The following is a 71,836-nucleotide window of genomic DNA, read 5'->3' on the forward strand; positions in this document are numbered from 1 at the left end:
CAGATTACGGGTAACACTTTCTCCAGGTTTGACCTAACCATCATTCCCTTGATTTAGGCCATACAATCCAAGTCCTACAAAGTCATACTTACTTTGTTTGGGTTCCCTAAACACAGTGCATCTGTTAATGGCTTTGTAGCCTAAGCCACACTTGTGTGCATGCAACAACAAGCACATGATGTATCCACAGCTCCGTAACACCCTCAGTCCACAGGGATGGTTGAATTTTTAGTGGACTTTTCAGGAACAGGTTTAAGTGACTGGTGGAATGGAACAGATAACCCTATCCTCCACTCAGATGAGTGTTCTGGGGTCGGGATGCAGCGGTTCCCCAGAGGAGTAGCCCTCATTTGCACTACAAGTTTGTCCAGGCTGTGCATCCTTTTTCTTCTAGTGTGCACCCTCCTTTTACAATTCACATCTCAACCTCAATAGGAAGCCCAGAAAAAACCCTCCCTCCCCTTGACCTTTTCCTAAAGACTCAAGTCAATAGCACATCAAGCTGCCTATTACATCCCAAGGACTGGGAGATACCAATCTTCTTCTCTACTTACCCCCCTGGTAATGATTGTTAGTTTTGCCTGTAAGTATCTCAAAACAGAAACCAACAATCTGAAGTTTCAAATTCAACACTTGCCTTAAAGTGGCCCTGCTGGTTTGACTTTATGCCTCCACAATATAGATGTAAGTATAATAAATAGGAAATTTTTTGAACCACAAAACAATTTAAGCCAGAAGGCTTGGGTTCACCACTCTGGGCACCAGATCATTATATTTTCCCATAATATAAGACACATTATCTATGTCTCAGCTGATGGAGAAGCACACCCCTGGCACATAAGACATGAAAACTTGGGAGCTAAGGGTATGAATACAGGGAAATATAGGAATTTTCACTTTTTGAAATTATCAAAGCTCTCATATGCTACATACTGAAACTCTTATTTGTAAATGTGTGATGATTTATAATTTGGTTTCTGATCAGTGGTCTCTTCAGTGTTAAATGACTTATACACTGTATAACTTTAGCATCACCCTTATTGTAAAAATTATCTGTGATGACAGATTAAGTATTTAAGTGATTTTTCTTTAAAACACTTCTTGGTAAACCATCTGTTTTTGTTTTCCTTAATGGAGTTATTTTGTAGGAATTCTCTCTATTCTTGGTTTTCTAAAACTTCATCAATATAAATATAACAAAGAAATACTTGGCCGGCGCCGCGGCTCACTAGGCTAATCCTCCGCCTAGCGGCGCCGGCACACCGGGTTCTAGTCCCGGTCGGGGCGCCGGATTCTGTCCCGGTTGCCCCTCTTCCAGGCCAGCCCTCTGCTGTGGCCAGGGAGTGCAGTGGAGGATGGCCCAGGTGCTTGGGCCCTGCACCCCATGGGAGACCAGGAGAAGCACCTGGCTCCTGGCTCCTGCCATCGGATCAGCGCGGTGCGCCGGCCGCAGCGCGCCGGCCGCAGCGGCCATTGGAGGGTGAACCAACGGCAAAGGAAGACCTTTCTCTCTGTCTCTCTCTCTCACTGTCCACTCTGCCTGTCAAAAAAATAAAATAAATAAATAAATAAATAAAAATAAAAAAAAATAAAGTTTAAAAAAAAAGAAATACTTAAGTTGAAAGCATTGGCATAGAGAGGATATATGTATGGGTTAGTTGTTGACATGAGGAATTACAGCAACTTGAACAGATAATTGTCAAATTTATTAGAAATCAATGATATTTTCATTTATCGCCAGAGAGGAAAAAAAGCTTTCCTTATGAATTTAATTAAAATCACAAGCACATTCTTACATCCAGGGATGGATATCTTAGTAAATATATATGTCAGTGAAGACCCCAAGTAGCTTGCTAGAAAGAGAAATAGAATTTTAAAAATAGGGAAATAAAGCCCAAGTGATAGAGCAAGATCGTACTGAGAGAATATTTCCTTCTTCATTATCCAAGAAAGAGCAGTTTTTTGAGACAAGTGTACTTACAGACTTTCTCTCCGTTTTTCCTCTTAAAATAATTGAATCTACAATCCATCATTAAGAAGGGAGAGTGTTGCTCTAAAAGCTTGTGGGGGTGCACTCTGGCATAGCAGATAAGACCACTGCCTGCAGTGCCAGCTCCACTCCTGATCCAGCTCCCTGCTGATGCACCTGGGAAAGCAGTGGAGGATGACTGGAGTCCTCGGGCCCCTGCACCCACGTGGGAGATGCAGAAGAAGCTCCTGGCTCCTGGCTTCAGATCAGCTCAGCTCTAGATGCTGTGGCCAGTTGGGGAGTGAACTAGTGGATGGAGGACCTTTCTTATTGCCTCTGCCTATGCCTCTCTGCAACTCTGATTTTTAAATAAATAAATCTTAAAAAAAAAAAAAAAGTTTGGGACATTCAGCTGGGCTAAGAGCTGGAGAGGAAGGAAAGGGGAGAAGCTGTGAATGGGAAGAGGCTGCAATCCCCTGCTCCCTCCCTGTTCCCATCCTGTCTTCCCAGCTGCTAAAAAAAAAAAAAAAAAAAAAAAAAAACCTTATAGGGGTTTTTTTTGTTCTTTAGCAGAATCTGCCTGGTGCTACAGATACTACAAGGTGGGTGCTCTTCCTTCTGACTGGCTGGTTAAGATAAGAAGGACATAGATTTGAACAAAGCTTTTGACAACTTGACCAAGAATGAAGAGTATATTATAGGGGCCGGCGCTGTGGCATAGCTGGTTAAGCTGCCACCTGCAATGCCAGCATCCCATTTGGGCACTGGTTCATGTCCCGACTGCTCCACTTGTGATCCAGCTCTCTACTATGGCCTGGGAAAGCAGTAAAAGATGGCTCAAGTCCTTGGGCCCCTGCACCTGTGTGAGAGACCCAGAGGAAGCTCCTGGCTCCTGGCTCCAAATTGACTCAGCTCTGGCTTTTGCAGCCAACTGGGGAGTAAACTGTTGGATGGAAGACATCTCTCTTTCTGCCTCTCCTTCTATCTCTGTGTAATTCTGACTTTCAAATAAATAAATAAATAAATATTTTTAAAAATATGTATTATGGGCCAGCGCTGTGGCTCACTAGGCTAATCCTCCGCCTGCGGTGCCGGCACCCCGGGTTCTAGTCCCAACTGGGGCACCGGATTCTGTCCTGGTTGCTCCTCTTCAAGTCCAGCTCTCTGCTGTGGTCCCGGAAAGGCAGTGGAGGATGGCCCAGGTGCTTGGGCCCTGCACCCGCAGGGGAGACCAGGAGAAAGCACGTGGCTCCTGGCTTCAGATCGGTGCAGCACGCCAGCCGTAGCGGCCATTTGGGGGTGAACCAACGGAAGGAAGACCTTTCCCTCTGTCTCTCTCTCTCTCACTGTCTAACTCTGCCTGTCAAAAAAATATATATTTCATATATATATTATGATTATGAACTCCCCCCTTATAACTTTTGTCAACTGATTCAAAATCCAGAGTAAACAGTTTCAAGAGATCATCTCAAAGCATGATTTTTTTTCAAGATTTGTAAAATGCTGCCAGTTAATTTATTGCACTATAACATTTTGAAAAATAAAAATTTACTTTTGGTTCAAAGCTAACAAAAGTGGAAGCAGAAACCAAATGAAATCTGATGTTCCTAAATTTCAGCTTTTTCATATGAACAAATGGATGAACCTGAATTCTCAAGTGGACTTGGAAATTATATAATAGATGGAAGGAATGGGGGCCGGCACTGTGGTGTAGCAGGTAAAGCCACTGCCTGAAGTGCTGGCATCCCATACGGGCACCAGTTCAAGACCTGGCTGCTCCACTTCCTATCCAGCTCTCTGCTATGGCCTGGGAAAGCAATAGAAGATGGCCCCAGGCCTTGGGCCCCTGCACCTGCATGGGAGACCTGGAAGAAGCGCCTGGCTTCGGATCAGCTCAGCTTGCTCGCTCTCTCTCTCTCTTTCTCTCCCTTCACCCACCCCCAGTTTCACACAAAGATCTTTAAAAAACAAAAAACAGTGACTCACCTACTGTGTGGCAATGTACAAGTTATTGTACATTTTTATTGTTATTGTACAAGTTATTTTTGCTTCAATATATTCATCTTTCAAGTGGCATAATACTAGTGACCTGGGTTTTTATGAAGATTACTTAAGCCCCCCGGTGCTAAGTTAGCACCACTTGTTAAATAAAAATAACCTGAGGCTCAGAGAGCTGAGGCCTCTGAAATGCTCGTCAGCACAACAGGCACACAACTGTTTCTGAGTGTGACTTTTCCTCATTTTCTCTTAGTTCTCTACCGTGACCACTTTATATACAACAGTTACTGTAATTTTGACTTTTCTGGTTTTAGAAAGTTTGATTTCACTCAACTCTACAGCAGCTATGATAGCCTTATACACTATATTTCAGTTTGAAATTTTAGACAAAAAAAAAGGGTTGGGAGCCAGTGGAGTGTTTCAAAATAGATTGTTTCTCAAATTATACTTTACTACAGAGAATATAAAATCTTTCCAGCAAAGGCAAGAGATGGGTTGCAGAAATTTGATAAACAAATGTATAATCTTTAAAGTTCCACAATTTACCCTATATCACTTCTACTGTTAAATTATAAAAAAATTCAGATATTACATTCACCATAACATTAAATTTTAATAGCAGTTTTAATTTATTTGCCTCTTTAAAAAAGAGTAAATTATTTGCTGACTAGCTGTTCTTACTTCAGTTTTGATCCCACAAGAAGAGACAGGGACTCAAAGAAGTCCAACAGTGCTCCAATTAAAGTGCAGCCATTCTTAGAAATAGTTTTTAGGGCTGGGGTTGCTGGTCATGCAAATGAGGTCTTCGTTTAATTCTGACCTGCAGCCAGGATTCACTGCAGTCTATAGACACTGATGAAAGAAGAAAGGGAAAACGATAGATATCATGTCTGTCACCCAAGTGGTAGTAAGTTGTTGATAAGTGAAACTAAAGACTTACTGCAATACCTAACATTGTCTTTACAGCAACAGTAAGTTTTCTTCATGGGTTTCTATCAGTTTTGTGAGGGTTGCCCTATTTACTTTTCGTTGCATCTGCAGAAAGTCAATTCTGTTATTCCACACTTACAGATGAATAAGCATAAGGTCTCTTGGCTGTTTGGTGGGAGAGAACTCAGACCGATGCAGAATCTGTTCACAGCAATATCCTCTGCTGGACCCCTGGCATTCGCTCCCGCCCTCTCAGTAACTGTATCTGATACTCGAGTGGCAAGCAAATCACCAAACACAAACCAGAACTTCAAATAAAGAAGAAAAACAACAGCACCTTGTGGTCACCTTCCTGTGACCTCAAGAGGAAGTACACCAGTGAAGATGTTGGATAAAACTGTGTACCAGAAGCTGACAGTCACTAGCAATGAACAGGTGATCACCAGACCGTAAAATGCAAATTCCTGGTCAACAGTATGTAAGAAAGCCTGCCACTTCTTGAAATGCCACCCTCCAGAATTCCCTTTTGCTTACCATCCTCAAAACTGTGAATCAATTGAAAAAGCCAAGGAGAGCCCAACTAACACTCCCAGGTCATCCTTCCACTACCAGCCTGATGTATCCTAGGAAATAGGAAGCCACGAGAAGGTGGCTTCCCAAGGTGTTTATAGACCTGTGGTCTCCTCGCATGCAAGCAATGACCCGTTGCCCAAGCCCTCAGCATAATTAGCTTTTCTGCTTCAAGGCTGAGATTATGATAATGATAACTTAGAAAATCAGGGGAAATGTATAAAGTGGCTCTAGACTCTACCCTCTTCCAAATTGTGTCTTCCCAAACTATGTATAGGTTTGTAATTAATGTCATGTAATATGTGATATGTGTCTATTGAACCATGAAGAGCAGGCATTTGCAAGATAATTTATTTAAAGATTTATTTATTTATTTGAAAGAGTTACAGAGAGAGCAAGCGAGAGGTCTCCCATCCGGTGGTTCACTCCCCAGCTGGCCGCAACAGCCGGAGCTGCACCGATCCAAAGCCAGGAGCCAGGAGCCTCCTCTGGGTCTCCCACTTGAGTGCAGCGGCCCAAGGACTTGGGCCATCTTCCACTGCTTTCCCAGGCCATCGCAGAGAGCTGCACTGGAAGTGGAGCAGCCGGGACTTGTACCAGCACCCATATGGGATGCCGGCACTTCAGGCCAGGGCATTAACCCACTACGCCACCGTTTCTTAAGTATCTCAGGTATGCTCCCAACTAAAGGTGTTTGGCCCTACAATTCTTGCTACCTAAAATGTTCAGCATTTTACTATAGGTAACTTTCTTTCATTTACTATTCCAGAGTTACCCAAAGAACCCTGGAGGTAAAACAGTACCTCCTAGGCTCTGTGGCTCAGTGGATTAAGCTGCCACTTGAAATGCCTGCATCGCATATTGGAGTGTCAGTTCACTTCTAGCTCCTCCGCTTCCAGTCCAGCTTCCTGTTAATGCACCTGGGGAGGCAGCAGATAATGGCCCAAGTCATCCACTTGGAGACCTGGATGGATTTCCTGGCTCCTGACATTGGCCTGACTCAGGCCAGGTGTTGCAGCCATTTAGGGAATGAATCAGCAGATGGAAAAGTTCCCTCGTTACTGTGCTTTTCAAATAAATACTTAAGTCTTTAAAAAGAAACAGCACTCCATCAGATGTTGCACTTCTTTACAGCACATATCTTCAGAGCCAAGCATTTAATGTATCTTATTTCATCTCCAGATTTCTGCCAGAAATATTTGGTTTAAATCACCTATAACAAATTCTAAGATTCTCATGAACACTAAAATTTCTTATATTAAGAGATATTAACTGCAGCCGGCGCTGTGGCGTAATGGGTAAAGCCACCGTCTGCATTGCTGGCATCCCATATGGGCACCGGTTCAAGTCCTGGCTGCTCCAATTCCAATCCAGCTCTCTGCTATGGCCTAGGAAAGCAGTGGAAGATGGCCCAAGTCCTGGGGCCCCTGCATCCACATGGGAGACCTAGAAGAAGCTCCTGGCTCCTGGCTTCGGATCAACGCAGCTCCAGTCATTGCGGCCAATTGGGGAGTGAACCATCGGATGGAAGACCTCTCCTTTCCCTCTCTCTCTCTCTGCCTCTCCTCTCTGTGTAACTGTGACTTTCAAATAAATAAATAAATCTTTAAAAAGAGAGAGATTAGCTGTGACAGGCATTGTAGCATAGCTAATAAAGCCACTGTCTGCAGTGCTGGCATTCCATATGGGCGCCGATTCAAGTCCCGGCTGCTCCACTTCCGATCCAGCTCTCTGCTATGGCCTGGGAAAACAGTGGAAGATGGCCCAAGTCTTTGGGCCTCTGCATCCGCGTGGGGGACCTAGAGGAAGCTCCTGGCTCCTGCCTTCAGATTGCCTTAGCTCCGGCCGTTGCAGCCAAGTGGGGAGTGAACCAGCAGATAGAAGACCTCTGTCTCTCTTTCTGCTTCTCCTCTCTGTATATAACTGACTTTCAAATAAATAAATCTTAAAAATATTAGCTGCATTAAACTTTACAACCAAGTTATTAAATATTTAAGTCGAAGCAATACTACAGGGGCTGGCGCTGTGGCATTCTTGGGCCCCTACACGCACATGGGAGACAGAAGAAGCTCCTGGCTTTGGATTGTCTCAGCTCCGGCCCTTGGAGTCATTTGGGGAGTGAACCAGCAGATGGAGGATCTCTCTGCCTCTAACTCTGCCTTTAAATATTTTTTAAATGTAATACTACATAAATTGACCACCATTATACTATTCTACACGTTTCTACTTATTCCCTATCTTGATATATTGAAAGTTTCAGAGAATTCTAGGTGGTAGACAGCAATCTCATTCTAAACTAACCAGTATGTTCATATAGGAATCTGGCCTACCAGAACTACTAGCTTTCTATGCTATCCAAAGATTTAAAAAAAAAAAAAAAAAAAAAAAAAAAAAAAAAAAAAAAAAAAAACCTCAATTCTGAGTCCTTTATCAAATCAGTACCTTAAAGAATTCACTTTTCTCTCCAAAACCACAGCTTTTCCTGCACCTATGTAGCCGATTTTTTTGTATATTGTCGTTTGTGAGATTCTTCTGTATGTCCTTACTAGTCTGAAGCAATCTTAGTAACACTTGGTTTAACTGCTTAAAGATTTATTAAAAAATATTTCTTAATCCAGCCAGATAGTTTACACTTGGGTAATAAATTAGGCCCAAAATTTCAGTGGCTTTATGTAGGAAGTGTGTATTTCTTCATAGGACATTAAGTGGGCAAGCAGATCTGTACCACAGAGTCACACAAGGCCCTAAAAATGGAGTTTCTACCTTCCTACAGTCTCTGGCTTAGCCACATAGCTGTTCAGCTTATGGTAGTTCAAACTACCTATGTGGAAGAGAATAATGGGTAGATCACTTACATAGATAGTGTCCAATAAGTGTGTTTGTCATATAGAATAAGGCATGCCCTAACAGCCATTTAATTATTATACTATATTTAACGTTTCTTTTAAGTTAATACATAAAGCTCGCTAAGAATCTGCTTTGAGAAGAAAATTCTGGGAGTTTTCTATTTCAAATATTGTGAAAAGTTTTGTTTTGTTTAAATCTGAGACAACAGTGTGGGCATTTGACCCAACAGTTAAATACCACTTGGGGAATACTAAATAATGTATATAATAGAGGCAATGTCTTTAGTGTTTGAATAAGATACATAATGGGGCCAGTGCTGTGGCATAATAGACCCATATGGATGCTGGTTTGTATCCCAGCTGTTCCTCCTGCAATCTAGCTCTTTGCTATGGCTTGTGAAGCCCTTGGCTCCTAGCTTTGGATCAGCTCAATTTCAGCCGTTGTGGCCATTTGGGGAGTGAACCAACAAACGGAAGACCTTTCTCTGTCTCTGTCTATAACTATACCTCTCAAATCTTTAAAAAAAATAAGTAAAATAGTGAAAACATGTCAACATAGTACTTAAGATTTTTTAAATGTTGATCAATAGATTTGAAAGGATTTTATATAGTGACCTAAGTTACTCATCTCTAAGTCTTTCTTCCCTATGTGATGGATTACTTATTAACCATATATTCTTCCCATTCTGATAGTTAAGTCCCCTCGCAATGGACTTCGTGCTATTCCCATGAGGCAATCATGATCCTATGACTTGGTTTTGACCAGCAGAATGTGGTGGTGACGTTGCGGGTGTTCTGGAACAGAAGGTTCACCCACCATCACAGCTTCTGCCGCCCCTCTCTTGGAATGCTGTTCTGCGACTGTCAAGTAACGAGGCCAACTGAACTATAAGGAGTTTGGGAGGATGAAAGAATAAGTACAGGAGAACGGAGGGCCCCAGTTGTCCAAAATGTTAGGCCGTCTTGGACCTTCCATCCCAACCAATACTCCAGCCAAATGCAGCCATTGCTTGAGCCTAGGTGAAAGCAGAAAAGCCCAACCAGCCCGAAAAATTATGAAAAATATAGACTGTTACAATTTTATGACACTTAGTATTAATTTATTATACTGAAACAGTTAGCTGAGAATTTCTTACAATTGCATAGTTGATGATCAGTAAACAAAAAATTTTTCTACTTTAATGTATCTCATAGTTATCTTTTTAAACAAAGATGGTATCAGTAATAACTCTGCCTTCTTCAGAAGATTACTACAGCTTAGGCATATTGCTCCTTAGTCCTCAGGCAGCTTCAGTCACTCCATTATCCTCGGACATGGTATAGGCAGGGATCTAATGTTGGGCATTTCCTATAAGAAAGAAAATAAAGGATAGATGAGTGAATTTTGTGTAATAATTGGGTTATCTGGTTGAAGCTTCTCATTAGGATAGAATTAAGGGTAAAAGTGATCTGTAGCTTTCAATTTTGTATGCGAATATTTTTCGCATCCAAGAACAAATACTATATATCAAAATTAAGGAAACCATTCTAAGTTCTTATAGGAAATCATTTTATCTCAAATTCTGCTTTTAAATGTAATCTCTACAACAAATCCATTTCCCTTCAGCAATTCTATGCCCCAAAAAGTCTTAACCCTCCAACAAATTTTCATAACTTTCCTTTCACTGCTCACTCAATGGGAAAATCTCATGAACCAGAAACCTATTTTCCTGCAGGTATTGTATTTTAAGGAAGAGAACTTTTCTCTAAGGAAATGTCAATTTCACATCTGCTTTGACTGCTTAGTAATCTTTGGCCTTGTGTTAACACTAAAGTAGTTCATTACTATGAATATCTCCATGAATATTGAAGATGACAACTAGTTCATATCATTGATACTAGTTTTGTCTATTATATGATGCCTGAGAAACCCCTAATAGCAAGCTCCACCCTGTGTCAGATGAGACGATACTATGAAGCCCAATTCACCAGTAAAGACAGAATTGCACAAACTTTCCATCCATGCATTGGGTGCAGCTAAGTGCATGCGGTATCAACATGCGCTTATGAAATTTCCTTTTCTAAAAGAAAAAACTTATTTCTGGTTTTCTACCACAGAACATACATGAATAGTATTAAAAACTGAATGTCTAAGTACCTCAACTTCAATCTTGACAGATACAGAAGAAAAATCCTTAAGCATTGGAGTATGAAGGACGCACATTTAAGCATTTCACATTCTCTTCATAATATTCTTGGTAAGTTGGAGAAGCCAACCATTGGGACTGCCTAAAAGGGAAATAAAACATAAAATGAACAAGAACTAAAACATGTATTGAAACATCTATTTGGGTCCTAGTGTTACTGTGCTGGAGGATACATATTATTGCCATTCTCTGTTTTAACACTAGACTTCTTCCAGTTTTTAAGTGAGGGGCCTCTATACCTTATTGCTAATCAGACACCAAAATGGGATTATAGATTCTCAGTATAGTATTTCAATATGAAAACTTTTATGAAAAAATGGCCCAACAACACTTTCCCAGACACAGGATGTATGTTATAAGGTGATTAAGTGGTACCTCATTTATGAAAGCTTGATATAAAGTTAGATCTATAGGGGCTGGCACTATGGTTTAAGCCTCTGCCTCCATATGGGAGCTGGTTCATGTCCCGGCTACTTCTCCTTGGATCCATCTCTCTGCTTATGGCTCGGAAAAGCAGTGGAAGATGGCCCAAGTGCTTGGGCTCCTGCACCCACGTGGGAGACCCGGAAGAAGCTCCTGGGTTTGCATTGGCCAGCTGTTGCTGCCATTTGGGGAGTGAACCAGTGGATGGAAAATCTTTATCTCTCCTTCTCTGTCTGTAAATTTGCCTCTCAAAAGAACCTTTTTAAAACATTAAATATGTAACAGTTAACAAAAGTACTAAGTATTCCAAGTGTTTCATCTTATGATCCTGAAATCATATGAAACAACTGTGTTCAGGAACTAGGATTCATTTTTTTTTTTTTGACAGGCAGAGTTAGTGAAAGAGACAGAGACAAAAGGTCTTCTCTTAAAAAGTTTTTCCTCCTTCTGTTGGCATAGTTGTGAACCTTAAAGTGCCCTTTGTAGTCTTTGCTATTGATAGCAAGATAGAGAAAATATGGAATATGTAGTTAATAGAACTGTGCTTGGACATGACATCAACAACATATTCAATGGATCAATGAGACATGGATAATAATCTTCCCACTTATCTAAGGATAGTAATTATCTCCTAGTATTTGCAGAGATACGTGTGCATACTCCTACACAACACAGGAAGTAAAAATCAAGACATCTAATCCAAGTGAGGGCTTGGCATGCAAGAAGAGACTCATTCACCCTTTCAAAGCTCTATTTGGAAAATGGATAGTTGAGATTCAATGGAAATATATGATGGCGTATTTTAAAACAGAAGGGTCCAGCACTATGGCACAGAGAGTTAAAGCCAAGCCTGCAGCGCCGGCATCCCATATGGCTGCCAGTTCAAGTCTCAGCTGCTCCACTTCTATGCAGCTTCCTGATAATGCACCTGGAAAGCAGTGGAAGATGCCCCAAGTGCTTGGGTCCCTAACACCCACATTGGGAGACCTATAAGAAGCTCCTGGCTCCAGCCTGCCAGCCCCAGCTGTTGCAGCCATTTGAGGAATGAACCAGCAGATGGAAGATGTCTCACTCTCCCTCTCCCTGTAACTTTGCCTTTAAGATAAATCTTAAAAAAAAAAAAAAAAAAATAGAAACCAGAGTCATTAAAGAGAGTCCCAGGATGACATTTGCAAGTAATCTCTGCACAATACCTTGGGTCAATAAATACAGTTCCAGGTGGTTGTGGCAAGGATTTGTCTTGATCAACAGTACATGAGATAGGTGCGAATCCTCTCATTGATGATGTTCTTGAGATAAATGTTAGTGAAGTCTTAAAAACGACTTTCCTTTTATAAACCTGCAGGTGCAAATTTTAAGTAACTATCAATTCCATGATACTCAAATTTTTACAGAAACCAGGAAATAATCCAAAGTCCATTAAAGGACTAAATTCTTCTCATTTTCACCTGAATTATCTATACACATGTAGAAAATGTTTTTAAAATGGATAATCTATTAAACGTGGGCACACCGCATAACACAGGAGCCCCTAGTAAGTTTTACTTGAATCTGAATTCATTGCTTATAAGATACAACATAATTCATCAAGGGCCATTATTGAAAAAGCAGTTAAACCATTTCTTTTACAATTTGTGTTATCTATGTTTAAATTCTGTGTTTTCCTTAAATATCTTACTATTACTGTCTTCCTAAAAGCCATGGTTTTCTTCATGGAAATAGGGCAATGCTAGACTCAAAGTATTATATTATGAAACAGCAAAATATTCATGACTATAGTGGTATATAAGTCAGTATAAATATTATGCAGACTGAAAGGACTTAAAGGTAGTTAATGGTCAAACGATTTTAAAATCACATTCAATGAAATACTTTATTTTCCATTGAGTCCCAGAATTCCTTTGGCTAGTTGATGAATATATAAACTATAATGTATTTTTTAAATTGTGCTTTCTTCATGGGAGGCATACTCGTTCTGAAATGTAGGGGAAAGCAGGTTAGTAAGAAACTCTCCATAATATTACTTGAAGACAGGCTCAGTTTAATTTTTGTATATAGCATCTATGTATGTTCTCTCTTATTGCATAACTAAAAGGAAAATCCTTGAACTTCTAAAAACCTATACTTCTGCTCACATTTTATTCAGTATAAAAGCAAAACATTACATTTCAGTTCAGAGGGGAAAACTACTTTAACTCCTGATGTTTTCACGTGGAAAAAGATAATGGGGGAGAGTAGGATTTAAAAAAATGTTGACACCTTAATTGGGCTTAAAAGTTTGACAAGTCCGGGTATATACCTGGAGAATCCTATGTGTGGATCACATATGAATCTTGTCAGCTGTAATGCTTCACTCCAAACCCTAAGGAGTTTCACAAAAACTTAAAGAAAAGGTGAACTGAATAGAAGAGGCTATACTTTTTAGAAGGCCATGTATTGTCCCTTCTTCCTTCCCTTGTATAAAATACACTTGCCTTCTACAATTTTAAGAATCAAGTTGAATTTTAAAATACTTAATGAACTTTTTCTCTATAATAATATCCTCTTCAGAACTGTCAACATATTTAGAGAAATCTGTGTTCTGTTTAACTTTGCATCCTCGGGAGTGAGTTTCAGCAAACTATAGCCCACAGGTCAAATCTTAGCCCATTGCCTGTTTTGGTAAACACGGCTTATGGGAACACATAGTGATAACCATTTGTTTATTAACAGCATGCATCTGTTTTTATGTAACTACTCAGCTCTGTCCTTGTAGCAAAGTCCAAAATGTACACTACGAAGTCCTTTCTAGAAAAACTTTGGCAGCCTCCTGCCCTACAGTCCAATCTGTTTAAGTGTAATTCAATGACTGACACACAAGGAACTGTTCTATCATACATTGATCCTCATGTTCCCAAATAATAATATAATCAGATGAATCTTGCAACAGTGACCATCTTTGAAGAAGCCATTTCCTGGGCCTACTAAATTATGCCCATGTCACTCAATCAAGTATAACAGTAGTTGCTCTTACCTGTGATTGGATGCCACAGTCACTAGTAGGATACCAAAATACATACACATCTTGGAACACGGTGCTTACAGGGCAACCATGTCCCAGAAACACCTCATCAGAAAGCAAATACCAATCACCAAATGTCGGTGCTTTAAGGTTGACTTGTAACCAAGTGAGATTACAATATATTTCAAGGGCTGAAAGATCCAAAAAGAAGATGTCAATACAAATGTGCCCTGGAAACAACTCGGAATCTTACAAGGTAACTATAAATCACCTTCCTACCCTAGAGAGAAAACAAATGTATCTTATGCTTCAAAGAAATTTTAGAGAAAATCAAAATCAAGTTAACTAGATCAGGGGACCAAGGTCTGAGCAAATGGAAATTGAGAAAAAAGGGCACCACCAAGGGAGAGGCTCTAGGCCAAATTACTCACAAAAGTCCTGCATATAAACTAAAACTCATGTATCTTCTCTGGTTTGTGGTGATAGAGTACAAAAAAAAAAAAAAAAGAAAGAAAAGAAAAACACAGTGTATGAGTGAAATTGATGCCCTGAGATTTGGTTATAGTTTATAGCTCCTGTCTATACTCCTGAGGAACAGTAGTTTTTCTACTTACTGAATTCTTTATTTAATGGAGGATTATGCTTGTGATTATAAATTGTAAGTATGCTATCAAAAAATAAAAATAGGGGCCAACACTGTGGCACAGAAATTTAAGCTAATACCTGCAGCACTGGCATCCCATATGGGCACCAGTTGGAGTCCTGCTGCTCTACTTCCAAGCAAATTCCCTGCTAATGCACCTGGGAAAGCAGTGGAGGATGACCCAAGCCATTTGGCCCCTTCACCCACATGGGAGACCCAGAAGAAGCTCCTAGTTCCTGTCTCCTGGCTTTGGCCTGGCTCAGCCCTGGATTGTTGTGGCCATATGGGGAGTGGGCCAGCAAATAGACCTCTAACACTGTCTTTCAAATAAATGGATCGATCAATCAAAAAAAAAGGAAGGAAGAAAAAAGGAAGGAAGGAAGGAGGAGGAAAGGTGGGAGGGTGAAGTATCATTATGTTCTTAAAACTACATAAGAAATACATGACATCTGTTCCCTTTACATAAACAAACCAAAAATCCACTAAAAGTCATGGCAGCAGTCAGAGATGATGTATTTAGAACTGCTATTCTAAACCAGACCATCACCTACATTGTGGCACAGTGGGTTAAGCCACTGCCTGTGACACTGACACCCCATGAGTCCTGGTTCAAGTCCCAGCTGCTCTGCTTCCAATTCAAGTGCCTGCTAATGTGCCTAAGAAAGCAGCCAAAGATGGCCCAAGTGCTTGGGCTCCTGCTGCCTGGGAGGGAAGACCCAGATGGAGTCCCTGACTCCTGGCTTCGGCCTGGACAAGCCCAGCCATTTTATCTGTTTGGAAAGTGAACCAGCAGAGGGAGACCTCTCTTTCTCTCCCTCTCTCCCTCTGCCCTGCTCTCTGCAACTCTGCCTTTCAAATAAACCCTAAACAAAATCCAGACCATCAAGATGCTGACATAGTCCCTAAGCAGAAGGGAGTTTCCTAACTATCAGTTCTTAATAGGATGGAATTGGGGAACACATTACTGGGAATTTAAAGTAATTGAAATCCCTACACCTGAGATATCAGTCAATCGTAATTGCTGTGCCATGTTAACATTTTTACCATAGACACATCTGTCTCCATAAGACTAAACTAGCCACTAAACTAAGACTCATTTCAGTCAGTGGCCAGTTTTTTTCAATTAATACTTTAAATATTTTTCTTAGATGTGGTTTTAAATAACAATGTCTTCTAGAACTGGCTTTATATTTTAAACCTTTGCTATTGTTTACTTTTTTTACATTACTGTTTCTGATAATGAGGCACAAAGAACTTGTATTCACTGAGTTTCTAGAAAATTACTCCAGGTCTATTTCTGGTCCATTGCCTTAACCACTTAGCCACAACTACCGGGCTCCAGGTCTATTTCTATAATTAAGACTGTGACCTGAGGCCGGCGCTGTGGCATAGCAGGTAAAGCCGCTGCCTGCAGTGCCAGCATCCCATATGGACACCAGTTCAAGTCCCGGCTGCTCCACTTCCAATCCAGCTCTCTGCTAGGGCCTGGGAAAGCAGTAGAAGATGGCCCAAGTTCTTGGGCCCCTGCACTCACATGTGAGACCAGGAAGAAACTTCTGGCTCCAGATCGGCGCGGCTCCAGCCATTGCGGCCAATTGGGGAATAAACCAGCAGATAGAAGGCCTCTCTTACTCCCTCTGTGTAACTCTGACTTTCAAAAAAAAAAAAAAAAAAAAAAAAAGAAAGAAAGAAAACTGACTTCTTACCTAAGGATTTTTATAGTAAAGTTATTATATGCTTTCAACAATTCTTAACCTTAGAGGTTTGAGGACTCTGGTCTTTAAACCATATTTGCATTATACTTTAACTGTAGGTGATACAACTGAGCCATTCAACTCTTAATTCCAAAATACCTCCAACCTCATCTTGATCAAAAATCATACCAACTGAATTCTTAAACAATGATAAAACATAGTAGTAACAACAAAGTCTTAGTCCTCAAAAAAAAAATCAAATCTTAAGTAACTGCCATTGAGGTTCTTCTGGAAATAACTAGTAACACCAAAGTCTAATTGCGCTGCTCCAAATTTAGTCACACCGATTTACTACAGATTGTCTTAGGACAATTGTTTGAAGAGTTCAAACCCACTGCCAAAACCCACTTTGCAGATAAATCTAAACAAGGTCAGAAATAAGACCACAAATCTCACTGCACCCCTCAAGACTTATTTAGATACCAGTCAACTTCCTAAAAGGTGTATGTAGAACCAGTATCATCTGACAATTACTCATTTCCAGTTCACCTGCTCACTGTCAAGTTCAATGTGTCATTTTCTGGTCTTCTATAGGGAGATGATGATGAAAAAGTAAGCTTCAATCAGTAAGCAACATAGGAAAACTGATGTAGGAAGATGTCATGGACAAGAATTAAGTGAGCCATGAGAGAGTTCATGAAGGCTATTCTGACATGAGGACTCAAGTGTGGAAGAGGCACATAGCAGAAGAGAAAAGACAGGTTTGGGGCCAGAGGAAAATATCTATGAGAGGTTGTTTCAGAAAAAGTAACATCAACTTGAAATAACTGATAAAAGTAATTAAGACAGTAATACTTATTTAGCATTGAGTCTAGTTAGAATCAGAAAATCCTTAGTTATTGCTAGTTAGTATCCAACAAAAACAATGAAAATCAGAAAATTAAGTGAGAATACAGTTCATTCAACACTCGAGTTGAACAAACACATCAATGTGCATGAGTATCTGCAAAAGTTATGAGAAAATTTTCAAATTTCTGTTTTATACCTTTTGGTGCCCCATACCCCAAAAAAGTCACAGCAGCAAGTAAAGCCAACTTGAAGAGAGTCTTCATGATACCAGTTCCAAGGCAACTGCCTCTCTGGTTGCAGAAAATAAAATGGAGGTGGGTGGCCAGCACGTGACCATAGGGCACACAGCGCACTCAGGTGTTGCACATATACACCACCTGAGGCCTTACCATATAGTCAACCCATTTCCTAAACTCGGATCCTTCACAGATCACACAGGTTCTAAATTCAAGAGAGTAGGTAAACATTAAATTTGTGTTCAGAGGTCAGTTTCTTCTTCAAATGTCTGATAATAACAGGGAGGAAAGTAATTTTGTTAATTTAAGGATTTCCACCATTGTGAGGGTAATTTGTGTGGCACAAGGAGACTCCATCTAACTTAAGGCTATGCCTGAATCTCCCTCTACAACTACCCAGCTGATTGTCAATCCATCTTATTCTGCCCACCTGTTCTCTAGTTTCCATCTGCACTTTCCCTTTTAAATACCCCATTTCTATTCTTCCCTTTACAACCATTCTCCTAAGGGAAGTTGTTTATACTCATTCTTCCAGGCTCCTTTTTTCTCATCCTCTCTTAAACCTTATCCAACAGACTTTCACCCTCACCTCTCCACTGAAACTGGTTTTGTCAAAATCATCAGTACCCTCTGCATTGCTAAAGGTCAATTACGTTCACATACTACGGTCTCAGCAATGACTGATGTGGTGACAGCTCCTCCTACACGGCTTCCAGGGCCCCTGGCTTATCCTTGTTTTACAGTCTACCCTCTCTTTGGCTCATTTGAAGTTTCCCCCTCCTCTCAGCTACCTCTTGACACTGGAAATCACAAAACTCAAACCATGGGCTTTTTCCTCACATATTTGCTTTGAACTCATCCAGTCTTCTTGGTTTTAGATACTACTTTTCTATTTTAAAAACTGACAGAGATGAGGGGAGGGGGCTAAAGAAGGAAAGTGAGAGGGAGTGGGGCTGAGGAAGATCTCATCCCAGAGCAGCATTCCCCAGATGCTTGCAATAGCAGGGGCTGAAGCCAGGAGCCAAGATCTCAACCTGGGTCTCCCACGTGGGTGGAAGGAATCCAGCTACCAGAGCCATCACCTGCCGCCCCCCAGGGAACACATTAACAGTAAATTTGAATCAGGAGTGGAGCTGGGACTCAAACCCAAATGCTTCCATATGCGATAAAAGCATCCAAGTAGCATCTTAGCCACTGTGCCAGAGTCACCTCTTCAATATTTTTGTGGATACATTCAGATTTTTATATCCACCTTCAATCTTCTTTCCCTTTTAATTCCAGGCCCATATATTCAACTACCTACTTGCTATCTCTTCTTATAGACCCAAAGAGCATCTTATAGGTGATATTTTCAAAATAGAGTTCCTGAACCAGCATGTTCCACATTCTTATCTGATTTAGTGGAATCTCCTCTCTTCCAGTAAATCACAAATCATGAACTTCCCTGGATTCCTCTTTCTTATGTTTCATATCTGCCTTGAAGTCCTTCTCAGATGGGGGGGGAGGGATTTGGATTGGAGAGGTTGGGGGATTTGACCTCTTCTTATCAATTCCACTGCTGCATATAACCCAAGATTATCAATCTCAACATTATTGCCATTTGGGGCCAGATAACACTTTGTAGCCAGTGTCTATCTTATACACTATAGAAACATCCCTAGCCCATAAACACTGGATGTTAGTAGCACACTGACACTCCACTGTGATAAGAGTATGCCCATGGGGCCGGCGCCGTGGCTCACTTGGCTAATCCTCCACCTTGCAGCGCCGGCATCCCATATGGGTACCGGGTTCTAGTCCCGGTTGCTCCTCTTCCAGTCCAGCTCTCTGCTGTGGCCTGGGAAGGCAGTGGAGGATGGTTCAAGTGCTTGGGCTCCTTCACCCACATGGGAGACCAGGAAGAAGCACCTGGCTCCTGGCTTCAGATCAGTGCAGCGCCGGCCATGATGGCCATTTGGGGAGTGAACCAACGGAAGGAAGACCTTTCTCTCTGTCTCTCTCTCTCTCACTGTCTATAACTCTACCTGTCAAATGAAAAAAAAAAAAAGAGTGTGCATAGATATGTCCCCTATCCCCTAGAGGTCAAAGTGGCCCCTGGTGAGGCCCATTAGCCCAATAGTCATCCTACCTTACTCCTCGAGCCCTGTTGATGTCTAATCTCCATTCATCAGCCAGGGTAATCCTGGTAAAAATTTAAGTCAGATCATGCCACCTCTTCATTTGAAACTTCCAGTGGCTCCACCCTATTTCAACTAAAAACCAAGCTTATTAGTCAGCTTTAGGAAACGGATGATTGACCTTACTCCTCTTACATTGTATTAGGGTTTATGTTAAACTTCATTTATTGTGACTTTCCCTCTCCAATTACACTGACCTTCTTGCTCTGTGAACATATTGGACATGCTCTCTCCTCTGGGACTTTATATCAGCTATTTAAAGTCTTTTTCAATTTTATTTTAAGTGACAAATAATAACTAACTATATATGTATATATATATATATGCACACATATATAGGAGTACAATGTGATATTTAATGTATGTTTACAATGTGGAACTTTTAAAGCAGGCTGAATAATAAATTCATCACCTTACAAAAAAAACACTGTTTTAATAATGAAAACATTTAAAATCTATTAGCAATTTTCAAATAGACAGTGCATTATTTACTACAGACATCGATCTGTAAAATAAATCCCTAAGCAGATCCTGCCTATCTAACTGAAACTTTGTACCCTTAGAGCAACATCTCCCTTACACTGGTAGTCTCCATTCTACTGTACACTTCTATGAATTATGCTTTTAGATCCCACATACAAGTGAGATCATAGGACATTTGTCTGTGCCTGGCATATTTCATTTAACAAAATGTCCTCCAGAGTCTTAAATAACCTCCCCTCCAGGGTCTACTTTGCTCTTTCTCCTGCTTTCTTCAAGTCTTTTCTCCATCATTGTCTTCCAGTGAGGCCCCACCTGATGCTGTATTTGGAAGCCCAGTCTTCATCCATGTATTCCAGTCTCCCTTCTCCACTTCATTTTCCCTCAGGAGCATGCAACCTTTCTGAGAATCTGTATTATAGACTTTTTGTTTTGTTTATACTTTGTCTTCTCCTCCTAAGATGTAAACTCCCTAAGTGCATGTTTATGGAATAAATGGATGAAGATGCACTATTACCAGGACCAACCATGACCAAGGGCATGAATTAGCAACTAATTAGAGTTAGTCGTTTTAGCCTTAGAAACTTCTTTATAATGAGCCCTGAAGCTTAAAATGAAACATGTTATCCTTTCAATAATTAGAAACAACCATGTTCTAGAACAAACTTTAGTCATAAGTAAAATTCTATGTAGTTAAAAACAGGGCGAGCACCTTTTCTTAAAAGGGCATATAAGAAGGCAGTTTGCCATTTTATTTAAAATTGCATTTTATTTCCAATGGATGAGAGTTGAGATGTCATTAAGTCCATTGCAGTTTCTCATATTTCTATAAAATAGCACATAAATCCTCAGTCTGAACTCCAAATCGCCTCTCAATAGACAAGTGACCAATCCAGTTTCTTCTCTGGTGATAATCAACAGACAATATTGTTTAGACACTTACTAAAATGGAAGGAAGACAGTTAAGGAAAGACAGGACCTCATACAGACATTATTTAGCTACTTTTAAGAGCCCATTATTTGTAAGCAGTGCATATATGTGGGAGTAAATAGGGGGTGAGAAGGATTTGACAGAAAGATTCTAGAGATGTATCTTTAAATGTATAATGATACAAGTACAATGCATTCATAAGTGAATAAGCATCCTTTTGATGATTTAAACTATGAAGTACATCCCACATGTTCTAGGATTGTCCTAATTACTCTTTCTAAAACATAATAACTCCATCCCCTCATTAATAGCTAAATATAACCTATTATGAGTTTTTATAGTGTATTTTCATACAGGACTCAAGAATGAAGCATCCTTATAAATATTTAGTCCTTCTTGGAAAAAGTTGCAACCAAGATTGATGACACTTCTGAGTTCACTTCTCCAGAGATTACCAACATATCTATCTCAAAATTAACACTCATTTTATGACTCAGAACTTTGTTGGTATCCAAATAATAGATATCTCATCTTCACCTTGATCACAGATACCATGCTCAAGATAAATGACTGATTTATATGAAGTCCTTACCAATTAGTGATAGATTAACAAATCCTCCACGATCAATAACACCTTTGAGAAACACAACAGTGGAGGTGGGCATTTGGCCTGCCAATTAAGATACCCCTGTCCTGTATCAGGGTACCTGAGTTCAATACCCAGCTCTGCATCCTGACTCTAGCTCTAGTTCCTCACTCAAAGTTTCATATGATAATGTCTACCTCACTAAGTTACCATGTTGAACAAACACACAAAAGTAAAATACTTCAAGTCATGCAGGCATATCTATGTGACTAGTAAATGTTAACTGCTAAAATAATGATCTGTGAGAAGAACACTACATAAGGAAGCTCTTAGAAGACAATGACTGGACAGAAAAAAAAATGTTTGGTTCAAAATTTTAATCAGAAAAACATGAGGGGAAAATTGTGCAAATAAAGTCTTGCTAAGTATATAAGAGTCTTGCTAAGCCATGATCAGAGTTGTTATTGAAGATTGATTTTCTTAGTCTTTTTCCAAGGAGTCAATTAATAAGGTACAATAGAGATTGAATCTTAACCCCAGGTCCCATTCTAGTATATTCCATACATCTCCCACAACTTCAACCTTGCATGGTTTGCTGATCCTGACTGTCTGATTAACTCATGTGTCTTTCAACCCATATTTTTTATTACTTTCAGGAATCTCAGATGGAGGCCCAAATTTAAAACTAAAATAAACTAGCTTGTTAGACGAATCTTCCAGGTTTTCATTGACGCTGAAAAGTGAATCATAACTTGGGAGAGTAGTTCAGTGAATTAAACCAATGCTTGGGACACATCCCACATCAGAATGCTGGTTCAAGTCCCAGGTACTCCACTTCTAACACAGCTCCTTGCAATGATGGTCCAGTATTTGAGTTCCTTCCACACATGTGGGAGACCAAGATGGAGTTTCTGGCTTGACTACAGCCTGCTGCTCTTTCTCGCTGGCTCTCTCACTCACTCTCTTTATCTCTCTCTCTCTTCATTCCATTTCTTAGTTTTCTCAGTATTTTCATTTTTCAGGGGACAATTATAATAACTTTTGAAGAAAACAGGACAAAGAATCAGAAGATTTATGTTCTCAGGGATGGCATTGTAATATGGAGAGCTAATTGGCTCCTGCAACATATTAGAGTGCCGGTTCAAATCCCAACTGCTCCTCCTCCATCCTCCTCCAGTCTAGCTCCCTGCTGATGCACCTGGGAAAGCAGTGGAGGATGGCTCAAGTACTTGGGCCCCTGCCACACTGGAGAGAGATCTGGGCTCCTGACTTCAGCCTGGACCAGCTCTGCTCTTGCAGCCATTTGGGGAGTGAATCAGTGGATGAAGGCTCTCTGTGTCTCTCCTCTGGAAATAAATGAGTAAATTTTTAAGAGAGACAGAGACAGATAGAAAGAGATAGAGATTTATGTTCTCATTAGGGTTTGGTGCGCCCTCCCCGCAACACATGCAAGCACCACCTGGCAATCCTTGTTACGCCATTTAACATTTCAGGTCTGGGTCTGTGATCTGGAAAGTGGAGATGAAGGGCAGCACTCAAACAGGTGTGCTCTCGTGCAGATAACACACAACAGAGGCTTTTCAGACCGGATGGTGGAGTTTCTTGAGATATACTTGATGCAAGTTATAAGCAGAGTAATCTCCTGGAGAGCCTAAGGGGACAAAAAAAAAGCTCTTCAGCAGATGTTTCTCTCAAGTATATCAGGAAATTTCAAGGCATTTGAGTAGGAATTTATAGAACTTAAGCTGTCAAAAATGGGCACACTCCCAGCTGAACTATAAAGAACATCATTTCATGGGAAATTAGGTTAAAACCTGGCATAGTGCTTGCACTTAAAAGGCAAACAATCTTGTTAGTTGAAAGAGAAGTGGACCTTTGTGAAGCACCGTTGGAACTAGAATTTTACTTTTTCACAGAGAGCATGGGCTTTGAGATCAGTTTATCCTAGCTGGCATCTTGGAGCTGCTTCTACTCATCGTAAATCCTTGGGAAATTTTGTTTGAACAATTAAATCTGTTTCAATATTTCTACTGTTAAAAAACAAAATGTTCTCCTTAGGAACAATACTGATAAAGTCCTCAGGTTATAGTAATGTTGAACAGGTAGAATAGCTGTTTTCAGGGAGGAATGAAGGGTGTCAGTTAATAATAAGATCTTTTGGGGGTATATTGGGTTAAGCTGCTACCTGGAGTGTCCAGCATCCCAGGAGTGCTGGTTTGAGTCCCTGATAATGAGCCTGGGAAAGCAGCAGAGAATAGCCCAAGTCCCTGGCCCTCTGCACCCATGTGGGAGACCCTAAAGAGCTCCTGGCCCCTGGCTTTGGGCTGGCCCAGTCCCAGCCATTGTAGCCATTTGGTGAGTGAATGAGCAAATAGAAGATTTCTCTTTCACTCTGTCTCACCCTCTCTAACTCTGCCTTTCAAATAAGATATTTTTTTTTAAAAAAGGGATCATTTGTTTAAAAATATAAGATCTTGTCTATAAACATTTAGCACATAGTTTTCAATACAGGAGAAGACAGATGGACTCATTCATTTGATAATTTAAAACATAAAGTTTCTGTTTCCTTCCAATATATCATACTCCCCTTTTAGATAACTTAAAAATACAACATAATTAAATGAATTCACACATTATCACCACCCACAGATGCTTCAGTCAGTACATAGATAGCCCCCCTTGGTTTTTGTGCCTCCAGTCTGTATCAAGGTTGCTGGTGCTTCCTTCACCATTATAATGGTGGGCCTATAACGTGCTTCTCAAAGCCCCAAAGGACTTGCTGCCCCAGTTGCCTTCCTCGGTTTCTCCAAGAACTGTAACACCTTGCCAGAGCTACTCGCTCAAGCCACATCCCTTTCCCTGGTGGCCTGCTTCCAAACATCTATCGCGCAGGAATGTAAAGCTCTCCGCAGGAACCTGCATTGTGGGTCACCTTCTCCCTTTGCAATCTTCTTTCTCCCAAGGGCACTTCTTGATAAATATTTGCAAGCTCTACCCAGTCTCAAATTTTGCTTTTTGTGTCTGCAACATCCACTTGGAAAACAGACTATTAGGCATCTCACTTAAGAGGAGCTGCCTCTCAAACATAATGGATTTATGAAGGATAATGGAAAGCTGAACCCTGATAAGGCTTCCTTCCTGTATCTCACACTCCAAAGATCCCCAAGTTCCTACCATTACCCATAGTAGTCAGTTATTTTCAGGCCACTCCACTCCTTATATTTAACACACTTCAAGTACAAGGAAAGTTCAAGAACTTTATGGAAATGGAATTTAAAAATAAGTTAATTTTGGGGGCCGGCGCTGTGGCACAGCAGGTTAACGCCCTGGCCTGAAGCACCGGCATCCCATATGGGCACCAGTTCTAGTCCCGGCTGCTCCTCTTCCAATCCAGCTCTCTGCTATGGCCTGGGATAGCAGTAGAAGATGGTCCAAGTCCTTGGGCCCCTGCACCCGCATGGGAGACCTGGAAGAAGTTCCTGGCTCCTGGCTTCGGATTGGCGCAGCTCCGGCCATTGCGGCTATCTGGGGAGTGAACCAGCGGATGGAAGACCTCTCTCTCTCTCTTTCTCTCTCTCTCTCTGCCTCTCCTCTTTCTGTGTAACTCTGACTTTCAAATAAAATAATAAATCTTTTAAAAAAATAAAAAATAAGTTAATTTTGGCACCAAAAAATTTAAAAATTCACATATGATGTTTCTCATATTATGTGTACTTTTTTATGTCCAAATTTTTCCAACAACTTTTAGAAGACCCCTAGTAGTTGAGTTCCAAGAACATAAAACATGAAATGAAAAGGGTCAAAAGAAGGGAAGATGGAAAAAAGAAAAAGCTCTCAAGTTAGAACATAGTCTCACATTGGTGCTAGTATTCAAGAGGAAAAATATGACATCCCAAGTCATATACACTAAAAGAGACACATACACCCAATATATCCTTAGCTATCATTAGCTGTCATTAAGATTCAACTGGACCAAAACTGTAAAGAATCCAAAAGCCACATCTTTCAGCATTCATTACATGACTTCTATTCTCCAAGGCGTGTGTTATATTCCTGACCAGTCCCCAGCACATATACACATCAAGGAAAGGAGAAAGAGCCCTCTTAACCCCAGAGAAATCTTCCTTTATCTCGATTAGAAACTAAATTCTACTCAGGAAACAGGGAGTTTGGAGCAGTGGATGACTTTGTATGCCAAAGTAGCAGGATACACACTCAGGAGAGCGTAATTAGAGACCATTTTGGATAGCACACACATGTTGTAAATATATTATCAGCTCATTTTCTAGACTTTATTGCCTTTTATTCAGTTATCAAACAATGAAAGCAAACATAAAGTAAAATGTGCTATTTGAATGTTTCTATTAAATCCTCAGCCTAGAAAAGCCCCCCCCCGCCCCCACAACTGCACAAAACTTTTAATAATGTCTATTGAAATATAGGAGACAGGTCTTTGGGAAGTGATTCAAAGATCAATAGAGGTCTCTACTTCATTTGTTTTAAGGTCTGTAACATCAAATACAGAGCAAGGTTTATGCACCAAGGTTTACTCTGTTAAAACTCTCTATCATCCTAAATCTATCTCCATAGCTGAACACTAAATAAATAACTAAGAATTTAACTGCCCTGTTTGCTCAGACAGCAAAGCCCTGAGAACCTGGGGAGTTAAAGACTGATTTCACCTACTTTCACCGTATTCTGCCAACCAACCTCTAAATAGTGGATTTCAAACTTAGCAGACATAAGAATCACCTGGGGAGTTCATTGAACCAGGTAGCTGAGTCTCACCCAGTTTTCTGATTTAGCAAGACTGGGGTGGAGCCTGAGAATTTATGTTTCTAACAAATTCCAAAGTGATCATTCAGGGACCACACTTTGAGAATCACTGTTCTAAAGGGTTTTGCCTTCAAAGCATACACTGTGTTGCATTTTAAATAATATACTAGATTGTTTTCCAGGTAGGTCATTAAGTACCTCTCTCAGTAGACTCACCAGGGAATTTCACCATATCCATCCATTATAGTTGATGTATTGTGATAGAGTGATAGCGTATTCTTAGGCTTGTACAAATCCCAGTGTGGAAAAAGCAACACTACCAGAGAAATTAACCAATATTATCATAGTCATCAATTTGGACAAAACTTAAGTTTCTCATAGATAGAAATTTTGAAAATTTTCACATTAAACAGACAACCCAGGAGATACCAATGCTCATCCAGGAACACCCATCAGTTCTAGTTTCACCACAACGTCTCCCTGAGGACAAATAAAACTTGGTAAGAAAAGAAAAAAAGAGGGAGATCAAATGGTTATGATCACATGAAGAAATTACCTGAAAGAATGGGTCTTTGTCAAGGCTGATTTCGAAAATGTGGGAGTCAAGGTTAGGCCTTCAAGGTTGAGACTTTCAAACAAGTTCTATAGCTACTGGTGCAGCTCCTACTAGCACTCCCAATAATTAGTTAATTAATATCATAAACTGACAGAGCAAAAGTTCCAACGTTGAATGACAAAGTACATCATCAGGTCAGAGCTCTGTAGTATCCCTAAATCAACTCATATCTTCTCAAAAATTGACCCAAAAATGACATCCATTCAAGCACTCTCTCTAAAAAAGAGGATTCATGGGCACTTGAGAATACTTTATTGTGCTCACTTTATATGACACTACGATTTCCCACACCCAAATGATCAAGAAAAAAATCAGGAGCTAGTAACACATTAATGGTTTTCCCTTGGTCTTTGAGTTGGGTTCATTGAGAACATCTGAGTGAGGCTTCTGGTATAAAAACGTTGCAGGTTTCCCAGCTCCTCTCCTCTCAACTTCCTGTTGCCTGGAAAGGCCTCAGCCCAAGACCTGGCATAATGAAACTCCTTATGGTGTTAGGAGAACTACTGCTGCTACTTGTTTCCTTGATGTGGACGTGTTCTGGGCAACAGCCAGGTATTAGGGTGAACTAATGCTGTCTTTGAGGGGTAGTTTTTTAATGACCATGAGTCATAGGGCTTTGGTTGCTAAAACTTTATTGTCTCATCCTAAAAGTTAAGTATTTAATAATTCTTGTTAGTTCATGTTTATTTTACTGTTGATCCAGTGAATATTATGGAGTGTTCCCCTCATGTTGTTGTTATTTTCTCTGAAGTTCTCATTACTCTTTCCCACATCTTCCCACTTGAGAGATACTGAAATTGCCCACTAAGTTGTGCCTGGACCCTCTGTTCTTCCACCCAACTCTGTCTTCTCATCACTGATATTTCATCTGTTCTTTCACCTCTTCACACTCAAGTTAGGCAAGCACATGTTCTTAGCTGGCCTTCCTTATCAATTTGCCTCTCTTCCTTTCAAGACCATCATGCATAACTATTTTTTGTCAGATACAGCTCTACCCAGACCACTTCTTAAACACTCCAGTGGTTCCCAGAAGCCACCTGGATGAAGTATAAACTCGTCCTCAGCATTCTATAATGATTCAGGATATTCTGAGACCCCATGTGTCTGTCCCTCAAAGTCTGCTTGTTTCTCCAAGGGTGTTGCATGGTTTCTCTACTGCAGAAGAGAATCGGGTGGGAACCCTCTACAATACCTTAAGCCCTTGAAGAAGCATGGATACTTGGTAACTTCAAGGGAGATAGATGTTAATTTTAAAATCTTGCAGATATATAACTGTTCTAACTGCTTAGAAGGAAAAATAAGATGGATTATAAAGGCATGCAATAAGTAAAATTAATGTCATTCTTCAGGGACAGGAGTGAATTCCTGGGGAAGTGGTATTTGAAGTAGATCTTGGGAGTAATATTTCCCTTAGCTAGGTGAAGATTTGAGTATTGTGGAGCAGAAAACACTGCTTCTGGTCTTCAGCCATAATGAAAAAAAAAATGGTAAAAAGAAGTCTTTGTTTCAGAAATGATCATCTATGTCCAGACTGCTGAAATATGGGCAAGATGAGTAGAATACAAAGAGGCTGATTAAAAAGTCATTTGAGGGCCGGCGCCGGGGCTCACTAGGCTAATCCTCCACCTGCGGCACCAGCACCCTGGGTTCTAGTCCCAGTCGGCCCTCTTCCAGGCCAGCTCTCTGCTATGGCCCGGGAGTGCAGTGAAGGATGGCCCAAGTCCTTGGGCCCTGCACCCACATGGGAGAACAGGAGAAGCACCTGGCTCCTGGCTTTGGATCAGTGCAATGCGCTGGCCGCAGCGGCCATTGGAGGGTGAACCAACGGCAAAAAGCAAGACCTTTCTCTCTCTCTCTCTCTCTCTCTCTCTCTCTCACTATCCACTCTGCCTGTCAAAAAAGAAAAGTGATTTGAGAAGACTAAAGGGATAGGCAGGGCAATGGAGGATTTTGAAATAGTGGGGGATATTATACAAGAGGAACTTTGACCCTGCACATGGCATTCTCTAGAAACCTTTCTAATTCCCTCTGCACATTGCAATGAGCTATCATATTATTATCATGCTTATTATAGGGGGTTTACTGGCAGTTACTAGAAATGCAGTTGTGCGAAAGCTGGGAATGGAGTGAGACAGATAGAGAAGAAAATCAAAGGGGAGGGGCTGGCGCCCTGGCTCACTTGGCTAATCCTCTGCCTGCGGCACCAGCATCCCACATGGGCATTGGGTTCTAGTCCCGGTTGCTCCTCTTCCAGGCCAGCTCTCTGCTGTGGCCCAGGAGGGCAGTGGAGGATGGCCCAAGTGCTTGGGTCCTGCACCCGCATGTGAGACCAGGAAGAAGCACCTGGCTCCTGGCTTCAGATCGGCGCAGTGCGCCGGCTGTAGCAGCCATTTGGGGAGTGAACCAAAGGAAGTAAGACCTTTCTCTCTGTCTCTCTCACTGTCTAACTCTGTCAAATAAAAAAAAAATCAAAGGGGACACAGTTGTGTTGACACCCTCACCATGAATAGCCCAGGTCTCTACCCCATCCCATCAGGCCCTGCCTTCAGGTTCTCTATCCCAAGTATCAGAGCCTGGCTTTCTGTCTGATACAGGTGCCTAACTGGAGAAAGTTGTGAATCACATGTTAAGAACATTTGTCTTTTTCCTACTCACAATGGGAACCCTAATTAGTAGAATAGTGTGCTGAGTGTCCATTGAATTGGGATTGACTAAAGGTCTCAACCACCCTATTTTGACCATTTCCAAGCTTTGCCCAATGCCCTTCCAAAAACCGCTTCACATAGATGAGGAATTATGGAAGACATAATTCTAAACAGACAATGCCTTGTGGACAACTTATCCAAGGTGGGTCCCTGACTCAACTGCCAGCATTGATCCCTAACTAGACTGCAAATATGGCTACCTGAAGCTTTGAGCCCCTGAGCCCCTGTCTCCCTCATCTATGGAAGGTGGAAATTACTTACTCAATTTCACAAGGATATTGGAAAAAAGCTCATACTTAGTAATAGAAATGTAAATTTTCAAAAACTGAGAGTTACTTTGTAAATATAAATTTCTCTCAAGTTTAAGATGGTGGCATTGAAAAAACTGTGGGTTTTTTTTCCTAGTAGGAGATAGCTGGTGGCAAAAGAGGCCTATGAGACTGTTAGAGTTTACTGTCAAGTGTCCCTGAAGCTTTAGAGTGGATACAGAGTCACTTTATATTATTTGTATGGGGGGTGGGTGTGTACGTTCACCATAAATATTGAATCTTGCCCTGCTGAACTCAGGAAGCTTTATTTGGGCTGTTTCTGTTACTATCTATAGCAACAACACTAGAGCCTGACAAAGATCTTATTCCTTTTCTACAAGTAAGGTCCCTGTTATACTTCTGTTTCTGTCCTACTGGAATCATTTAGCATTGATGAGCATTATCAGAATTCTCAATCTCCAGTTCCTAAATTCTTTTTATTTATTTTATTTGAAAAGCACAGAATTAGACAAAGAACTTCCACTGGCAGTTCCCTCCCTAAATGCCTGTAACAGCTGGGGCTGGGCCAGGCTGAAGCCAGTCTGAAACTCAGTCTGGGTGTTCCAAATGTGTGGCAGGGACCCAACTATTTGGGCCACCATCTGCTGCTTCCCCAGGGTGTGTATTAGGAGGAAGCAGGAATCGGACGCAGAGCTGGGACTGAAACAAAGGCACTCCAAAGTGGGATGCAGACATCCCAATCAGCATCTTATCTACCGTGTCTAACCCCCCCTCAATCTCCACTTGACATTTCTTTCCTTGTCTATTTGTCTGCCACATGTGTGATCTGCTGGCAGTAAAAATATATTGGTATACAACCTCTACATGTGAAACTTGTGAATTGTAGTTGGGGAGGAAATACTATAAATAAGGAAACAACTGATGATTCCAGATTATGATGAGGGTTCTATAGAAATAAATAGGGTTATGTGAGATGGAAAAGAAAAGCCACATGAGTAAGATACTCAGTGTAAGGTTTTCTTCTGAGAAGGTGGCATTGAGTCAGAATGTGAAAGAAGAGTGAAAGGAAAAATCCAGAGGAAAAGCAGACTGGCTGAGTTACATGATACTGTAATATAAGCTATTTCCTTTTGTTTATTTGATAATTAGTGAATTACAATGATGTTTAAATATATATGTTATCTGTACATTTTATTTAGGAATAATAAGGGAGGCATTAAAATTGCAGCATTGGCTTAAGATATACTGGGCTAGGGATTAGCAAATCAAGGAGGGTTAGGTGGAAAGATTCACAGACTAGGGCAATACAGTTTTACAGGCCATTGGGGTTTCACATTTTATGCTAATTGTAACAGAAAGCAATTAGAAATCTGCAACCAAGTTTGCAGCTTATCTAGGAGAGTGAACCTGGAGGTAGGGAGCACCTTCACAAGGCTGTTGCACCAGGGCATTGATCATGGTAAAGGGAATAGACTTGAGACAGATTTTGAAGGTAAAAGTAAGAAGACTTGGTGATAGACTGAATGTGGATATGAAGGGAAATAAGAAGTAGGGAATGAGTTCTAGAGGCTTTTTGGTTGGACATGGGATACTATATGGTGCTATTGAAGGTAGCTAAATGCTAAATGATTCCAGTAGGACAGAAACAGAAGTATAACAGGGACCTTACTTGTAGAGGCTGTATACCAATATATTTTTACTGCCAGCAGATCACACATATGGCAGGCAAATAGACAAGGAAAGAAATGTCAAATGGAGATTGAGGGGTGGGGTTAGACATAGTAGATAAGATGTTGATTGGGATGTCTGCAATGTGGTGCTATTGACTGAAAATGTAGAGAAAATAAGTAGGAAGTGGAGTAAAAATCAGGAGTTCCATACTGATCATGTGTATGGTGAGAGGACTATTTTAAGTATCCTCTTGGGTATCCAGTAGGCAATAGGAGAGATGGCCCCAAAACTCAGGAGAGAAGTCTAAGCCAGGTATAAATTGAATATTTTGATCTCCTTGAGGGAATCTGATGTAGTCCAAAAGCAAATGATCCAGATATGACTTCCAGTCCCACCTCTTCCTAGTGCTGTGAACCTGGAAGAGTCACTCCATGCTGTCCTGTGTGTATGTATACCAGCCACTGTGTGTCATACAGCCACTGGTAAAACATCAAAGCATGGGGTCTACCTTCAAAGGGCTCAAAATTTTTCAAGGACACCAGTACTAGGGAGCTGAGTGCCTGGTATGAGTGCCCCGCTAAAGACGTGGACCTCTGTTCCTCTACCAGAGATGGCCACAGTGGCTCTTTCTCAGACAAACATTTTTCAGAAAAACAGGAATGCATGGAAGTTGATGCTGCTCATTTGGGAGGTATCAATGAGAAAAGGAGGGACAAGAAGGGAATTACATTGTGAAGGGAATCATTTTTACACAAATCTCTTCAGTTTCATTTGTTTTAACTAACGATGGTCATCCTTCATGTGACCCAAGCCTGTTCAAATTTCTCCGAGCTCTTCACTGAAACAAAATTACTGATTTTTTTTTCTCCTCTTTTAACAGTGTTGTTGGAATGCAGTCATTTTTATTTCCGTGCTACAGTTAAAAGAGCACTATTTTATGAGAATGAATTGGTAGGTCCTGATGAATTATTTTTAGGAACTGGCTGTCCAGCAACTCAAGTGCGACCATATGAATTAAAGTTTGATTATCCCCTTAATCTCTGTGGAATTGTAAAGCAGGTAAGAGAAGCAACCATTTCGCCCAGTGCCATCTGAAAACTTTTTGGAAGTGCTGCTCTGTTTGTTCTTTATGTAATGTATAGCTGGTATTGCCAATCAGTGCCATATATAGCTTAGGAGAAACATGAAGAAACTTCTCTATTTTCTTTTTTTTTTTTTAACAGGCAGAGTGGACAGTGAGAGAGAGACAGAGAGAAAGGTCTTCCCTTTCCATTGGTTCACCTCCCAAATGGCAGCTATGGCTGGCGTGCTGCGCGGATCCGAAGCCAGGAGCCAGGTGCTTCCTCCTGGTTTCCCATGCGGGTGCAGGGCCCAAGTGCTTGGGCCATCCCCCACTGTACTCCCAGGCTACAGCAGAGAGCTGGACTGGAAGAGGAGCAACCGGGACAGAATCCGGCACCCCAACCGGGACTAGAACCTGGTATGCCGGCGCCACAGGCGGAGGATTAGCCTAGTGAGCCGCAGGGCCGGCCAAAACTTCTCTATTTTCATTCATTAACCTGAAACCTATGTATAGCATACTGAGAGCAAAAAAACTCAAAGACCTTCCTTTCAAAAGCTTACAGTCTATTAGGGTATAGAACCCATTACATGTACGGCATGATACAGCATCCATTTTCTAACCCTCATAATCCTAGGAGATTGATACCATCACCATTTATTTAGCTTAAGAAATTGAGGACTAAAAACAAGCAATGTAATCAAACTTATAAAGCTGAGTGTATATCAGAACCAAGGTCAGAAATCAGGCTTGCTGATGCCAATTTTGATAAGCTGCTTTAGTTTTCTTCTATGATTCTGGCATAAGCAGAATAGAATGTGTAACAATGGCTAAAAAATTACCAGAAGAACAGAGGAAAGAATTATCTAGGAAGTTCTTATAGTAGGAATTGAATTTACTTGTTCTTTAACAGACAACGTTATTGAAAACATACCTGCAGCATTTCAACATTAAAGTAAGGAAAGCTTGAGAGGTATAGAAGGTTTCTATAACACCTTAGTAAGCACAATAGAACTAACTCATCTTAAGTTGCACTACTTTAAACATAGGACTAAATATGTTCTATCATTAACTTGGCCTTGAAATCACAAACAAGGGGTTCCTTGCATATGTTGGTGTGAAGTTATTTCAATGAGTTCTCTTCACTGACCCATAAGTATCATGGTATCCTAGCACAAGTTTATGTTTATCCAACACAGAGCTCCATTACATGAGCCCTGTGTCCGCCGTAGCAGGATGCTTGTGACTCAGGTACATTCAACTACTCTTACCATGAAGAAAATGTAAGGCATTTTGAGATACTTTCAGAAGTTACAAGCACCTAGAGACCTAGGCAAAAGCCTAAACCCATATTATCACATAAGGATGATACTGCCACCCAGAGGACACTTGGCAATGTTTGAAGACAGTTTTGAGTTGTCATAACTGAAGACGGCTGGAATGATGAGTAGAAGCCAGAGATGCTGCCAAGCAACCTTCAAAGCGCAGGAGAGCTACCCACAACACATTATTGGAGTTAAAATGCCAATAATGTCAAGGTTGATAGACTCTGGTTTAAATAATCACACTCTCCATCTCTTCTACCTCAACAATCTAAGGAGCCTTCCACTAAGGAGCTTATTTTTACAACATTTTTTAAAAATTTTATTTAAAGGGGGCCAGCACAGTGGTGCAGTAGGTTAATCCTCCACCTGTGGCGCTGGCATCCCATATGGGGGCCAGTTCGAGTCCCGGCTGCTTCTCTTCCAATCCAGCTCTCTGCTGTGGCCTGGGAAAGCAGTAGAAGATGGCCCAAGTCCTTGGGCCCCTGCACTCACATGGGAGACCAGGAAGAAGCACCTGGCTCCTGGCTTCAGATCAGTGTAGCTCCAGCCATCTGGGGAGTGAACCAATGGAAGGAAGACCTTTCTCTCTCTCTCCCTCTCACTGTCTGTTACTCTACCTCTCAAATAAAATCTTAAAAAATGTTTAAGGTATGCAGATTTCATGTGTACAGATTTAGGAACATAGTGATACTTCCAACCCTACCATCCTACCCATGCTCCCATCCTTTCTCCTCCTTCCTGAGTTATTCCACCCTTAATCCTTACAATGATCTACTTTCAGTTTATACTCATAAGATTAACCCTATACTAAGTAAAGAATTGAGCAAATAGAAGTAGAAGAAGAAACTGTTCAGGGCTGTATACAACTGAAATAGCATAAATTCTGTCAATCCAGATGATGGCATTTCAAATTTTTTAAAATTGCCTCTCCTCCATCTTACCTCTTGATTAGAATAGCTGAGTGAGATAAATCATTTAGCTATTAGGAAGCACATGATTCAGCCATCTTACAGGATACTGTGCAGCTAATAAGTATACAATAAGTATAGCTTATTACAATAAGTAATGACATGGGAACCTTTCTGTTAATGTGGAAATAGAGAAGATAACCCCACATAAAATATAAAATGATCTCAGTAGCAGGAAAAATGGAGGGCAAAGGTAGGCATACATGCAAATAGTTAGATGTTTTATACAGGATATGATCATAGAAATTGTTGCTTCTTTGTTGCCCAACAAATGTATTTCAAATGTTCCCTATGGAGAGTATACAAGGAGATTTCAAAATGACCCTGGAAAATAGAATTAAAAGATAAGTTAGTTTGGTATAAAAATTTGAAATCTATACATAGCTTTTTTATAATATGCATAAAGAAGACCCATTATGTTTTATAACCAAAAAACTCTACTGGTTAGCATAATTACCTCACTTTTAATTAGCTATCTTCCATTTTGTCTAATACTTTCAGATATTTGGAAATCAGAAGTAAAGAGAATATATCACAATTTTGAGATATAAAGTATTTTAAGTTCTATGATAATTATCTACTCCTTTAAGTGTTCTTGTAGAATAACTTTTCTCCTAACTAGCCATGAAAATTTTTCTCTTCTAGAATTTTAATTTGAGAAGACTAATGGAAAGTCTCAGGGTCAACTGACCCACCCTCCCATGTTGCCAATTCTATTCAAAAATCATAGGAATGTATTTTTGTTTTCTGCTTCAGCTGAGTGCTTCTGCTTTGCAAGAGAGAATTTAATCATCTTAATTAGGATAAATATTTAGATGTTTAGAGACCCTGAATTAGACAAGTTTTATAAAATATATTGTGACAAATGAATATGCATTTCTTTTCCCACCAGGTTTTCTTTGATAGAGTTGTCATCCATTCCTGGCTTACCTATACACCAAGGAATCGATCATTTTCTGCTGAACTCCATTTGCAATGTATGGTTCCCAGGTCAGTTTAAAATATCTATTGATTCCTCCCACAAATATCAATGGCTTTTTGCCAAAATGTATCACAGCTTATTACTGAAAATCATGACAGTTTTTATATAACTTCTCAGCTACATATCTGTCCATCTTATCCATTTTTACAACCAATCCACCATTCAGAGGCCAAAATTCAGACCAAATGAGTTACACAAAATTACAAAGCCAAGAGTAGACCTTGCTTCTTTATTCTAGACCCTTAATTCTTTCTGTCTACTCTACTACATGGATCATGAAGACACACCATCAAATATAATTCATTATGCAAACAGTCGACCACATAATCTGCAGTGATTTCTTAAGTATGCAAATTGACTGTGACTCCTGTACAATTCAGGAGGCTCTGAGTTGTGCAGAAGAGTTAGAAATCATATAAGAGGCCTATGTTGTGATGTAGCAAATTAAGCCTCCACCAGTGATGCCAGCATCCCATATGGATGCGTTTAAGACTTGACTGCTCCACTTCCAATCCAGCTTCCTGTTAATGCAGGGAAAAGCAGCAGAAGATAACCCAAGCACTTGAGCTCTGCACCCATGTGGGAGACCCAGAAGTCCTGGGATCCTAGCTTGAAGGCCATTCTGGCCTTCGGAGAGTGAACTAGCAGGTAGAAGATCCTCTCTCCCTCCTCTCTCCCTCCTCTCTCCCTCCTCTCTCCCTCCTCTCTCCCTCCTCTCCCCTCCCCCTCTCCCCTCCCCCTCTCCCCTCCCCCTCTCCCCTCCCCCTCTCCCCTCCCCCTCTCCCCTCCCCCTCTCCCCTCCCCCTCTCCCCTCCCCCTCTCCCCTCCCCCTTCTCCCCTTCCCCCTTCTCCCCTTCCCCCTTCTCCCCTTCCCCCTTCTCCCCTTCCCCCTTCTCCCCTTCCCCCTTCCCCCCTTCCCCCTTCCCCCCTTCCCCTTCTCCTCCTCTCCTCCTCTCCCCCTTGTCTCCCCTCCCCCTTGTCTCCCCTCCCCCTTGTCTCCCCTCCCCCTTCCCCCTCCCCCTTCCCCCCTCCCCCTTCCCCCCTCCCCCTCCCCCTTCTCCCCTTCCCCCCTCCCCCTTCCTCCTTCCCCCTTCCTCCTTCCCCCCCTTCCCCTTCACCCTTCCCCCCTTCCTCCTTCCCCCCTTCCCCTTCACTCTTCCCCCCTTCCCCCCTTCCCCCCTTCCCCCCTTCCCCCCTTCCCCCTTCCCCCCCTTCCCCCTTCCCCCCCTTGCCCCCTTCCCCCCCTTCCCCCCTTCCCCCCTTCCCCCCTTCCCCCCTTCCCCCTTCCCCCCTTCCCCCCTTCCCCCCTTCCCCCCCTCTCCCCTTCTCCTCCTCTCCTCCTCTCCCTCCCCCCCTCCCTCCCCCCCTCTCCCTCCCCCCCTCCCTCCCCCCCTCTCCCTCCCCTCTCCCTCCCCTCTCCCTCCCCTCTCCCTCCCCCCTCTCCCTCCCCCCTCTCCCTCCCCCCTCTCCCTCCCCCTCTCTCCCTCCCCCTTCCCCCCTTCCCCCCTTCCCCCCTTCCCCCTTCCCCCCTCTCCCCTTCTCCTCCTCTCCCTCCCCCCGTCTCCCTCCCCCCGTCTCCCTCCCCCCGTCTCCCTCCCCCCTCTCCCTCCCCCCTCTCCCTCCCCCTCTCTCTCCCCTCTCCCCCCTCTCCTCCTCTCTCTATAACTCTGACTTTCAACTAATTTTTTAAAAAATAAGAAATCAAATAAGTAGCAATGCATTTCCCCTCAGGAATTTGAAATTGCTTAAGCAATACATCATGTAGAAGATATAGTTTATTTATAACAAAGTCAGTTGGAAAATGAGGCTTTAGATCCACAACTAAGTGGTCTCCTGCAAGTTTACCCTAAAGTGAATCTGGTAATTTAAAAAAAAAAAAAACTATCCAATAACCTGACCTCTTGTCCAACCCGTGAGCCAGAACTGGCCCTTGAGAGACAATTCACCATGAGATAATGTTTTCCTGTTCCCTGGAACAGAAGAGATAAGCCAGGAAAAGAAAACATCTTTCCTTCCATAATTTCCTCTGGGAGAGGGGATCGAAACCAAATATTTCTTCTCTGGAAACAAAAAAAATTAAAATGAAAAAAAGTATCCAACATCCCTTTAAACAAAATGAAAAAATTTTATCCTTTAAGCAGTAGATACTCAATTTCTTTTAAGCAAGCTGGATTAAACAGAAATTTTGCTAAGCACAGATTCTGCTAGAGAGCAGTTTTTGGTTAAAAAAAAAAAAGTGTTGCATGTCACTTGCTAATAGCAAAAACTTCATTTACAGAACTATATGCCAACCACAAATTTCCAAGAACTTCTGGCATCTTAATCCTCACGACTGATCATTTACATGGGTCACTAATTCTGTCTCTGCTAAATGACTGGGAAACTTGGACATAGATATATTAAATGATTTGGTATTTTCATACAACTAGAAAGCCCCAGATCTAATTACAGGAAAAATGACTCAAAACCATTGTTTTACATCACAATGCTCTGTCTTTATGGCTGGTTAGTAGGCTCTTGTCGCTCATCTTCCAACCTGTCTGAAGTCTGACTGTAATGTAATCACTAAAATAAAAGTAATAGAATTTCATTAGCTCCTGATAACCTATTAATTAACATCAAGAGGTTCTAGGAATGTCTTGCCTTAGACCAACTGCTAGTTTCAGGCAAAAGTTACTATAAAACACTGACTGTCTTCTTGAAATAGTTTTTCCCAATTTAATAGAACAATTTCTTTGTCCATAATTTGTTATCAATGGAAGTTGTAGTGAGGATCTGAGGGTATTAACCAAGAATAATATGACAATATAATGAGTTGTAGCTGTTAAAATAAGACCTAATACCTTATGCTGAAAGTCAATCCCAGAAATAACTCTTAACCTTTTATATTTTAATTCCTTTTTTTCTTTCTTTTGAAAGCACCTACGTTGTACGTGATAACAATGTAATGAGTATGCCTGATGAAAACTGGTTCTTGATACAGAACAGATACTGTGCAATGTGTCGCTCTGCCCACTTCAGAGATAACTGGGTAAGGTTACCTACAAGAGCCAAATTTTCGTGTTTGCAATCAAGTGTTTTATGACTAAAAAAAGGCACTGGAGACAAGTAAAAACAGGTAAGGTATAAACTCCCTACTGAAGTCTAAAAAGACATACAATTTGGTGGTAGAGGTATCCAAGCAGGGGTATATGAGATTTTCTCCCTTGAACTTTGCATCACACCATATTCAGTATTAATATGAGGAAGGCCCTATACTCAACAGTCCTATACTCTCCTCATCCTAAATGTTTATCCTTTGTCAGTAAAGATTTTATTTTATAAAATTCAGAACTGAGCACTTGAATACAAAATGATGACACAATGGAAGCAGGGGTTGATAGATTCAGGCACTCTCAATTATTTTTTTCTTACCTTTTACAAGGAGACCAAAATATCATTTTTTTAAGATTTATTTATTTGAAAGTCAGAGTTACACACAGAGAGAAGGAGAGCCAGTGAGAGAGAGGTCTTCCATCTGCTGGTTCACTCCCCAATTGGCCACAACAGCCAGAGCTGCGCCAATCCAAACCAGGAGATTCTTCCAGGTCTCTCACAAGGGTGCAGGGGCCCAAGGACTTGGACCATCTTCTACTGCTTTCCCAGGCCATAGCAGAGAGCTGGATAGGAAGTGGAGCAGCCAGGACTCAAACCAGCAACCATATGGGATGCTGGCACTACAGGTGGTGGTGGCTTTACCTGATATGCCACAGCGCCGGCCCCCAAAATGTCTTAAGTTGGAAAGGGACCTCTGAAGGAAACATATAAGTTAAATTACTTGGGTTCTATCACTGGATCCAGTTTAAACAAATTTTAAAGAGATTTTATACTTTCCTAAATTTTTTTTATGATCCTCAAGAGGTAAGATCTGTTGCCCCCACTTTTAAAATCTGGAGTATTTGTGATATAGTGCATATCTGCAAGTTTTTAAAAAGATCATAATCTGGGGCCGGCACTGTGGCACAGCAAGTTATGCCCCGGCCTGAAGCGCTGGCATCTGATATGGATGCTCTACTTCCTATCCAACTTTCTGCTGTGGCCTGGGAAGGCAGTAGAAGATGGTCCAAGTCCTTGGGCCCCTGCACCCTTGTGAGAGACCTGGAAGAAGCTCCTGGCTCCTGGCTTCAGATCGGCATAGCTCCAGCCTTTGCAACCCATTGGGGAGTAAACCAGCAGATGGAAGACCTCTCTCTCTGCCTCTCCTCTCTAACTCTGACTTTCAAATAAATAAATCTTTTGAAGAAAATAAAGATCATAATCTAAAGTTTGTATATTTCAGCTGGCTCCATTCCCATTGTTACGAGCTCAAAGACAGTCTGTCTCTTTTGAGCATTTTAAATTAAACTTGGGTCTTGTATCTACTAATTATCTGTTGCTTATGAAGTTTTTTTTTCCCCACAGTCAACACCTTTTTATAGGCCACGCAACCACTCGCTCCAGAGACCTTTTAATCCACCTTCTCATCATCACAATTTTAGAAGCTTGTGCCCTTGGACACTCCCCAGCAACATTAAGTACCCACCTTCCTGATACGATTTGGCATTTTATTTTCATATATTTGCATGTTTTAAATTTATTTTAATCTCTTGTAATCCTTTTTATGATAACTTTGAAATGATATCAATGTTTTTAATATTCTATGGATCCACAAATCTATGAATAAAATGACATTTTATAGTATATCTGTTTTTATTACATTTCTAATTAAGCTAAGCTACATCAAGCTAGTTTCTAAGATGCTGGGCTGAGTTTCCAGGGACGTAGAGACTGCAAATAAATTTAATACCAATATTGTTTTCAATATCTATTGAATATTTAATAGTTGAAAACTAATCCTAGTCATATATAATATGGCCAGTAAGCTCACATAGAAGATAGTCAATAGAAATTGAAACCCATAAGAAGCAGAGAGCACAGATGGGAGAATGAACAAAATGTCTATTGACATTCTTCTTACCAAATTATTCTACAAGTTTAAATGATTTGGCCTGAGCTCGGTTGACACGCTACTCCATCAATCATCTGGGCACCTTCTCCTGAGCAATGTCAGTAACCCCTCCCTTCATGAGTCTTAAAGATTCTGTGTTAACTGAGCTTGTTGAACACAGCACAACAAAAGTTGAGATCATGTCTGCATATAATGCATCAAGGTCATCATCTTAAATTCGAAGGGCTGCCACTGTGGTGTAGTAGGTTAAGCCTCTGCCTACAGCACTGTCACCCTATGTAGGGGCTGGTTCTTATCCTGTTTGCTCCACTTCTGATCCAGCTAATGGCCTGGGAAGGTAGTATAAGATGGCCCAAGTGCTTGGGCCCCTGCACCCATGTGGGAGACCCAAAAGAAGCTCCAGGCTCCTGGCTTCAGAACAGCAGAAATCACTGTTGCAGCCATCTGGGGAGTGAGCCAGCAGATGGAAGACCTCTGTCTCTGTCTCTCCCTCTCCCTGTAACTCAGCCTCTCAAATAAATAAATACATCTTTGAAAAAAATCTGGAAACCATGGTACCACAGGGGGAATCTCAATTCTATCCTCTTTGCTTTCTTTAAATATATATATATATATTTATTCAAAAGGAGGAGTCACAGAGAGCAGGGAGGGGGGGGGTCTTCCATCTGATGGTTCACTCCCCAGATGGCCGCAACGGCCAGAGCTGTGCCAATTCTAAGTCAGGAGCTTCTTCCGGGTCCCCCATGCAAGTGCAGGGGCCCAAGGACTTGGGACATTCTCTTTGATAATGGTTCAAGCACGGTCACTTTCTTCTGTACAATAAGATTTCTAAGTACAGGACAGAGTTTTCCAAGTTCCAAACTGGCCATTGAGCTTGTCTTGATCCTAACTGGGTTCTCATTTACCTAAAGTTTAATTCACCTTTGCCCATGTAATTACTACATATTTTCTGCTCAGATACTAGAAAGATATTTTCTATTTGGATATCCAATTAGCCTGAATTCAAGCAAAGAAAACCTACTTTCTGAAGCCAAAGTTGTTCCCAAACCTCGTTCTTTCCATAAGGATCAGTTTTGTTTCTAGGTGAGCAAGTAGACACTTTTATCTCAGTCTTCCTAAGCCAAGTCCAAGACGTTCCAATCCTTAGTAGGGGCAGGTATTGAGAAATTGTCTGTTGGCATCTGGCATCTTATTTCTTGTGACCACCTTTTTTCCTTGCAGAGAAATAAAGCTAAGTACAATTCAAAAATGTTTTGTTCTGCTTTTCCTTCCTATGACCCATCATTCTGATTGCTTCTTCCAAACTATGTGTAAGGAATGGCAACCACAATGGCAGGCTTAGCTACTCTCCTGGGCTCTGAAACACAAGTTCCTGGTTTAAAGAGACCTCCTAGGGCCAGCACCATGGTGCACTAGGTTAATCCTCCGCCTGTAGCGCTGGCATCCTATATGGGCGCTGGGTTCTAGTCCCTTTTGCTCCTCTTCCAGTCCAGCTCTCTGCTGTGGCCTGGGAAGGCAGTGGAGGATGGCCCAAGTGCTTGGGTCCCCACACCCACATGGGAGACCAGGAAGAGGCACCTGGCTCCTGACTTCAGATTGGCATAGCTCCGGCCATTGTGGCCATTTGGGGAGTGAACCAATGGAAGGAAGACCTTTCTCTCTCTGTCTCTTTCACTGTCTGTAACTCTGTCACATAAATAAAAAGAGAACTCCTTTGCAAAGCCCAAATTTATATTCCCAGTGACAGAGTTCTTGATATTTGACCCACTAATTTGAAAACTACCCTTCAAGGGATCTGTGTGGTATAACAGGTTAAGCCACTCCCTACAATGCCAGATTTCCATATGGACACCAGTTCAAATTCCAGCTGCTCCACTTCTGATCCAGCTCTCTGCTAATGCACCTCGGAAAAGCAGTGGATGATGGCTCAAGTCTTTGGGCCCCTGCACCCATGTGGGAAACTTGGATGAAATTCTTGGATCCTGGCCTCAGCCTGGCCCAGTCCTGCAGCCATTTGGGGAGTGAACCAGTGGATGGAAGAACTCTCAACTCTCGCTCTGCCTTTCAAATAAAAAGTTTAGAAGTCCCTTTCCAGATGTATTTTCCCATTTCAAATAATACTTACCTGCCATCTGCCCACCATTACTACTTTTTCTTACAATGGTCATACAATGTTTATGGTTTTACCAGTGTTTTGATAAATGAGAGCTGTCAGGAAGCAATGCAAACTCCTTCAAAGCAGCAGAGGTTGTGAACCCAAGTTAAAATTCTAAAATAAATTTCCCCATACCAAAAAAAAAGCATAGATGGATAGGTGATGATGGGTAGGTACTACGTAGATACATAGACCTAGGTACAAAAACACAGATTTCTTTTTGGATTTGTAAATTTTTAAAAAGATTTGAAAGGCAAATTTACAGAGGAAGAGAGAGATTATCCATCTACTGGTTCAATCCCCAAATGTCCATAATGGCCAGAGCTGGGCCAGGCCAGAGCCAGAAGCCAGGAGCTTCATATGGGTCTCCCACAGGGGTGCAGGGGGCATCTTCCTCTACTCTCCCAGGCATATTAGCAGGGAGCTAGATCAGAAGCAGAGCAGCTATGACCCAACTGATGCCCATATGGGATGCCAGCCTTTCTAGCAGTAGCTTAATCCATTACATTTGTACATCTGAAGAGGTCCAGGCCATTATACAGCAGGAATATGCCATACCATCAGTTGGCATCAATCCAAGTAGTTTTTATTTTCCTGTACAAAATTTTACTTGAAATACCAACATAAGTGATTTAGCACTGCCGCAGTACCATTCATCCAGTTTACTATTGTATATTTAGAGATTACTAAAAACAAAACACTGTTTTATGCCTAAAAATACACTAATGAAAAACCCTCCCTTTCTTCATCTTACATTGTAAAGAATGAGAAAAGCAATAATAAGACAGATAAGTAAATGTATAGTAATGTTTAATGTTACAGAGAGAAAATAAAGGAGATATAGAAATACTGATATGTGTGGAAGTGTAGATAATATAACAAGGAAATCACTCAAAGAGTAGATGATTTTAGTTTTTATGGAAAACTTATTTAATAAATATAAATTTCAAAAGTACAAATTTTGGGTTATAGCAGTTCTTCCCCCCATACCCGCCTCCCACCTGCAACCATCCCATCTCCTACTCCTTCTCCCATCCCATTCTTCATTAAGATTCATTTCTAATATCTTTATATACAGAAGATCAACTCTATACTAAGATTTCAACAGTTTGCACCCACACAGACACAAAGTATAAAGTACTGTTTGAAGACTAGTTTTACCATTAATTTGCATAGCACAACACATTAAGGACAGAGATCCTACAAGGGGAGCAAGTGCACAGTGACTCCTGTTGTTGATTCAACAATTGGCACTCTTATTTATGTCTTAAGTAATCACCCGAGGCTCTTGTCATGAGCTGCCAAGGCTATGGAAGCCTCTTGAGTTCACCAACTCTGACCTTATTTAGACAAGGCCATAATCAAAGTGGAAGTTCTCTCCTCTCTTCAGAGAAAGGTACCTCCTTCTTTGATGGCCCCTAAATAGACAATTTTGAATAAAGTAATAGAGGAAGTTTTTTTTTTTTTTTAAACTTTTATTTAATGCATATAAATTTCCAAAGTACGACTTATGGATTACAATGGCTTCCCCCCATACCGTCCCTCCCACCCACAACCCTCCCCTTTCCCACTCCCTCTCCCCTTCCATTCACATCAAGATTCATTTTCGATTATCTTAATATACAGAAGATCAGCTTAGTATACATTAAGTAGGGATTTCAACAGTTTGCTCCCACACAGAAACATAAAGTGAAAAATAATAGATGATTTTTTAAATGATGATGAAATCAGATCAGACCTATTGTCATGTTTAATCCCAGTGAGAGTCAAGTTGGGAATTGATAATTTTTTTTTTTTTTTTTACAGAGGATCAGTTTAGTATGCATTAAGTAAGGATTTCAACAGTTTGCACCCCCATAGAAACAAAAAGTGAAATATATTGTTTGAGTACTCGTTATAGCATTAAATCTCAATGTACAGCACATTAAGGATAGAGATCCTACATGAGGAGTAAGTGCACAGTGACTCCTGTTGTTGACTTTACCAATTGACACTCCTGTCTATGGCATCAGTAATCTCCCTATGCTCCAGTCATGAGTTTCCAAGGCTATGGAAGCCCTCTGAGTTCTCTGACTCTTATCTTGTTTAGACAAGGTCATAGTCAAAGTGGAGGTTCTCTCCTCCCTTCAGAGAAAGGTACCTCCTTCTTTGATGACCTGTTTTTTCCACTGGGATCTCACTCGCAGAGATCTTTTGCCAGAGTGTCTTGGCTTTCCATGCCTGAAATACTCTCATGAGCTTTTCAGCCAGCTCCGAATGCCTTTAGGGCTGATTCTGAGGCCAGAGTGCTATTTAGGACATCTGCCATTCTATGAGTCTGCTGAGTATCTCACTTCCCATGTTGGATCACTCTCCCCTTTATTTACTCCATTGGTTAGCGTTAGCAGGTACTAGACTTGTCTATGTGTTCCCTTTGACTCCCAGTCCCTTCACCATGACCAACTGTGAACTGAAACTGATCACCTGGAACAGTGAGATGGCATTGGTACATGCCACCTCGATGGGATTGAATTGGAATCCCCTGGTATGCTTCCAACTCCACCACTTGGGGCAAGTCAGCCTGAGCATGTCCCAGATTATACATCTCTTCCCTCTCCCATTCCCACCACCATGTTCAACAGGGATCACATTTCAGTTAATTTTCAACACTTAAGAATAACTGTGCATCAATTACAGATCTAAACCAGTCATATTAAGTAGAACAGATAAAAAAAAACTACTAAGAGGGATAATGTGTTAAGTTGTTCATTAACAGTCAGGGCTATGCTGATCAAGCCACCATTTCCCATAGTGTCCACCTCACTCCAACAGGTTTCCCTCTTGGTGTTCAGTCAGTTGTCACCGATCAGGGAGAACATATGGTATTTGTCCCTTTGGGACTGGCTTATTTCACTCAGCATGATGTGTTCCAGATTCCTCCATTTTGTTGCAAATGACTGGATTTCGTTGTTTCTTACTGCGGTATAGTATTCTAAAGAGTACATATCCCATAATTTCTTTATCCAGTCTATCGTTGATGGGCATTTAGGTTGGATCCAGGTCTTAGCTATTGTGAATTGAGCTGCAATAAACATTAGGGTGCAGACCGCTTTTTTGTTTGCCAATTTAAATTCCTTTGGGTAAATTCCAAGGAGTGGGATGGCTGGGTCGAACGGTAGGGTTATCTTCAGGTTTCTGAGGAATCTCCAGACTGACTTCCATAGTGGCTTGACCAGCTTGCATTCCCACCAACAGTGGGTTAGTGTCCCTTTTTCCCCACATCCTCGCCAGCATCTGTTGTTGGTAGATTTCTGCATGTGAGCCATTCTAACCGGGGTGAGGTGAAACCTCATTGTGGTTTTGATTTGCATTTCCCTGATTGCTAATGACCTTGAACATTTTTTCATGTGCCTGTTGGCCATTTGGATTTGCTCTTTTGAAAAATGTCTATTGAGGTCCTTGGCCCATCTCTTAAGTGGGTTGTTGGTTTTGTTTTTGTGGAGTTTCTTGATCTCTTTGTAGATTCTGGTTATTAACCCTTTATCTGTTGCATAGTTTGCAAATATTTTTTCCCATTCTGTCGGTTGTCTCTTCACTCTCCTGACTGTTTCTTTTGCAGCACAGAAACTTCTCAATTTGATGCAATCCCAATAGTTGATTTTGGCTTTGACTGCCTGTGCCTCCCGGGTCTTTTCCAGAAAGTCTTTGCCTGTGCCAATATCTTGAAGGGTTTCTCCAATGTTCTCTAGTAACTTGATGGTGTCAGGTCGTAGATTTAGGTCTTTAATCCATGTTGAGTGGATTTTTGTGTAAGGTGTAAGGTAGGGGTCTTGCTTCATGCTTCTGCACGTGGAAATCCAATTTTCCCAGCACCATTTATTGAACAGACTGTCCTTGCTCCAGGAATTAGTTTTAGATCCTTGATCAAATATAAGTTGGCTGTAGATGTTTGGGTTGATTTCTGGTGTTTCAATTCTGTTCCATTGGTCTATCCATCTGTTTCTGTACCAGTACCATGCTGTTTTAATTACAACTGCCCTGTAGTATGTCCTGAAATCTGGTATTGTGATGCCTCCGGCTTTGTTTTTGTTGTACAAGATTGCTTTAGCTATTCGAGGTCTCTTGTGCCTCCATATAAATTTCAGCACCATTTTTTCCAGATCTGAGAAGAAGGTCTTCGGTATCTTGATTGGTATTGCATTGAATCTGTAAATTGCTTTTGGGAGAATGGACATTTTGATGATATTGATTCTTCCAATCCATGAGCATGGAAGATTTTTCCATTTCTTGGTATCCTCTTCTATTTCTTTCTTTAAGGTTTTGTAATTTTCATCGTAGAGATCTTTAACGTCTTTGGTTAAGTTTATTCCAAGGTATTTGATTGTTTTTGTAGCTATTGTGAATGGGATTGATCTTAGAAGTTCTTCCTCAGCCATGGCATTGTCTGTGTATACAAAGGCTGTTGATTTTTGTGCATTGATTTTATACCCTGCTACTTTGCCAAACTCTTCTATGAGTTCCAATAGTCTCTTAGTAGAGTTCTTTGGGTCCCCTAAATACAGAATCATGTCATCTGCAAAGAGGGATAGTTTGAGTTCTTCCTTCCCAATTTGTATCCCTTTAATTACTTTTTCTTGCCTAATAGCTCTGGCTAGAACTTCCAGAACTATATTGAATAGCAGTGGTGAGAGTGGGCATCCCTGTCTGGTTCCAGATTTCAGTGGAAATGCTTCCAACTTTTCCCCATTCAATAGGATGTTGGCTGTGGGTTTTTCATAGATTGCTTTGATTGTATTGAGGAATGTTCCTTCCAAACCCAGTTTGCTTAGAGTTTTCATCATGAACGGGTGTTGTATTTTATCAAATGCTTTCTCGGCATCTATTGAGAGAATCATATGGTTTTTCTTCTGCAGTCTGTTAATGTGGTGTATCACATTGATTGTCTTGCGCACATTAAACCATCCCTGCATACCAGGGATAAATCCCACTTGGTCTGGGTGAATGATCTTTCTGATGTGTTGTTGCATTCTATTGGCGAGAATTTTATTGAGGATTTTTGCATCTATGTTCATCAGGGATATTGGTCTGTAATTCTCTTTCAGTGCTGCATCTTTCTCTGGCTTAGGAATTAAGGTGATGCTGGCTTCATAGAAAGAATTTGGGAGGACTCCCTCTTCTTCGATTGTTCTGAATAGTCACCCTTTTCTCTCTCTCTCTCTCTCTTCCAGTTAGCCTTGTGAACTTCCCCCCCCGGGGGTCGTTCCCTCTAGTCTCCTCTCTCCGCTTGCCTGCCGGTGTCTCGGGCTATTGAGGTTCGGCTCACCTCGCGTTCCAGCGCTGGTGTGTTGAGTCTGCCGCTGATGTCCCGAACTGTGGGCTCCCACGCTCTCCACGCAGGTCCGCTGTGAGTCACGCGTTCCGGAAGAGTTTCTTCTGCTATTTCCTCCCCTACTCTTCCTTGAACCTGCAGTATCTCCACTTTTATTAAACTATCTCTCCCCAGACTATCAGTGTGCTCCCTTCCTATTCCGCCATCTTGCCGGAAATCGAATAAAGTAATAGAGGAAGTTAATAGCCATGTGGACATCCAACATTAGTGTATGTACTGCTGAAGAATACACAACCTATGGATACCCAGAACAGCGAGGGTAGGGTCCCTTAGACAGAATGAGGTATCTAGAAACTTATCATTTAAAGTAAAATTAAAAATTCATACACACAAGTGGCTATGGGGAGTTTCTCAGGGTAAGATGATAGGGCAGGTGCATCTGCTAATAAGGCAGACTCTCAGTCTTGTGCAGCTGGTTCTGGTTGACTGTCAGTTGCAGGCTTGATGTTTCTGGCTGGTATCCAAATGGGCTGTTCCGCATTCTCTGGAAAGACACAAGCATATCCTCAACCCTTGGTTAGCAGAAGCCTTTTTACAGGCATTGGAATCCAGGGCCTGAATTCTGCGTCCGATCCTATATTAACGGCAAATATCATTAAATAAAAGTTAAAAAAAGAAATGCCAAAAAAAAAAACCCGGCAAATATATGGGTGGGATGGGGTTTAGCGGCTGCCCTGAAAGTCAGAGTTACACACAGAGAGAAGGAGAGCCAGTGAGAGAGAGGTCTTCCATCTGCTGGTTCACTCCCCAATTGGCCACAACAGCCAGAGCTGCGCCAATCCAAACCAGGAGATTCTTCCAGGTCTCTCACAAGGGTGCAGGGGCCCAAGGACTTGGACCATCTTCTACTGCTTTCCCAGGCCATAGCAGAGAGCTGGATAGGAAGTGGAGCAGCCAGGACTCAAACCAGCAACCATATGGGATGCTGGCACTACAGGTGGTGGTGGCTTTACCTGCTATGCCACAGCGCCGGCCCCCAAAATGTCTTAAGTTGGAAAGGGACCTCTGAAGGAAACATATAAGTTAAATTACTTGGGTTCTATCACTGGATCCAGTTTAAACAAATTTTAAAGAGATTTTATACTTTCCTAAATTTTTTTTATGATCCTCAAGAGGTAAGATCTGTTGCCCCCACTTTTAAAATCTGGAGTATTTGTGATATAGTGCATATCTGCAAGTTTTTAAAAAGATCATAATCTGGGGCCGGCACTGTGGCACAGCAAGTTATGCCCCGGCCTGAAGCGCTGGCATCTGATATGGATGCTCTACTTCCTATCCAACTTTCTGCTGTGGCCTGGGAAGGCAGTAGAAGATGGTCCAAGTCCTTGGGCCCCTGCACCCTTGTGAGAGACCTGGAAGAAGCTCCTGGCTCCTGGCTTCAGATCGGCATAGCTCCAGTCTTTGCAACCCATTGGGGAGTAAACCAGCAGATGGAAGACCTCTCTCTCTGCCTCTCCTCTCTAACTCTGACTTTCAAATAAATAAATCTTTTGAAGAAAATAAAGATCATAATCTAAAGTTTGTATATTTCAGCTGGCTCCATTCCCATTGTTACGAGCTCAAAGACAGTCTGTCTCTTTTGAGCATTTTAAATTAAACTTGGGTCTTGTATCTACTAATTATCTGTTGCTTATGAAGTTTTTTTTTCCCCACAGTCAACACCTTTTTATAGGCCACGCAACCACTCGCTCCAGAGACCTTTTAATCCACCTTCTCATCATCACAATTTTAGAAGCTTGTGCCCTTGGACACTCCCCAGCAACATTAAGTACCCACCTTCCTGATATGATGTGGCATTTTATTTTCATATATTTGCATGTTTTAAATTTATTTTAATCTCTTGTAATCCTTTTTATGATAACTTAGATGATATCAATGTTTTTAATATTCTATGGATCCACAAATCTATGAATAAAATGACATTTTATAGTATATCTGTTTTTATTACATTTCTAATTAAGCTAAGCTACATCAAGCTAGTTTCTAAGATGCTGGGCTGAGTTTCCAGGGACGTAGAGACTGCAAATAAATTTAATACCAATATTGTTTTCAATATCTATTGAATATTTAATAGTTGAAAACTAATCCTAGTCATATGTAATATGGCCAGTAAGCTCACATAAAAGATAGTCAATAGAAATTGAAACCCATAAGAAGCAGAGAGCACAGATGGGAGAATGAACAAAATGTCTATTGACATTCTTCTTACCAAATTATTCTACAAGTTTAAATGATTTGGCCTGAGCTCGGTTGACACGCTACTCCATCAATCATCTGGGCACATTCTCCTGAGCAATGTCAGTAACCCCTCCTTCATGAGTCTTAAAGATTCTGTGTTAACTGAGCTTGTTGAACACAGCACAACAAAAGTTGAGATCATGTCTGCATATAATTCATCAAGGTCATCATCTTAAATTCAAAGGGCTGCCACTGTGGTGCAGTAGGTTAAGCCTCTGCCTACAGCACTGTCACCCTATGTAGGGGCTGGTTCTTATCCTGTTTGCTCCACTTCTGATCCAGCTATGTTTCTTAGCCCCTGTGTTGTTTGGAGGATTGAAAGGGTAGAGTCCTGATTCACTAAAGCAAGTTCACCTCATTGCTTTGTCTCCAACCACTGAAACTTCCTCTTCTGATATCGAGATCGGCTGATCCTCAAATCATCCAGTAAAAGAGAACCTCTACAACTCATGAAGACTGAAAGACAATTTAACAGGCATCTTCAAATGTCCAGAGAAGACAGATGCTCTAAGGGACTCTCAAATAGCACAAGTCCCATTTATCAGCCTTATTTTCTTTAAGATTGTTTATTTGAAAGGCAGAGAAAGAGAGAGAGAGAGAGAAGTCTTCCATCCACTGTTCACTCTCCAATTGGCTGCAGTGGCTGGAGCTGTGCCGATGCAGAGCCAGAGCCAGGAGCTTCTTCTGTATCTCCCATGTGGGTGCAGGGGCACAAGGACTTGGCCATCTTCTACTGCTTTCCAGGCCATAGCAGACAGCTGGATCGGAAGTGGAGCATCCGGGACATGAACTGGTGCCCATATGGGATGCCTGCACTGCAGGCAGCGGCTTTATCCAGTATGCCACAGCACCAGCCCCTATCAGCCTTATTTAAGCATAAAATGTGAAGCTTTACAAGGTTGAGCTAATATGTCATTCTCTAATGAATTTCAAAATGCATGGTTTTTTTTAAGATTTATTTATTTATTTATTTGAAAGACATGGCTACAGAGAAAGGGAGAGATTTTCTATCTGCTGGTTCACTCTCCAGGTGGCCACATGGCTAGGGCTGGGCAGGCTGAAACCAGGAGCCAGGAGTTTCATCCATGTCTCCCACATGCGTGGCAGGGTCCCAAACACCTGAGCCACCTTCCAAGGCCATTAGCAGGGAGCTGCATCAGAAGTGGAGCAGCTGGGACACAAACCAGTGCCCATATGGGATACCAATATCACAGATGGCAGCTTAACATGTTACACCACAATTCTGGCCCTTACTTAGCACTTTTTAAGAAAATGGGACTAATTATGTCATATTCTATATTCTACTTTAGAAAATAACCTTTTATTTTTAAGGATTTATGTATTTATTTTTAAAGGCAGAGTGGCAAGGAGAAAAAGAAGACAGAGGGACAGATACAGAAAGAGGGAAAGAGATCTTCCATATACTATTTCACTCCCCAAGTGCCTCCAACACTCAAGGCTGGACCAGGCTTAGCCAGGAATTAGGAGTTTCATATAAGTCTCCCATGTGGGTAGTATGAACTCAAGTACTTGGGCTATCATTTGCAGGACTTAATCCCCATCCCTGTAACTTATTTTTAAGTGCAATAACCAGAGACCTTCTCATAATCCCTTTTTAGTTGGCACTCTATTTTTAACTTTATGTGAAATAAAGTTTATGAATAAAGCTCTATCATTATTGACTATAATTCAAAAAAGTTGGATGAAATGTCCAAGCTCTGGGGCTTTCCAATGTTAGGAGTCGGAAGATGAAGAGGAATCAGCAGAGAGCTACAGAGAAGCCCACAAGGTTGTAGTGGAGGAAGTCAGGAGAGTACAGTATGGCCTTGGAGTCAACATGGAGTACAAGGAGTGAAAATAGTCAAGTGCTGATGAAGACAAAGTAAGGTGAAGGCTGAAAAGCAAACATCAGACCTAGCAATGTAGACAGTAATACATGACCAACAAAAAGCAATTTTGGTGTAAGGTGGGAGTAAAATTCTAATTGGAGTTAGTTTGAGAGAGAATGGTAAAAAAAGGAATTTAAGAGTATTGGCAACATTCTGGAGTAGCATAACTGATGAGAGGAAGGGAAATATTTTGACAGCTACAGAGAGAAGTGGGCATAAGAGAACTGCAGATGACAAAGAACAAGAGGAAGTTAAAAATATTGATGTAACTTTGAAGCTTAGTGGTAATTACATGGGAGCTCAAAATACAAAAGCAGAAAAAAGCCTATAATAAAAAACTAAAATGTAAGACTTCTTCATTTCAAAGTTGCTGAAGGATTACATGCATTACATGAACCAGCAAAGACTATAGTCAAGCCAGTTTCCAACTTAGAACTGACATGACCCTATAGCATTGGCAAGGCAGAACCCCTTGAAGTGTATTTACCAATATTTGGAGTCATAGGCTACCAACCTCAACCTCTGTCTTTAGTTCCTGCTTCTTTGTGTTATGGAAACTGAAGCAATCATCTTTTGGAACCCAAATAAGAACACTGTCTCTTAATCCCTCTCCCCAGTCGTCTTCTACCTCTCCATGCAGATCTCTCTGGTATTGGTGAACATTTAGTTTAGATGGTGAAATAGAAATTTTCCATGCTCAAAAAACTTTTATCCAAAATATAGTCAAATAGAAGTAACAAGTTGTGTTCCTACAGCACAATGGAGTGACTATAGTTCATATTAGTGTATTTTATTCTTATACTGTAACCCATAAAAGTGTACAAATATTACATGTTAATAAAAATTTTCATAAGTAACATAATTTTTTAAAACTTTTATGGGTTGGGCATTGTGGAACAGCAGGTTAAGCCACCACTCAGAATGCCCACATTCCATATTGGAGTGCCTGGTTTAAGTCCTAGCTATTTCACATTTCCCATCCAGTTCCCTGTTGATATACCTGGGAGGCATAGGGTGATGGTTCAAGTACTTGGGTTCCTGCCTTTTTTGTGGAGGCTCACATGGAGTTCCTGGTTCCTAGCTTCCATATGACCCAGCTCTGGATCAGTTCTGGATATTGTAGACATTAGGGGAGTGAAACAGCAAATGAAAGATCTCTCTTTCTCCCCCTCCCCCTCCCCCTCCCCTTCACCCTCCCTTTTCCTTCTCCTCTCCTCCCTCTTTCCCTCTCTCTCTCTCCCTTTCCTTCTCCTTCTCTCTCTGTCTGCCTTTCAAATAAAAAATTAAACCTTTAAAAAGATAACTTTTATCAGAAGACACTACACTGGGTAGATTTTAATCACTCTGTCTGGTTCTTTTAAAGTCATACTTTTGTGACTTCTTTGCTGGGGTTTCTCTTGCACTCAATTCCCATTGCTAAAGAAACATTAAACCCTTCTAGAACCTCAGCCCAAACACTACTAAATTACAATATGAAACCTAAAGTCATTCTTTTTTTTTTTATGTATTCTCTGACTTTTATTGTTTCTTTCTTTTTTTTTTATCTTTTATTTAATGAATATAAATTTCCAAAGTACGACTCATGGGTTACAATGGCTTCCCCCCCCATACCGTCCCTCCCACCCACAACCCTCCCCTTTCCCACTCCCTCTCCCCTTCCATTCACATCAAGATTCATTTTCGATTATCTTAATATACAGAAGATCAGCTTAGTATACCTTAAGTAAGGATTTCAACAGTTTGCTCCCACACAGAAACATAAAGTGAAAAATAATAGATGATTTTTTTTAAATGATGATGAAATCAGATCAGACCTATTGTCATGTTTAATCCCAGTGAGAGTCAAGTTGGGAATTGATAATTTCTTTTTTTTTTTTTTTTACAGAAGATCAGTTTAGTGTACATTAAGTAAAGATTTCAACAGTTTGCACCCCCATAGAAACACAAAGTGAAATATACTGTTTGAGTACTCGTTATAGCATTAAGCCTCAGTGTACAGCACATTAAGGACAGAGATCCTACATGAGGAGTAAGTGCACAGTGACTCCTGTTGTTGACTTTACAAATTGACACTCCTGTTTATGGCATCAGTAATCTCCCTATGCACCAGTCATGAGTTTCCAAGGCTATGGAAGCCCCTTGAGTTCTCCGACTCTTATCTTGTTTAGACACGGTCATAGTCAAAGTGGAGGTTCTCTCCTCCCTTCAGAGAAAGGCACCTCCCTCTTTGAAGACCTGTTCTTTCCACTGGGATCTCACTCACAGAGATCTTTTTGCCAGAGTGTCTTGGCTTTCCATGCCTGAAATACTCTCATGGGCTTTTCAGCCAGATCCGAGTGCCGAAACCTAAAGTCATTCTTAAAAGTGATCTTGTACATGTGAAAGTTAGAAATAACATTACCTGCACCATATATTGCAGCTGTTGCACTAGAGGTGTTGTCTTTGCTAAAGAACGTACCAAAGTCTCAAGGGCATAATATGTGGCTGATGAACTGGTTCTGGCAAATAGAAACTGGATTCACATGGAACGGGCAACAATATACATGAATAGTATTGCCCAAGAGTTTTTGCTAACACTCTTACTTCTTCTCATATTATACTCCAAAGAGACCTAGGCTACATGAATGCCTCAGAAAGTATCGCAGTGGCACACTCTACTGATGATATTGCTTACTGAACTGGATAGCAAGTAGCAGGTGAATAGGGTGAATTGGTAAGACACTTGAGTTCTGAAGAGCAAAGATAAACACTATGAATTTTTAGAGTCAACCTCAATGAAATTTTAGTGTTCAGTGATCTGGGATATTCTCACAAAGACCAAATAGTTCTATTACAGCATGAAGAGAGAAGCACAGTCCATAGTAGGTCTCTTCCCATTTTGGCGACAACAAATTCCCAGTTAGAAACACTGCTTGACATATTTACTGGGTAACAAAAACTTGCCAACTGATCCTGATGAGTGGTCCATACAATCAATCAGACCCCATAGTATAGGAAAAAGTCACCTCCTAGATTTTATGGAAAGCCCCCAATATGTGTACAATAATGTAGCTTCCTAGAGTTCCTCAAGAAGGTCATGCCATCTGAAGCAGAGACGTACACACCTTTAATAAAACTGCTTTTGTGTGCCATTTGTCCTGATAGAAATAAGATATCTGACCATGAAATACCAAGTGACCATATGACCAGACCTGCACATCATGGGCTGGATTCTCTCAGATCCACAAATCATAATGGTACATATGTATCTTCTAAAACGAAAGTGGCATGGTCATGATTGGGCACCAAAAAGGTCTTAAAGCACAGGCAGGAGGCTCAGGCATAAAAATTCATCAGTGTATCAGCAGCTCTCCTTCAGCTCACACTGCTGACCATCTTGGGGTCCCTTATCATCGGGTTGTGGGGAGCAACTCGGACTAGACTAAGTTACTGGAATTAAGACTTATTCTATGCATCTGCTCTCCCACAATATGGCGCTGGGAGAGGAGGAAATAGCTTCTACACAGCTGCCTCCAGTTCAACCAATAAACAGCAGGACCTGCTCCTGATTGGAGGAGAGCAGCATACTCGGCGTGTGGGTAGCAGAGTTGGGATTGGCGGAAGAGGACTATAAAGGAGGAGAGAGACAACATGCACCAGGAACATCTATCTGAAGGAACACCTGTGCAGCCCCCGAGAGAGCCGGCCGGCAGTGTGCCGCTCCCCCGCGGAAGTGGGGAAAGTGGCTAGGGGGAACTGCCCTTCCACGGAGGTGGAAGGGACAGTAGCCAACCCGGGAAGAACCAGCAGCAAACCCAAGGAGGGCCGAGCAGACAAAAGAACAGTGCAGGGTCCTGTGTCGTTCCTCCACGAAGAGGGGGAGCGACATCGGGTGATGAATAAAAAGGCTTAGCTTGGTTCACAAATGAGCTGGTACATACATGAGCCAAAATTATACTATGCTGCAGGAGTTTCAGGGTCTGATTTCTGCCTGGCCCAGACCTGCCTGTTTCAAACATTTGGGGAGTAAGCAAGCAGATGGTCAGTTTTCAGATATTTGTGGCATAAATGGACCTCCACCTGCTTTAATTGCTATCTTAGTGTTCACCACCTCTCTCATTGGTTGCCTTGAAAGACAGTGGAGAAGGGAAGCTTTCCCTTTGGGCATCTTGCTGTGGAAGAATGAATCTGAAATTTAGATATGAATGGACTGCTGGACAGAGCCAGATAGCTTAGCCACTTGTCCAGGAGCATGGAAAAATGATTTTTAATATTTTTAAGATACATATTCCTAGAGTAAAGACATATGGAAGTAAAAGAATACAGGAATGAACCTACAGGAGTTGTACTAGGAGTAAAGATCTTTGCCTTACATGTTAACACCTGCCAGAGAGCATTCACCATGGAAGAAATACTTAAAAAATAGATATATAAAATGCTTTGTCCAGTGGACATCAGCCAGCTTCTGTCAGTAGTGATTCCATTGTTAGCACAAGAGAATCTCAACAGAGTAGCTAATGGTGCAAGAGTGGAGACTATTGTGGCACTGTAGGGTGAGCCGCCACCTGAGACAGTAGCATTTCATTTGGGTGCTGATTCATGTCCCAGTTGCTCCACTTCCAACCTAGCTCCCTGCTAATGTGCCTGGGAAAGCAGTGGAAGATGGCCCAAGTACCTGGACTCCTGCCATCCACATGGGAAACCCAGATGAAGCTCCTGGCTCCTGGCTCCTGGCTTCAGCCCAGCCCAGCCCTAGCCAGCTGTTGCAGCCATTGGAGAGTGAACCAGAGGAAGATTCTCTCTCTCTCTCTCTCTCTCTCTCTCTCTCCCATCCTCCCTCCCTCTTCCTCTCTTTCTCTATAACTCTGTCTTTTTTTTTAGTGAAATGTAACTTTTATTGAGATTGATGATAACCTATTTGCTACAATATTTGCTTTTAATAATTTGATTTTTCAAACACTGCAGAGTGAGCCATAAATATTTCATTATGAAGCTTCTAACAATTTATGTAATTTTGGTTTATACTGGTTCTTGCTGTCTATAACTCTGTCTTTCAAACAAAATTTTTAAAAATCTAAAAAAATAAAAGAGAGGGGCCGGAGCTGTGGTGTAGCAGGTAAGGACGCCACCTGCAGTGCCGGCATCCTATATGGGCACTGGTTTGAGACCTGGCTACTCCACTTCTGATCCAGTTCTCTGCTATGGCCTGGGAAAGCAGTGGTAGATGGCCCAAGTCCTTGGGCCCCTGCATTCACATGGGAGACCTGGAGGAAGCTCCTGGCTCCTGACTTTGGATTGGTGCAGGTCTGGCCATTGTGGCCTCAGGGGAGGAAACCAGTGGATGGAAGACCTCTCTCTCTCTCTCTCTCTCTGCCTCTGCCTCTCTGCAACTCTACCTTTACATAAATAAATAAAACTTTAACAAAAATAAAAATTAAAAAATAAATAAAAGAGTGGAGACTATAGCTGGCCCTCCCTACTTGTGGGTTCTACATTTGGAGATTTTGCTAAAAATATTCAGAAAAAAAATTCTGCCTACACTGAATATATAAAGACTTCTTTTTCTTGTCATTACTCCCTAAACAATGAAACATCACCATTATTTACATAACATTTTGTCTTAGTCCACTTTCTTTGCTATAACAAAATACCTAGGGTTGGGCACATTATAAAGAAACTTGGTTTGCTTAGCTCACAGTTTTGGGGGCTCCAGGTCTAAGATGAGGTAACCCTACATGCCGGACCTCTGGTGAGGGCCACTTGGCAGATAGCATCACAATGGTGGGAGCACATGAAGAAGAGATCACATACAGAAAGATGAGGGGCCAGACTTGCTCTTCTTAAAACAACTTTCTTTTGCAAGAACAAACTCATCCCATGAGATAGGTAGTAGTTACTTCCAATAACCTCTATGACCTAATTAGTTCCCACTGGGCTCCACCTCTTAAAGGTACTATCACTCCTCAATATCACCGTACCAAGGCTAAGCCTCCAACATATGAACTTTGGGAGACACACTCAAACCATGTCCAAAACATATCACATTTTCATTGTATTAATTATAAATAATTAAAGATGACCTAAAATATATGAGAAGACATGCATAAATTATACACAAATACTATGGACTTGAGCATCTGCAGAGTATGGTATCTGCAGGGAGTCCTGGAACCAATGCCTTGAGGATACCAGGGATGACTCTATAGGTTTAAACAGCATGGGTTTCTACTTACCAAGGCAAATCTAGCTACCACTGCTACCAAATGTTCAATCTGAAAAACAACTCTGAGTCCCTGAGACTACATATCATTGGTGACAATTTGCCCACACATTTGTCTACCAGATAAGGATTTTCCTACAAGGCCCTCAACAATACCACTACCCACAGACAGAGTATTTAATCTACCATCAGCCTGTGATCCCGCTTAACATCCTACAAACTAATGAACTCATTTTATCATGAAAGGTTCAAGTATGGGTACATGATCAAGAGATCAACTGGTCATATGAGTATTTTAAATGACATATTGCAAGCCATGCTATCCAGAAGCTGCCAGCATGATGGAAAAATGCAACACTGTGGAAGATACCACTGAAGTGCCAGCACAAAGACAATGTCCTCTCGCAACAATAAATAAAATATAAAAGGATTCCACCACTAAAAAAAAAAGACATTACAAATGGAAGAGAAGGGGAGGCCAGCGCCGAGGCTCAATAGGCTAATCCTCCGCCTGCGGTGCTGGCACACCGGGTTCTAGTCCCAATCAGGGCGCTGGATTCTGTCCCGGTTGCCCCTCTTCCAGGCCAGCTCTTTGCTGTGGCCAGGGAGTGCAGTGGAGGATGGCCCAGGTGCTTGGGCCCTGCACCCCATGGGAGACCAGGAGAAGCACCTGGCTCCTGGCTTTGGATCAGCGCGGTGTGCCGGCCGCAGCGCGCCGGCCGTGGTGGCCATTGGAGGGTGAACCAACAGCAAAGGAGGACCTTTCTCTCTGTCTCTCTCTCTCACTGTGCACTCTGCCTGTCAAAAAAAAAAAAAAAAAAAAAAAAAAGAAAACAAATGGAAGAGAAGGGGAAATGACAATGAAGACATTGAAGGCTAAAACCATTAATCCAATTTTTACAATGATTAGACTAGCATTTCTCAAAAGAAGGCATACAAATGGCCAAGAAGTCTACAAAAATATTTAACTAATTATTGGGGAAATGTAATTCAGAGCAACAGTGAGATAAAGGTAAAATAGTATAATAGGTATAATCAAAAAGCAGAACAACAAAAACTTCTGTCTACAATGGGAAAAAAGAAAACTCCCATACATTGATGGTGGAATGTAAATTACTGCTCACTATGGGAAACAGTATGGAGGGTCCTCAAGAAACAAAAAATAGATCTACCATGTGATCCAGCCATCCCCCTGCTGGGTGTATACCCAAAGGCAGTAAAATCAGTATGTCAAAAAGATACCAGAACTCCCATGTTTATTGCAGCACTATTCACAATAGCCAAGATATATAATCAACCAATGTGCCCAGTAATGGTTGAATAAAGAAAATGTATGTATGTGTATGTATATGTGCGTGTGCGTGTGTGTGTGTGTGTGTGTATCCTCATCAACTAAGGGATAAAGTTTCTACAACCATAGCATGAGCATTCAGACATCACATAGGCCTGAGATTCATCATCTATAGCAAAACTAGCACGCCTGATGATCCAGTTCACTGTTGTTCCAATATGACTGGAAGGCATATAAACACCTCTACTATAGAAGTTTTTGGCATTATACAGATTTCAGACAAGTTGAGATGCTGGTGACCTAGAACTGACCTAGAGCCCAAGACACAATATCCATCTTTAATAGCAGCTGCTTTTTTCATGTATTCTGCCATAGCACATACAGAGCTGCCATGCTCCCAACCACCTCCAATACCAGCCTCCTACACTGGGATAATGGATTATGGTAGAGACCCTGCTCTCTAGAAAACTGATTATGACCAGTGGAGGATCCAGGCCTCAAGATATAATCCTGCTGCATTATTATAATTTCTTGCTAGATAGAAGTGGACAATAAAAGCAGGATGATCTTAGACTTTTTCTAAAAGTTTGGTTACTAGGACACATGAAAGTAAATATTGATCTTTCTTGTTTCAGCTTTTCTTAGTAGATGTTAGCCAGGAAAACTATATGCTGGACAAGCATTTCAACTCTCTCTCTCTTATTTATCTATCTGAGAAGTCCACCCAGTCATGCCTAAAGAAAATAACTGCCCATATGATATCTTGTCATGAGTGAATCACAGTTTGCTAATTTAAGAGACACCCACAGACACTTGGATGGTTACATTGCCAGTCTTCTGATCTTTTTGTTATCATTCTTCTAATGATTAAACAGGAATTTATAGCAGAACAAAAAGAATTCAGAGTTTGAGTGTCAACTTTTTTTGCATTCATTTCTTCTGAAAAACAGGCTTTTGTAAGTTTCAAAGGATAATGTCTGTAGAGATATTGTATAAAGCTGAAGAGTTCCATATCTATGCTGCTATTCAACACCTATCCAAACAAGGTGTCATAAGCTGCCTTCCCTGCAGATGGCACTGTTTAATGAGTTTAGAAGGAGCCATGTGTGCCCTTTACAGGAGGAAAAAAAAAAGTCCAAGGTGAACTTTTATTCACTTTTTCAACAAATATTCCAGCATCTGCTCCTGTTTTTCATTAAATCTAAGATGCCATCTGATTTCGGTATGTCATTATTTTTATACCAGGATTAAAGACATGTTAACCTTTTTAAGATTAAAGAAGCTGCTGATTCATCTGGCACAGAACCACTTAGTCTTTGAATAATTTTATAAAAATTGAAGAAAGCTCTAATGGACAGTTTTTAATCGCAACTTGTGCTGCACACATCTTGCACCACCTCACATACATCACTGCTCATGGCTTTGGCACATATTGTTCCCTCTGCCTGGAACTCACCTCCCATCTACCCCCTGAACTTCAGCCAGTTCAGTTTCTATTCATAATACTTGGTATCACTCTCCCAGGAGAACATTCCCTCTAGAAGGAATCAAGCCTCCTTGTTGAAGTGTCTACAGCTCCAAGTACTTCAGTCCTCATCAGATTGTGTGTGTGTGTGTGTGTGTGTGTATGTGTGTGTGTGTGTGTGTGTGAGAGAGAGAGAGAGAGAATCTCCCCCACTAAACTGAACTTTAACAAGACAGGTACTGCGCACTTCTGAATTCCAGACATTCAGCATGGTATCCAACAGGTCATAGTACTGAAAATATTTATGGAGTAAGTGAGAGAATGAATAATATAGGAATAAATCAATGAATCCTCCAGTTAGCTTAGGGCAGCCTGCAAGAAGATAAGTCTACAGGGTCAAAGGAAGATGTGAGAACATTTGGATGAAACCTGAGTCCTCTCATAAGCCACAGTTTCTTCAGGCACCTCCAGAGCTCTCCAGGTCACAGAACCTTGGAGGAGCAGCCACAGCTTTAGTGTCAAAAGGGGGATGTTTTGGGCCAGTGCCGTGGCTCAGTAGGTTGATCCTCCGCCTGCGGCACCAGCATTCCATATGGGCACCGGTTCTAGTCCTGGCTGATCCTCTTCCAATTCAGCTCTCTTCTGTGGCCTGGAAAAGCTGTAGAAGATGGCCCAAGTCCTTGGGTCCCTGTGCCCACATGGGAGACCGGGAAGAAGCTCCTGGCTCCTGGCTCCAGATCAGCGTAGCTCTGGCCATTGCAACCGCTTGGGGAGTGAACCAATGGATGGAAGATCTTTCTTTCTGTCTCTCCCTCTCACTGTCTGTAACTCTACCTCTCAGATAAATAAATAAAATATTTTTAAAAAGGGGGGGGAGATGTTTTAAAGCAGAAGTCTCATCAGAGAATTCTAATGAGAAACCAGGCAAGGAAATTCGTTGAAAGGTAGCTCAAAGGAATTCAGGAATGTGTTAAAAAAAAAAAAATGAGGCATGAAACAGTCATAAACCTGAAAATGCACTATTTCCTAAGACATTTTTAAAATGAGTTAGCTGGTCGGGTTGAGATCCATTGGCCTTTGATAAGAGCAGGAACTAGTCTTGTTGTAACCACCAGATTTAATTATTCATCAAACCACCAACAACCCGAGACTTCTTGCCTATCTGACAATAGCTCAGAACTGGTAAGAATCAAGGAAACAGGAGAAGCAACCCTCTTCCATACACAGAAACCTTCTGCCAAAGCTCATGGCAAAGACTGGACAAGAAAGAGCAGGGGGTTGGCACCGTGGCTCACTTGGTTAATCCTCTGCCTGAGGCACCAGCATCCCATACAGGTGCCGAGTTCTAGTCCCGGTTGCTCCTCTTCCAGTCCAGCTCTCTTCTGTGGCCCGGAGTGCAGTGGAGGATGGCCCAAGTGCTTGGGCCCCTGCACCCGCATGGGAGACCAGGAGGAAGCACCTGGCTCCTGGCTTCGGATCAGTGCAGCATTGGCCGTGGAGGCCATTTGGGGGTGAACCAATGGAAGCAAGACCTTTCTCTCTGTCTCTCTCTCTCTCTCTCTCACTGTCTAACTCTATCTGTCAGATAAATTTTAAAAATTAAAAAAAAAAAGAAAGAAAGAGCAGGAGTTGAAGTTTCGGGAAGCCTTACTGATGTGAGGCCAGTGGCTGTGTTCATGTACAAGCGACTTCACGTTGCAACACACCTAAAGAAAACGTGCACCACAACCACTGAACCTCTGGAAAACATCTTTATGACAACTCTGGAACCACAAAGTCCACGTGTCCCATACAATCAAAGAGCTGTTTTCGGTTTCCATGGACCCAAGTCTTCTTGGGGACCTTTAAAGTTCTGGAGGATAGCATTTACAGGTCACCACACATGAAAAGGTCACACCTACCAAAATGAGAAAGCATGTGAGTAAACCGCACAATTTAGATAAATTCCTGCAGATTGGACAACTGGGTAGGGGGGGGGTCTTTTTTTTTTTCTCTTCAGAACTTTAATGCTTTTCAAAAATGAAGTTTCTTGGCTTTGGGACACTGACTGGGCCACTGCTGTCGGCCTTTATCAGCCCCTTGTTCCTGTTCCAGAGTTGATGAACCTTTAACAGAAGATATAAACAATAAGAAATAGTTTTGTATGAAAGTAAATTCAGGGGCTGGCATGGTGGTATAGTGGATACAACCACCACCTGCAGTGCCAGGATCTGGTATGCTTCCAATTCTACCTTCCTGATAATGCACAACCTGAAAAGCACAGGTGATGGTTCAAGAAATTGGGTCCCAGGGCTGGCGCTGTGTTGCACCGGGTTAAAGCCCTTGCCTGAAGCACCAGCATCCCCTATGGGCACCGGTTCTAGTCCCGGCTGCTCCTCTTCCAATCCAGCTTTCTGCTGTGGCCTGGGATAGCAGTAGAAGATGAAGACAGCCTAAGTCCTTTGGCTCCTGTGTGGGGAGCAATCCGGACTAGACTAAGTTACTCGAATTAGGACTTATTCTATGCATCTGCTCTCCCACAATATGGCGCTGGGAGAGAAGTAAACAGCTTCCGCACAGCTGCCTCCAGTTCAACTAATAAACTGTAGGACTTGCTCCTGATTGGAGGAGAGCAGCGTACTCGGCGTGTGGGCAGCCGAGTTGGGATTGGCGGAGGAGGACTATAAAGGAGGAGAGAGACGGCATGCACCAGGAACATCTATGGGGAACATCTAAGGGAACCCGTGCAGCCCCCCAGAGAGCCGGCCGGCGGTGTGCCGCTCCCCTGCGGAAGTGGGGAATGTGGCCAGGGGGAACTGCCCTTCCACGGAGGTGGAAGGGATAGTAGCCAACCCGGGAAGAACCGGCAGCGAACCCGGGGAGGGCCGAGCAGACGAAGGAACAGCGCAGGGTCCTGTGTCGTTCCTCCACGAAGAGGGGGAGCGACACTCCTGCACCCATGTGCAAGACCTGGAAAAGGCACCTGGCTCCTGGCTTCGAATTGGTGCAGCTCCAGCCATTGCGGCCATCTGAGGAGTGAACCAGTGGATGGAAGACCTCTCTCTCTGTCTCTACCTCTCTCTGTAACTCTGTCTTTCAAATAAATAAAATAAATATTTTAAAAAAAGAAAAGAAATTGGGTCCCTGCCACCTCTAGGAGAGACAGTTCCTGGACCCAGGCTTCAGCTCTGACCCTGCCTAGACTGTTGCAGGCATGTGGGGAATGAAGAAATAGAAGGAACTTCCCTGTCTCTCAAATAAACAAACATTTTAAAAGAAATAAATAAGTATGATCTACTTGTACTTATGCCTCCATAATCAGAAAAAATAATTGCTAACTTTATATCTGATAAGGAGTTTATATTCAGGGCCAGCACTGTGGCACAGTGGGGTAAAGCCCTGACCTGCAGCACCAGCGTCCCCTTTGGGTGCTGGTTTGAGTCCTAGCTGCTCCACTTCTGATCTAGCTCCCTGCTAATGTGTCTGGGAAATCAACAGAAGATGGCCCACGTCCTTGGACCCCTGTACCCACATGAAAGACCCAGAGGAAGCTCCTGGCTCCTGGCATCGGATCAGCTCAGCTCCACCATTGCGCCCATTTGGGGAATGAACAAGCAGATGGAAGACCTATCTCTCTCTCTGTCTCTACCTCTCCCCGTAACTCTGTCTTTTAAATAAATAAAATAAATCGTAAAAAAAGAAAAGACAAATAGCCTGAAACTGGAACCCTCAAACATTGCGTGAAAAATTTCAAAATCACTTTAAGAATCTCTGGCAATTCTTCAAAAATGTAATATTGAGTTAACATGTGATCCAGAAATTTTACTTCTCAGTATGTATCCAAATACAATTAAAAGTACATGTTTACACAAAAACTTGTACACAAATGTTTGTAGCAGCACTATACATATGCAAAAACTGCAAATAACCAAAATGTAGTATATTTATAGGATGAAATGCTATCTGGCCATAAAAACTTGGCCGTTGCAGCCAAGTGGGGAGTGAACCATCGGACAGAAGATACCTCTCTCTCTTTCACTCTGCCTCTCCTCTCTCTGTGTAACTCTGACTTTCAAATAAATAAATAAATAAATCTTAAAAAAAAGAAATAAAGCCATTACAAAAGGCCCCATATTGTATGAAACAATTTATATGAAACATCCAGAAAATGCAGATTTATAGAAAGAGAGATTAGTGTTTGCCAAGGACTAGGAGGAAAGGACATTGTGGAGAGATTGCTAGTGGGTTCAGAGTGGCTTTCTGGGGTAATTAAAATACCCTGGAATTAGTGGCAATGGTTGTGCAACTTTGTAAATATCCTAGAAATCACTGTGTTGTACCCTTAACAATGTTTAGATGAACTACACTTCTCTATTCCATGGCTGTTAGATAATGGAGTGCTACAGGCTTGCCTTTTGTTTCAATACTAGCTAGTGAAATTCTAGATCCTCCCCTTTAAATGGAAAGTCTTCATAATAAATTTAAAAACTAATAAGGAAATAAAGCTACAAGGGAGATATTCATTGTATGACAAAAATCATTCAACAAATCTGATTTGATAAGGTGTAGAAGCAAAATACTGATAAGAATATCAATGTTGCTTTTTGTGTGTTGTGGAAAATTGAGAATTTTTTAAACTCAAACAAACTATTCCATATACAACATGTCCTTGGAAGCATAATTTCCCAGGGATCTTGTAAGCCTTTATACTGTAATGTAAATTTAATATGTTATCTCAAAAACTAAAGAAAAGGAGAAGGAAGGAGGGTAGGAAGGTAGCAGGGAGAAGGTGAAGGATGGGAGGGAGAGAAGGGAGGAGGGTGGGAGTAACTTGTCTTGGAAGTCAGAGTAACTTGTCTTGGAAGATATCTCCTGAACCTCTTGGGAGGTCTTAGAGTCTAGTCTTGCTCTGCCACTAAGCCTTGAATGACTTCTCCAGACATCTAGGTGCTTGGGTAACGCCTCAATTTTCACCTTCAGTAAGTCAAGCAAATAACCAGAATTACATAACTCTTACTTATCAGCAGGGAGAGAGGTAAAACAAAAGAAATATAGATGATCTCAAAGTGGATCTGCTCGATTAAATAAAGAAATGTTGCATAGAGGACTGTATTTTACATAACACTTGGACCACCTTAACTCCAACTCCAGGTGCCTAAATCACCAATTCCCTCTCAATCCTACACTTGATCTTAGCCAAAAGGTGGAGAAGCGATCCCTCTCAATCCTGATGGAAGCCACCTCCATCATTTATTCCTACATAAACAGCGATTATTTAGCTAATAAAATTATCTACCAATATGTATTATTCATTTATCATTTGGCTTAAGGATCTGAGGTTCCTTTCAGCAAATATTTGGCAACTCCTTAGGTAGTAGGCATTTTGCATGGTGCAGGGAGGGACACAATAGTGAACAAGGACTTTTTCATACATTTGTCTTTGAGGAACTCAGTCTTGCGGTGAAATAAATATTAAGCAAACAGTTAAGAAATGATTCTGCAAATAATTGCAATTCCCCTATGTACTACAAAGGAAAGTATAGATCATTAAAAAAGTGGCAAACACAGGCCAGTGCTGTGATGTAGTAGGCTCCAGCCATTGTAGTAGGCTCTGGCGTTGCAGCCATCTAGAGAGTGAACCAGTGAGTGGAAGATATCTCATATCTCTCTATCTCTCATATATACATATATATACACACACATATATATACACATATGTGTATAAACATATACATATATATACATGTATATATACATATATACATCTATATATACACACATATATACACACACACACATATATATATACACACATATATATATATATAAAACTCTGCCTTTCAAATAAATAAATAAATCTTCTTTTAAAAAAAAGTCATGAACAATGTGTTTCAAACTGTGCTCCTTAAGAATTTTTTTTCAAAAGTGATGTGCTTACTAACCAAATTTGGAGGATGCTATTTGATGAATTAGGTAGACAATGGCTAGGAGAAGTATAATTGAATGCTAAGACAAAACTTTGGAAGTTATTTCAATAGTGCAGGAAATTATAATGTTTCATAAAGAGAGTAGTGGCAGTTAAAGCACAGAGAAACAGAATGTTTCCACAAAGTAGAATATGTGAAATTGGTTATTGCTTACATAACAACCAGACTTTAGGCAGATATAACTGAGTTGGTGGTTATTAGTGAAATAATAATAATAGCGGAAGAACTCAAACTATCCCTCTTTGCAGATGACATGATTCTTTATTTAGGGGACCCAAAGAACTCTACCAAGAGACTATTGGAACTCATAGAAGAGTTTGGCAAAGTAGCAGGGTATAAAATCAATGCACAAAAATCAACAGCCTTTGTATACACAGACAATGCCATGGCTGAGGAAGAAATTCTAAGATCAATCCCATTCACAATAGCTACAAAAACAATAAAATACCTTGGAATAAACTTAACCAAGGACGTTAAAGATCTCTACGATGAAAATTACAAAACCTTAAAGAAAGAAATAGAAGAGGATACCAAGAAATGGAAAAATCTTCCATGCTCATGGATTGGAAGAATCAATATCATCAAAATGTCCATTCTCCCAAAAGCAATTTATAGATTCAATGCAATACCAATCAAGATACCGAAGACCTTCTTCTCAGATCTGGAAAAATTGGTGCTGAAATTTATATGGAGGCACAAGAGACCTCGAATAGCTAAAGCAATCTTGTACAACAAAAACAAAGCCGGAGGCATCACAATACCAGATTTCAGGACATACTACAGGGCAGTTGTAATCAAAACAGCATGGTACTGGTACAGAAACAGAAGGATAGACCAATGGAACAGAATTGAAACACCAGAAATCAACCCAAACATCTACAGCCAACTTATATTTGATCAAGGATCTAAAACTAATTCCTTGAGCAAGGACAGTCTATTCAATAAATGGTGCTGGGAAAATTGGATTTCCACGTGCAGAATCATGAAGCAAGACCCCTACCTTACACCTTACACAAAAATCCACTCAACATGGATTAAAGACCTAAATCTACGACCTGACACCATCAAGTTACTAGAGAACATTGGAGAAACCCTTCAAGATATTGGCACAGGCAAAGAGTTTCTGGAAAAGACCCGGGAGGCACAGGCAGTCAAAGCCAAAATTAACTATTGGGATTGCATCAAATTGAGAAGTTTCTGTACTGCAAAAGAAACAGTCAGGAGAGTGAAGAGACAACCGACAGAATGGGAAAAAATATTTGCAAACTATGCAACAGATAAAGGGTTAATAACCAGAATCTACAAAGAGATCAAGAAACTCCACAAAAACAAAACCAACAACCCACTTAAGAGATGGGCCAAGGACCTCAATAGACATTTTTCAAAAGAGGAAATCCAAATGGCCAACAGGCACATGAAAAAATGTTCAAGGTCACTAGCAATCAGGGAAATGCAAATCAAAACCACAATGAGGTTCCACCTCACCCCGGTTAGAATGGCTCACATTCAGAAATCTACCAACAACAGATGCTGGCGAGGATGTGGGGAAAAAGGGACACTAACCCACTGTTGGTGGGAATGCAAACTGGTCAAGCCACTATGGAAATCAGTCTGGAGATTCCTCAGAAACCTGAAGATAACCCTACCGTTCGACCCAGCCATCCCACTCCTTGGAATTTACCCAAAGGAATTTAAATTGGCAAACAAAAAAGCGGTCTGCAGCCTAATGTTTATTGCAGCTCAATTCACAATAGCTAAGACCTGGAACCAACCTAAATGCCCATCAACGGTAGACTGGATAAAGAAATTATGGGATATGTACTCTTTAGAATACTATACTGCAGTAAGAAACAACGAAATCCAGTCATTTGCAACAAAATGGAGGAATCTGGAACACATCATGCTGAGTGAAATAAGCCAGTCCCAAAGGGACAAATACCATATGTTCTCCCTGATCGGTGACAACTGACTGAACACCAAAAAGGAAACTTGTTGAAGTGAAAGGGACACTATGGGAAACGGTGACTTGATCAGCATAGCCCTGACTGTTAATGAACAACTTAATACATTATCCCTCTTAGTAGTTTTTTTGTCTGTTCTACTTAATATGACTGGTTTAATTCTGTAATTAATACACAGTTATTCTTAAGTGTTGAAATTTAACTGAAATGTGATCCCTGTTAAACATAAGAGTAGGAATAAGAGAGGGAAGAGATATATAATTTGGGACATGCTCAAGCTGACTTGCCCCAAATGGTAGAGTTAGAAACATACCAGGGGACTCCAATTTAATCCCATCAAGGTGGCATGTACCAATGCCATCTCACTAGTCCAAGTGATCAATTTCAGTTCGCAATTGATCATAATGAAAGGACTAAGAGTCAAAGGGAGCACATAAGCAAGTCTAGTACCTGCTAACACTAACCGATAGAATAAATAAAGGGGAGAGTGATCCAACATGGGAAGTGAGATACTCAGCAGACTCATAGAATGGCAGATGCCCTAAATAGCACTCTGGCCTCAGAATCAGCCCTAAAGGCATTCAGATCTGGCTGAAAAGCCCATGGGAGTATTTCAGGCATGGAAAGCCAAGACACTCTGGAAAAAGATCTCTGTGAGTGAGATCTCAGTGAAAAGAACAGGTCTTCAAAGAAGGAGGTACCTTTCTCTGAAGGGAGGAGAGAACCTCCACTTTGACTATGACCTTGTCTAAACAAGATAAGAGTCGGAGAACTCAAGGGGCTTCCATAGCCTTGGAAACTCATGACTGGAGCATAGGGAGATTACTGATGCCATAGACAGGAGTGTCAATTGGTAAAGTCAACAACAGGAGTCACTGTGCACTTACTCCTCATGTAGGATCTCTGTCATTAATGTGCTGTGCATTGAGATTTAATGCTATAACGAGTACTCAAATAATATATTTCACTTTGTGTTTCTATGGGGGTGCAAACTGTTGAAATCTTTACTTAATGCATACTAAACTGATCCTCTGTAAAAAAAAAAAAAAAAAAAAAAAAAAAAAAAAGAAAAGAAAAGAATAGAAACTATCAACTCCCAACTTGACTCTCACTGGGATTAAACATGACAATAGGTCTGATCTGATTTCATCATCATTAAAAAAAATCATCTATTATTTTTCACTTTATGTTTCTGTGTGGGAGCAAACTGTTGAAATCCTTACTTAATGTATACTAAGCTGATCTTCTGTATATTAAGATAATCGAAAATGAATCTTGATGTGAATGGAAGGGGAGAGGGAGTGGGAAAGGGGAGGGTTGTGGGTGGGAGGGACGGTATGTGGGGGAAGCAATAGTAATCCATTATTCGTACTTTGGAAACGTATATTCATTAAATAAAAGTTAAAAAAAAAAAAAGAAAAAAAAGAAATAATAATAATAGCTATCGGCCGGCGCCGCGGCTCACTAGGCTAATCCTCTGCCTAGCGGCGCTGGCACACCAGGTTCTAGTCCAGGTCGGGGCGCCGGATTCTGTCCCGGTTGCCCCTCTTCCAGGCCAGCTCTATGCTGTGGGCCGGGAGTGCAGTGGAGGATGGCCCAAGTGGTTGGGCCCTGCACCCCATGGGAGACCAGGAAAAGCACCTGGCTCCTGGCTCCTGCCATCGGATCAGCGTGGTGCGCCGGCCGCAGCGCGCCGGCCTCGGCGGCCACTGGAGGGTGAACCAACGGCAATAAGGAAGACCTTTCTCTCTGTCTCTCTCTCTCACTGTCCACTCTGCCTGTCAAAAAAAATAATAATAATAGCTATCAATTATATACTGCTCAGAAGTAAGCTTATGAAGAGCTCTGGCAGCTCTGCCAGCCAAGAGTTGGGTCACTGGAAACAAAACTGTCCTGGAGTCAGAGGACTCCAGGTCCGAGCCATAGGCCTTGTTCGCTCTAAGCTGAAAAACCCTTCACTAACCAGTGCTGTTGAGGGGATGGCCAAACAGGATCAGCAACATCGCAGGCAGAATTGTAACTTAACCAAAAATATTTTCCTTTTAGAGATTCCACCTACCTTCTTTTCAAGCCAGCTCTCCTCCCACATCATCTGGGTAATGGAAGTCAACAGTATGCCTTCCCTAACGAGGTTCACACCTCCCTTATGATGTACCCCAGTGAAGAGATAGATAGGTATGGGCCTCAAAACTGGCAAGGCCTTAAAGCCCACCTGATTATTGTCAGGCCCCTTCTGTCAGTTCTATTGACCTCTCAATGGGAAAACTTGGTGGTGGTTTAGACAGCACCTTTCTTAGGTCCTTCCTGTCCTTCATTTTAGAATCTGTGAGTTTAAACTGCTTATTAGATTTGTTTTCTCCAGACCTGAAACAGTGAAATTCTAGGTTTCTGCAAACTGGCACTGCCATCCCCTCAAGAAACGAGAG

At 41.4% G+C, this 71,836-nt stretch overlaps 2 protein-coding genes and 1 long non-coding RNA gene across 5 annotated transcripts; 1 reads left to right on the plus strand and 2 right to left on the minus strand.

The window, feature by feature from the left end:
• Positions 1-9,424: 9,424 nt before the first annotated feature.
• OOSP1 (oocyte secreted protein 1) lies at positions 9,425-17,465 on the minus strand. Its single transcript, XM_089308572.1, has 5 exons — positions 17,306-17,465; positions 13,936-14,114; positions 12,116-12,261; positions 10,451-10,581; positions 9,425-9,661 (listed from the first exon to the last, which is right to left on the minus strand). Exons 1-4 carry the CDS (start codon positions 17,370-17,372, stop codon positions 10,488-10,490), a joined length of 486 nt encoding a protein of 161 aa, XP_089164698.1. The 5' UTR covers positions 17,373-17,465; the 3' UTR covers positions 9,425-9,661; positions 10,451-10,487.
• A 2,008-nt stretch (positions 17,466-19,473) lies between these two features.
• Positions 19,474-27,159, minus strand: LOC149128298 (uncharacterized). Of its 2 annotated transcripts, none has more exons than XR_016216755.1 (3): positions 26,852-27,159; positions 22,979-23,170; positions 19,474-19,597 (listed from the first exon to the last, which is right to left on the minus strand). It is a non-coding gene; the product is annotated as an uncharacterized LOC149128298 (long non-coding RNA). The 2 variants fall into 2 exon arrangements; XR_016216754.1 differs by lacking the exon at positions 19,474-19,597 and adding an exon at positions 20,781-22,865.
• A 135-nt stretch (positions 27,160-27,294) lies between these two features.
• Positions 27,295-40,610, plus strand: LOC103352028 (oocyte-secreted protein 3). Of its 2 annotated transcripts, none has more exons than XM_089308402.1 (5): positions 27,295-27,463; positions 32,437-32,615; positions 35,802-35,899; positions 38,811-38,922; positions 40,332-40,610. In XM_089308402.1, the coding sequence occupies exons 1-5, from the start codon at positions 27,385-27,387 to the stop codon at positions 40,458-40,460; spliced, it is 597 nt and encodes a 198-aa protein (XP_089164528.1). In that variant the 5' UTR covers positions 27,295-27,384; the 3' UTR covers positions 40,461-40,610. The 2 variants fall into 2 exon arrangements, with proteins under 2 accessions (XP_089164528.1, XP_069917799.2); XM_070061698.2 differs by having other exon boundaries at positions 38,811-39,009; positions 40,332-40,425.
• Positions 40,611-71,836: the final 31,226 nt, after the last annotated feature.

The sequence above is a fragment of the Oryctolagus cuniculus genome, chromosome 1 (genome assembly GCF_051225735.1).
Source record: "Oryctolagus cuniculus isolate XC-2025 breed Fujian yellow rabbit chromosome 1, ASM5122573v1, whole genome shotgun sequence".
In the NCBI taxonomy this organism is placed as follows: Eukaryota; Metazoa; Chordata; class Mammalia; order Lagomorpha; family Leporidae; genus Oryctolagus; species Oryctolagus cuniculus.

Excerpts from the sequence above, each read along its gene's own strand:
- OOSP1 (XM_089308572.1), bottom strand. The coding sequence starts at position 17,372 with ATGAAGACTCTCTTCAAGTTGGCTTTACTTGCTGCTGTGACTTTTTTG. Across the intron at positions 14,115-17,305 it reads GGGGTATGGGGCACCAAAAG|CCCTTGAAATATATTGTAAT; the intron begins GTATAAAACAGA and ends TGGATCTTTCAG. Across the intron at positions 12,262-13,935 it reads ACTGTGGCATCCAATCACAG|GTTTATAAAAGGAAAGTCGT; the intron begins GTAAGAGCAACT and ends TTGCACCTGCAG.
- LOC103352028 (XM_089308402.1), top strand. The coding sequence starts at position 27,385 with ATGAAACTCCTTATGGTGTTAGGAGAACTACTGCTGCTACTTGTTTCC. Across the intron at positions 27,464-32,436 it reads GTGTTCTGGGCAACAGCCAG|TGTTGTTGGAATGCAGTCAT; the intron begins GTATTAGGGTGA and ends CTCTTTTAACAG. Across the intron at positions 32,616-35,801 it reads TCTGTGGAATTGTAAAGCAG|GTTTTCTTTGATAGAGTTGT; the intron begins GTAAGAGAAGCA and ends TTTTCCCACCAG.